The following is a 52,982-nucleotide window of genomic DNA, read 5'->3' on the forward strand; positions in this document are numbered from 1 at the left end:
TTTGACAGGGTGGGACCTAAGGTACTATAACTGATCCTATTGGTCTGTTATAAGCGTCTGTCTTTGACAGGGTGGGACCTAAGGTACTATAACTGATCCTATTGGTCTGTTATAACCGTCTGTCTTTGACAGGGTGGGACCTAAGGTACAATAACTGATCCTATTGGTCTGTTATAACCGTCTGTCTTTGACAGGGTGGGACCTAAGGTACTATAACTGATCCTATTGGTCTGTATTGACTGTCTGTCTTTGACAGGGTGGGACCTAAGGTACAATAACTGATCCTATTGGTCTGTATTGACTGTCTGTCTTTGACAGGGTGGGACCTAAGGTACTATAACTGATCCTATTGGTCTGTATTGACTGTCTGTCTTTGACAGGGTGGGACCTAAGGTACTATAACTGATCCTATTGGTCTGTTATAACCGTCTGTCTTTGACAGGGTGGGACCTAAGGTACTATAACTGATCCTATTGGTCTGTTATAACCGTCTGTCTTTGACAGGGTGGGACCTAAGGTACTATAACTGATCCTATTGGTCTGTATTGACTGTCTGTCTTTGACAGGGTGGGACCTAAGGTACTATAACTGATCCTATTGGTCTGTATTGACTGTCTGTCTTTGACAGGGTGGGACCTAAGGTACTATAACTGATCCTATTGGTCTGTATTGACTGTCTGTCTTTGACAGGGTGGGACCTAAGGTACTATAACTGATCCTATTGGTCTGTATTGACTGTCTGTCTTTGACAGGGTGGGACCTAAGGTACAATAACTGATCCTATTGGTCTGTATTGACTGTCTGTCTTTGACAGGGTGGGACCTAAGGTACTATAACTGATCCTATTGGTCTGTATTGACTGTCTGTCTTTGACAGGGTGGGACCTAAGGTACTATAACTGATCCTATTGGTCTGTTATAAGCATCTGTCTTTCACAGGGTGGGACCTAAGGTACTATAACTGATCCTATTGGTCTGTTATAACCGTCTGTCTTTGACAGGGTGGGACCTAAGGTACTATAACTGATCCTATTGGTCTGTATTGACTGTCTGTCTTTGACAGGGTGGGACCTAAGGTACTATAACTGATCCTATTGGTCTGTTATAACCGTCTGTCTTTGACAGGGTGGGACCTAAGGTACTATAACTGATCCTATTGGTCTGTATTGACTGTCTGTCTTTGACAGGGTGGGACCTAAGGTACTATAACTGATCCTATTGGTCTGTATTGACTGTCTCTTTGACAGGGTGGGACCTAAGGTACAATAACTGATCCTATTGGTCTGTTATAAGCGTCTGTCTTTGACAGGGTGGGACCTAAGGTACAATAACTGATCCTATTGGTCTGTTATAAGCGTCTGTCTTTGACAGGGTGGGACCTAAGGTACTATAACTGATCCTATTGGTCTGTATTGACTGTCTGTCTTTGACAGGGTGGGACCTAAGGTACAATAACTGATCCTATTGGTCTGTTATAAGCGTCTGTCTTTGACAGGGTGGGACCTAAGGTACTATAACTGATCCTATTGGTCTGTATTGACTGTCTGTCTTTGACAGGGTGGGACCTAAGGTACAATAACTGATCCTATTGGTCTGTTATAAGCGTCTGTCTTTGACAGGGTGGGACCTAAGGTACTATAACTGATCCTATTGGTCTGTATTGACTGTCTGTCTTTCACAGGGTGGGACCTAAGGTACTATAACTGATCCTATTGGTCTGTTATAACCGTCTGTCTTTGACAGGGTGGGACCTAAGGTACTATAACTGATCCTATTGGTCTGTAATGACTGTCTGTCTTTGACAGGGTGGGACCTAAGGTACTATAACTGATCCTATTGGTCTGTATTGACTGTCTGTCTTTGACAGGGTGGGACCTAAGGTACTATAACTGATCCTATTGGTCTGTATTGACTGTCTGTCTTTGACAGGGTGGGACCTAAGGTACTATAACTGATCCTATTGGTCTGTATTGACTGTCTGTCTTTGACAGGGTGGGACCTAAGGTACAATAACTGATCCTATTGGTCTGTTATAAGCGTCTGTCTTTCAAAGGGTGGGACCTAAGGTACTATACTATCTGAAAGATTAGTGGAATCTGTGTGGGTTGCTGGACAGGTAGGATGACTGACAGTGAAGGTGAACAGGTGGTCACGTGTCAGGTGACAGAGGAATGTATGAGACTGAGGCAGGAATTCCTTTAACCATAAAGTGGTATATTGACTGAGTAGTCTGTGGTGGATTCATGGACGCACAGAACTTCTGGATCAGATGGAGTTAGGGAAGAGAAAGGTCCTTCTGGTCCTTCTGTAGCACAGTTGGTAGAGCATGGCGCTTGTAACGCCAGGGTAGTGGGTTCGATTCCCGGGACCACCCATACGTAGAATGTATGCACACATGACTGTAAGTCGCTTTGGATAAAAGCGTCTGCTAAATGGCATATATTATTATTATCTCTGACCTGTTTACCTCAATACATTAATACTAGAACACTGGGTTCCACCATCTCTGACCTGTTTTCCTCAATATATTAATACTAGAACACTGGGTTCCACCATCTCTGACCTGTTTACCTCAATACATTAATACTAGAACACTGGGTTCCACCATCTCTGACCTGTTTACCTCAATATATTAATACTAGAACACTGGGTTCCACCATCTCTGACCTGTTTTCCTCAATATATTAATACTAGAACACTGGGTTCCACCATCTCTGACCTGTTTACCTCAATACATTAATACTAGAACACTGGGTTCCACCATCTCTGACCTGTTTACCTCAATACATTAATACTAGAACACTGGGTTCCACCATCTCTGACCTGTTTACCTCAATACATTAATACTAGAACACTGGGTTCCACCATCTCTGACCTGTTTACCTCAATACATTAATACTAGAACACTGGGTTCCACCATCTCTGACCTGTTTACCTCAATACATTAATACTAGAACACTGGGTTCCACCATCTCTGACCTGTTTACCTCAATACATTAATACTAGAACACTGGGTTCCACCATCTCTGACCTGTTTACCTCAATACATTAATACTAGAACACTGGGTTCCACCATCTCTGACCTGTTTACCTCAATACATTAATACTAGAACACTGGGTTCCACCATCTCTGACCTGTTTACCTCAATACATTAATACTAGAACACTGGGTTCCACCATCTCTGACCTGTTTACCTCAATATATTCATCTAGAACACTGGGTTCCACCATCTCTGACCTGTTTACCTCAATACATTAATACTAGAACACTGGGTTCCACCATCTCTGACCTGTTAACCTCAATACATTAATACTAGAACACTGGGTTCCACATCTCTGACATCTCTGACCTCTGTTTACCTCAATACATTAATACTAGAACACTGGGTTCCACCATCTCTGACCTGTTTACCTCAATACATTAATACTAGAACACTGGGTTCCACCATCTCTGACCTGTTAACCTCAATACATTAATACTAGAACACTGGGTTCCACCATCTCTGACCTGTTTACCTCAATACATTAATCTAGAACATTGGTATCCAGGATTAACTTTTTGTATTTAGTCTCTTAATTAAAAACGGCATAAGGGTGAACACATGTTGATTCTTGGGATGAATGAGCCAATTAGAAGCTGGGGATGAGTATGTAAATGTGATATTTCAGTTATTTATGTCTAAGAACCCGGTTTTGCCTTGTCATTATGGGGTATTGTGATGTCATTATGGGGTATTGTGATGTCATTATGGGGTATTGTGATGTCATTATGGGGCATTGTGATGTCATTATGGGGCATTGTGATGTCATTATGGGGCATTGTGATGTCATTATGGGGCATTGTGATGTCATTGTGGGGTATTGTGATGTCATTGTGGGGTATTGCGATGTCATTATGGGGTATTGTGATGTCATTATGGGGCATTGTGATGTCATTGTGGGGTATTGTGATGTCATTGTGGGGTATTGCGATGTCATTGTGGGGTATTGTGTGTAAATTGATGAGGATTTTAATATAAAAAAAACATTTCAGAATAATGTAATGTAACACAATGAAACGTCAAGGGGTCCTGCATTAAAGACATTTGATGAGGCCTACATTAAAGACATTTGATGAGGCTTACATTAAAGACATTTGATGAGGCTTACATTAAAGACATTTGATGAGGCCTGCATTAAAGACATTTGATGAGGCCTACATTAAAGACATTTGATGAGGCCTACATTAAAGACATTTGATGAGGCCTACATTAAAGACATTTCATGAGGCCTACATTAAAGACATTTGATGAGGCCTGCATTAAAGACATTTGATGAGGCCTGCATTAAAGACATTTCATGAGGCCTACATTAAAGACATTTGATGAGGCCTGCATTAAAGACATTTGATGAGGCCTACATTAAAGACATTTGATGAGGCCTGTATTAAAGACATTTGATGAGGCCTACAATTAAAGACATTTGATGAGGCCTACATTAAAGACATTTGATGAGGCCTACATTAAAGACATTTGATGAGGCCTGCATTAAAGACATTTGATGAGGCCTGCATTAAAGACATTTGATGAGGCCTACATTAAAGACATTTGATGAGGCCTACATTAAAGACATTTGATGAGGCCTGCATTAAAGACATTTGATGAGGCCTGCATTAAAGACATTTGATGAGGCCTGCATTAAAGACATTTGATGAGGCCCTACATTAAAGACATTTGATGAGGCCTACATTAAAGACATTTCATGAGGCCTACATTAAAGACATTTCATGAGGCCTACATTAAAGACATTTGATGAGGCCTACATTAAAGACATTTGATGAGGCCTACATTAAAGACATTTGATGAGGCCTGCATTAAAGACATTTGATGAGGCCTGCATTAAAGACATTTGATGAGGCCTGCATTAAAGACATTTGATGAGGCCTGCATTAAAGACATTTGATGAGGCCTGCATTAAAGACATTTGATGAGGCCTGCATTAAAGACATTTCATGAGGCCTACATTAAAGACATTTGATGAGGCCTGCATTAAAGACATTTGATGAGGCCTGCATTAAAGACATTTGATGAGGCCTACATTAAAGACATTTGATGAGGCCTACATTAAAGACATTTGATGAGGCCTACATTAAAGACATTTGATGAGGCCTACATTAAAGATATTTGATGAGGCCTACATTAAAGACATTTGATGAGGCATACATTAAAGACATTTGATGAGGCATACATTAAAGACATTTGATGAGGCCTACATTAAAGATATTTGATGAGGCCTACATTAAAGACATTTGATGAGGCCTACATTAAAGACATTTGATGAGGCCTACATTAAAGACATTTGATGAGGCCTACATTAAAGACATTTGATGAGGCCTGCATTAAAGACGTTTGATGAGGCATACATTAAAGACATTTGATGAGGCCTACATTAAAGACATTTGATGAGGCCTAGATTAAAGACATTTGATGAGGTCTACATTAAAGACATTTGATGAGGCCTGCATTAAAGACATTTGATGAGGCTTGCATTAAAGACATTTGATGAGGCCCTACATTAAAGACATTTGATGAGGCCTACATTAAAGACATTTCATGAGGCCCACATTAAAGACATTTCATGAGGCCTACATTAAAGACATTTGATGAGGCCTACATTAAAGGGTTATGGGTCTGAATTAATAACTGCTATAGTCTACCACCATCTGAATGGTTATGGGTCTGAATGGTTATGGGTCTGAATTAATAACTGTTATAGTCTACCACCATCTGAATGGTTATGGGTCTGAATGGTTATGGGTCTGAATTAATAACTGCTATAGTCTACCACCATCTGAATGGTTATGGGTCTGAATGGTTATGGGTCTGAATTAATAACTGCTATAGTCTACCACCATCTGAATGGTTATGGGTCTGAATTAATAACTGCTATAGTCTACCACCATCTGAATGGTTATGGGTCTGAATTAATAACTGCTATAGTCTACCACCATCTGATTAATGGTTACCATCTGAATGGTGGGTCTGAATTAATAACTGCTATAGTCTACCACCATCTGAATGGTTATGGGTCTGAATTAATAACTGCTATAGTCTACCACCATCTGAATGGTTATGGGTCTGAATGGTTAATAAACTGCTATAGTCTACCACCATCTGAATGGTTATGGGTCTGAATGGTTATGGGTCTGAATTAATAACTGTTATAGTCTACCACCATCTGAATGGTTATGGGTCTGAATTAATAACTGCTATAGTCTACCACCATCTGAATGGTTATGGGTCTGAATGGTTATGGGTCTGAATGGTTATGGGTCTGAATGGTTATGGGTCTGAATTAATAACTGCTATAGTCTACCACCATCTGAATGGTTATGGGTCTGAATTAATAACTGCTATATCTACCACCATCTGAATGGTTATGGGTCTGAACCATAGTCTACCACCATCTGAATGGTTATGGGTCTGAATTAATAACTGCTATAGTCTACCACCATCTGAATGGTTATGGGTCTGAATGGTTATGGGTCTGAATTAATAACTGCTATAGTCTACCACCATCTGAATGGTTATGGGTCTGAATTAATAACTGCTATAGTCTACCACCATCTGAATGGTTATGGGTCTGAATTAATATGGTTATAGTCTACCACCATCTGAATGGTTATGGGTCTGTTTATCTGAATGGTTATGGGTCTGAAATGGGTCTGAATTAATAACTGCTATAGTCTACCACCATCTGAATGGTTATGGGTCTGAATGGTTATGGGTCTGAATTAATAACTGCTATAGTCTACCACCATCTGAATGGTTATGGGTGAATGGTTATGGGTCTGAATTAATAACTGCTATAGTCTACCACCATCTGAATGGTTATGGGTCTGAATTAATAACTGCTATAGTCTACCACCATCTGAATGGTTATGGGTCTGAATTAATAACTGCTATAGTCTACCACCATCTGAATGGTTCTGGGTCTGAATTAATAACTGCTATAGTCTACCACCATCTGAATGGTTCTGGGTCTGAATTAATAACTGCTATAGTCTACCACCATCTGAATGGTTATGGGTCTGAATGGTTATGGATCTGAATTAATAACTGCTATAGTCTACCACCATCTGAATGGTTATGGGTCTGAATGGTTATGGGTCTGAATGGTTATGGGGTCTGCTATGGTTATGGGACTGAGTGGTTATGGGTCTGAGTGGTTATGGGACTGAGTGGTTATGGGTCTGAGTGGTTATGGGTCTGAATGGTTATGGGTCTGAGTGGTTATGGGTCTGAATGGTTATGGGTCTGAATGGTTATGGGTCTGAGTGGTTATGGGTCTGAGTGGTTATGGGTCTGAGTGGTTATGGGTCTGAATGGTTATGGGTCTGAGTGGTTATGGGTCTGAGTGGTTATGGGTCTGAATGGTTATGGGTCTGAGTGGTTATGGGTCTGAGTGGTTATGGGTCTGAATGGTTATGGGTCTGAGTGGTTATGGGTCTGAATGGTTATGGGTCTGAATGGTTATGGATCTGAGTGGTTATGGGTCTGAGTGGTTATGGGTCTGAGTGGTTATGGGTCTGAATGGTTATGGGTCTGAGTGGTTATGGGTCTGAGTGGTTATGGGTCTGAATGGTTATGGGTCTGAGTGGTTATGGGTCTGAGTGGTTATGGGTCTGAGTGGTTATGGGTCTGAGTGGTTATGGGTCTGAGTGGTTATGGGTCTGAGTGGTTATGGGTCTGAGTGGTTGGGTCTGGGTCTGAATGGTTATGGGTCTGAATGGTTATGGGTCTGAATGGTTATGGGTCTGAATGGTTATGGGTCTGAGTGGTTATGGGTCTGAGTGGTTATGGGTCTGAGTGGTTATGGGTCTGAGTGGTTATGGGTCTGAGTGGTTATGGGTCTGAGTGGTTATGGGTCTGAATGGTTATGGGTCTGAATGGTTATGGGTCTGAATGGTTATGGGTCTGAATGGTTATGGGTCTGAATGGTTATGGGTCTGAGTGGTTATGGGTCTGAGTGGTTATGGGTCTGAGTGGTTATGGGTCTGAATGGTTATGGGTCTGAGTGGTTATGGGTCTGAGTGGTTATGGGTCTGAATGGTTATGGGTCTGAATGGTTATGGGTCTGAGTGGTTATGGGTCTGAGTGGTTATGGGTCTGAGTGGTTATGGGTCTGAATGGTTATGGGTCTGAGTGGTTATGGGTCTGAGTGGTTATGGGTCTGAGTGGTTATGGGTCTGAGTGGTTATGGGTCTGAGTGGTTATGGGTCTGAGTGGTTATGGGTCTGAGTGGTTATGGGTCTGAATGGTTATGGGTCTGAGTGGTTATGGGTCTGAGTGGTTATGGGTCTGAGTGGTTATGGGTCTGAATGGTTATGGGTCTGAGTGGTTATGGGTCTGAGTGGTTATGGGTCTGAGTGGTTATGGGTCTGAGTGGTTATGGGTCTGAATGGTTATGGGTCTGAATGGTTATGGGTCTGAGTGGTTATGGGTCTGAATGGTTATGGGTCTGAGTGGTTATGGGTCTGAGTGGTTATGGGTCTGAGTGGTTATGGGTCTGAATGGTTATGGGTCTGAGTGGTTATGGGTCTGAGTGGTTATGGGTCTGAGTGGTTATGGGTCTGAGTGGTTATGGGTCTGAGTGGTTATGGGTCTGAGTGGTTATGGGTCTGAGTGGTTATGGGTCTGAATGGTTATGGGTCTGAGTGGTTATGGGTCTGAGTGGTTATGGGTCTGAGTGGTTACGGGTCTGAGTGGTTATGGGTCTGAGTGGTGGTTATGGGTCTGAGTGGTGGTTATGGGTCTCAGTGGTTATGGGTCTGAATGGTTATGGATCTGAGTGGTTATGGGTCTGAGTGGTTATGGGTCTCAGTGGTTATGGGTCTGAATGGTTATGGATCTGAGTGGTTATGGGTCTGAGTGGTTATGGGTCTGAGTGGTTATGGGTCTGAGTGGTTATGGGTCTGAGTGGTTATGGGTCTGAGTGGTTATGGGTCTGAGTGGTTATGGGTCTGAGTGGTTATGGGTCTGAGTGGTTATGGGTCTGAGTGGTTATGGGTCTGAGTGGTTATGGGTCTGAGTGGTTATGGGTCTGAGTGGTTATGGGTCTGAGTGGTTATGGGTCTGAGTGGTTATGGGTCTCAGTGGTTATGGGTCTGAGTGGTTATGGGTCTGAGTGGTTACGGGTCTGAGTGGTTACGGGTCTGAGTGGTTACGGGTCTGAGTGGTTATGGGTCTGAGTGGTTATGGGTCTCAGTGGTTATGGGTCTGAATGGTTTGTACAGTACGGTTATGGGTCTGAGTGGTTATGGGTCTGAGTGGTTATGGGTCTGAGTGGTTATGGGTCTGAGTGGTTATGGGTCTGAGTGGTTACGGGTCTGAGTGGTTACGGGTCTGAGTGGTTACGGGTCTGAGTGGTTACGGGTCTGAGTGGTTACGGGTCTGAGTGGTTACGGGTCTGAGTGGTTACGGGTCTGAGTGGTTACGGGTCTGAGTGGTTACGGGTCTGAGTGGTTATGGGTCTGAGTGGTTATGGGTCTGAAGATTCTTCTGCATGGGACTCCAAGGAGTGTGTTTCAAGGAGAGAGGCCTGTGGGGAACATTTCACACGAGACAGAGGCTATCAGTTAGAACCTTATTATGCATAATCTATCATTAATTAGCTAAATATAAGGCTAATACTGCATTGAATTTATTACCTGAAAGAGGTAGGCTCGGACAACTATATATAGAGTCTGTAGGTCTGTTATGACTGTCTGTCTTTGACAGGGTGGGACCTAAGGTACTATAACTGATCCTATTGGTCTGTATTAACTGTCTGTCTTTGACAGGGTGGGACCTAAGGTACTATAACTGATCCTATTGGTCTGTATTGACTGTCTGTCTTTGACAGGGTGGGACCTAAGGTACTATAACTGATCCTATTGGTCTGTATTGACCGTCTGTCTTTGACAGGGTGGGACCTAAGGTACTATAACTGATCCTATTGGTCTGTATTGACTGTCTGTCTTTGACAGGGTGGGACCTAAGGTACAATAACTGATCCTATTGGTCTGTATTGACTGTCTGTCTTTGACAGGGTGGGACCTAAGGTACTATAACTGATCCTATTGGTCTGTATTGACTGTCTGTCTTTGACAGGGTGGGACCTAAGGTACTATAACTGATCCTATTGGTCTGTTATAACCGTCTGTCTTTGACAGGGTGGGACCTAAGGTACTATAACTGATCCTATTGGTCTGTTATGACTGTCTGTCTTTGACAGGGTGGGACCTAAGGTACTATAACTGATCCTATTGGTCTGTATTGACTGTCTGTCTTTGACAGGGTGGGACCTAAGGTACTATAACTGATCCTATTGGTCTGTATTGACTGTCTGTCTTTGACAGGGTGGGACCTAAGGTACTATAACTGATCCTATTGGTCTGTATTGACTGTCTGTCTTTGACAGGGTGGGACCTAAGGTACTATAACTGATCCTATTGGTCTGTATTGACTGTCTGTCTTTGACAGGGTGGGACCTAAGGTACTATAACTGATCCTATTGGTCTGTATTGACTGTCTGTCTTTGACAGGGTGGGACCTAAGGTACTATAACTGATCCTATTGGTCTGTATTGACTGTCTGTCTTTGACAGGGTGGGACCTAAGGTACTATAACTGATCCTATTGGTCTGTTATAAGCATCTGTCTTTCACAGGGTGGGACCTAAGGTACTATAACTGATCCTATTGGTCTGTTATAACCGTCTGTCTTTGACAGGGTGGGACCTAAGGTACTATAACTGATCCTATTGGTCTGTATTGACTGTCTGTCTTTGACAGGGTGGGACCTAAGGTACTATAACTGATCCTATTGGTCTGTTATAACCGTCTGTCTTTGACAGGGTGGGACCTAAGGTACTATAACTGATCCTATTGGTCTGTATTGACTGTCTGTCTTTGACAGGGTGGGACCTAAGGTACTATAACTGATCCTATTGGTCTGTATTGACTGTCTCTTTGACAGGGTGGGACCTAAGGTACAATAACTGATCCTATTGGTCTGTTATAAGCGTCTGTCTTTGACAGGGTGGGACCTAAGGTACAATAACTGATCCTATTGGTCTGTTATAAGCGTCTGTCTTTGACAGGGTGGGACCTAAGGTACTATAACTGATCCTATTGGTCTGTATTGACTGTCTGTCTTTGACAGGGTGGGACCTAAGGTACAATAACTGATCCTATTGGTCTGTTATAAGCGTCTGTCTTTGACAGGGTGGGACCTAAGGTACTATAACTGATCCTATTGGTCTGTATTGACTGTCTGTCTTTGACAGGGTGGGACCTAAGGTACAATAACTGATCCTATTGGTCTGTTATAAGCGTCTGTCTTTGACAGGGTGGGACCTAAGGTACTATAACTGATCCTATTGGTCTGTATTGACTGTCTGTCTTTCACAGGGTGGGACCTAAGGTACTATAACTGATCCTATTGGTCTGTTATAACCGTCTGTCTTTGACAGGGTGGGACCTAAGGTACTATAACTGATCCTATTGGTCTGTTATGACTGTCTGTCTTTGACAGGGTGGGACCTAAGGTACTATAACTGATCCTATTGGTCTGTATTGACTGTCTGTCTTTGACAGGGTGGGACCTAAGGTACTATAACTGATCCTATTGGTCTGTATTGACTGTCTGTCTTTGACAGGGTGGGACCTAAGGTACTATAACTGATCCTATTGGTCTGTATTGACTGTCTGTCTTTGACAGGGTGGGACCTAAGGTACAATAACTGATCCTATTGGTCTGTTATAAGCGTCTGTCTTTCAAAGGGTGGGACCTAAGGTACTATACTATCTGAAAGATTAGTGGAATCTGTGTGGGTTGCTGGACAGGTAGGATGACTGACAGTGAAGGTGAACAGGTGGTCACGTGTCAGGTGACAGAGGAATGTATGAGACTGAGGCAGGAATTCCTTTAACCATAAAGTGGTATATTGACTGAGTAGTCTGTGGTGGATTCATGGACGCACAGAACTTCTGGATCAGATGGAGTTAGGGAAGAGAAAGGTCCTTCTGGTCCTTCTGTAGCACAGTTGGTAGAGCATGGCGCTTGTAACGCCAGGGTAGTGGGTTCGATTCCCGGGACCACCCATACGTAGAATGTACGCACACATGACTGTAAGTCGCTTTGGATAAAAGCGTCTGCTAAATGGCATATATTATTATTATTATAGAAAGCAGCTAGATCAGGCGATGGCAATTTCCTCCTTTTATGGAGTTGAGATCTGTCGGACATTTCCACCTGACCTCATTAAAGCGCCCCTGGCCCAGCTGAGTAAATGGCAATGAATTAAAGGAGTATTCCACCAACTCCATGGGCCTTTTCTACACTATCTATCATATCACTATAACAATTTAAATGCTGTTCTGAATGTACCATGTTGTGTCATAATAATAATTTCATAATTCAACTATTTATAGGCACTTTAATCAATATATTTGTACAGTACGGTATTATTTCATCACTGTCTATCAGTTTCATTGGAAAGTTCAGATGTTTCTGTTATGTGTTTTTATTGGCTAACAGCGAGAAAGGGGCGTGGACATCACGTCTCTCTGTACACTGATTGGTTTATAGGTTTCGCGGACTTTGTATTCCTAGTAAACTCAATTTGCATGTTTTGTCTTTCTCCAAACGTCAGACGGTGACAGCTGCACAGCCTAGCGACCCGGTGGGTACCCAGAAAAATAACTCTTTAGTTGTTATATTTACGCTTTTTGTACATTATTCACAAATAAAATAGCTCGATTAGCGGGCGGTTTTTGAGGTGACGTTTGACACTTTTTCAAGCTAGAAACTCATAGCTAAGTTAGCTATGATACAATGTGTAACTTTTTCTTGAATATGTGAGTCCTATTTAAATAAAACATGTATTATGCATTTACTCAAAATGTTTATATTTAGTCAAATCGGCTCGTAATATCGTAAATGTTGTGAAACAGTTGGACCGCATGTCACAAGACAGCTGAACCTGCTGGCTGACTTGAGGGTCAGTGCTATGCGGGATCCTCGGGACGGTCATACTCAAACTGACCCTTACCCTACAGACAGACACAATGACCCGTACCTTACCCTACAGACAGACACAATGACCCGTACCTTACCCTACAGACAGACACAATGACCCGTACCTTACCCTACAGACAGACACAATGACCCGTACCTTACCCTACAGACAGACACAATGACCCGTACCTTACCCTACAGACAGACACAATGACCCGTACCTTACCCTACAGACAGACACAATGACCCGTACCTTACCCTACAGACAGACACAATGACCCGTACCTTACCCTACAGACAGACACAATGACCCGTACCTTACCCTACAGACAGACACAATGACCCGTACCTTACCCTACAGACAGACACAATGACCCGTACCTTACCCTACAGACAGACACAATGACCCGTACCTCACCCTACAGACAGACACAATGACCCGTACCTCACCCTACAGACAGACACAATGACCCGTACCTCACCCTACAGACAGACACAATGACCCGTACCTCACCCTACAGACAGACACAATGACCCGTACCTCACCCTACAGACAGACACAATGACCCGTACCCTACAGACAGACACACCCTACAGACAGACACAATGACCCGTACCTTACCCTACAGACAGACACAATGACCCGTACCTTACCCTACAGACAGACACAATGACCCGTACCTTACCCTACAGACAGACACAATGACCCGTACCTTACCCTACAGACAGACACAATGACCCGTACCTTACCCTACAGACAGACACAATGACCCGTACCTTACCCTACAGACAGACACAATGACCCGTACCTTACCCTACAGACAGACACAATGACCCGTACCTTACCCTACAGACAGACACAATGACCCGTACCTTACCCTACAGACAGACACAATGACCCGTACCTCACCCTACAGACAGACACAATGACCCGTACCTCACCCTACAGACAGACACAATGACCCGTACCTCACCCTACAGACAGACACAATGACCCGTACCTCACCCTACAGACAGACACAATGACCCGTACCTCACCCTACAGACAGACACAATGACCCGTACCTCACCCTACAGACAGACACAATGACCCGTACCTCACCCTACAGACAGACACAATGACCCGTACCTCACCCTACAGACAGACACAATGACCCGTACCTCACCCTACAGACAGACACAATGACCCGTACCTCACCCTACAGACAGACACAATGACCCGTACCTCACCCTACAGACAGACACAATGACCCGTACCTCACCCTACAGACAGACACAATGACCCGTACCTCACCCTACAGACAGACACAATGACCCGTACCTCACCCTACAGACAGACACAATGACCCGTACCTCACCCTACAGACAGACACAATGACCCGTACCTCACCCTACAGACAGACACAATGACCCGTACCTTACCCTACAGACAGACACAATGACCCGTACCTTACCCTACAGACAGACACAATGACCCGTACCTTACCCTACAGACAGACACAATGACCCGTACCTTACCCTACAGACAGACACAATGACCCGTACCTTACCCTACAGACAGACACAATGACCCGTACCTTACCCTACAGACAGACACAATGACCCGTACCTTACCCTACAGACAGACACAATGACCCGTACCTTACCCTACAGACAGACACAATGACCCGTACCTTACCCTACAGACAGACACAATGACCCGTACCTTACCCTACAGACAGACACAATGACCCGTACCTTACCCTACAGACAGACACAATGACCCGTACCTTACCCTACAGACAGACACAATGACCCGTACCTTACCCTACAGACAGACACAATGACCCGTACCTTACCCTACAGACAGACACAATGACCCGTACCTTACCCTACAGACAGACACAATGACCCGTACCCTTACCCTACAGACAGACACAATGACCCGTACCTTACCCTACAGACAGACACAATGACCCGTACCTTACCCTACAGACAGACACAATGACCCGTACCTTACCCTACAGACAGACACAATGACCCGTACCTTACCCTACAGACAGACACAATGACCCGTACCTTACCCTACAGACAGACACAATGACCCGTACCTTACCCTACAGACAGACACAATGACCCGTACCTTACCCTACAGACAGACACAATGACCCGTACCTTACCCTACAGACAGACACAATGACCCGTACCTACCCTACAGACAGACACAATGACCCGTACCTTACCCTACAGACAGACACAATGACCCGTACCTTACCCTACAGACAGACACAATGACCCGTACCTTACCCTACAGACAGACACAATGACCCGTACCTTACCCTACAGACAGACACAATGACCCGTACCTTACCCTACAGACAGACACAATGACCCGTACGTACCCTACAGACAGACACAATGACCCGTACCTTACCCTACAGACAGACACAATGACCCGTACCTACAGACAGACACAATGACCCGTACCTTACCCTACAGACAGACACAATGACCCGTACCTTACCCTTCAGACAGACACAATGACCCGACAGACAGACACAATGACCCGTACCTTACCCTACAGACAGACACAATGACCCGTACCTTACCCTACAGACAGACACAATGACCCGTACCTTACCCTACAGACAGACACAATGACCCGTACCTTACCCTACAGACAGACACAATGACCCGTACCTTACCCTAGACAGACAGACACAATGTACCTTACCCTACAGACAGACACAATGACCCGTACCTTACCCTACAGACAGACACAATGACCCGTACCTTACCCTACAGACAGACACAATGACCCGTACCTTACCCTACAGACAGACAGACACAATGACCCGTACCTTACCCTACAGACAGACACAATGACCCCCTACAGACAGACACAATGACCCGTACCTTACCCTACAGACAGACACAATGACCCGTACCTTACCCTACAGACAGACACAATGACCCGTACCTACAGACAGACACAATGACCCGTACCTTACCCTACAGACAGACACAATGACCCGTACCTACAGACAGACACAATGACCCGTACCTTACCCTACAGACAGACACAATGACCCGTACCTTACCCTACAGACAGACACAATGACCCGTACCTTACCCTACAGACAGACACAATGACCCGTACCTTACCCTACAGACAGACACAATGACCCGTACCTTACCCTACAGACAGACACAATGACCCGTACCTTACCCTACAGACAGACACAATGACCCGTACCTTACCCTACAGACAGACACAATGACCCTTACCCTACAGACAGACACAATGACCCGTACCTTACCCTACAGACAGACACAATGACCCGTACCTTACCCTACAGACAGACACAATGACCCGTACCTTACCCTACAGACAGACACAATGACCCGTACCTACAGACAGACACAATGACCCGTACCTTACCCTACAGACAGACAGACACAATGACCCGTACCTACAGACAGACACAATGACCCCCTACAGACAGACACAATGACCCGTACCTTACCCTACAGACAGACACAATGACCCGTACCTACAGACAGACACAATGACCGTACCAGACACAATACCCTACAGACAGACACAATGACCCGTACCTACAGACAGACACAATGACCCGTACCTTACCCTACAGACAGACACAATGACCCGTACCTACAGACAGACACAATGACCCAATGACCCGTACCTACAGACAGACACAATGACCCGTACCTTACCCTACAGACAGACACAATGACTACCAGACACAATGACCCGTACCCTACAGACAGACACAATGACCCGTACCTACAGACAGACACAATGACCCGTACCTTACCCTACAGACAGACACAATGACCCGTACCTACAGACAGACACAATGACCCGTACCTTACCCTACAGACAGACACAATGACCCGTACCTTACCCTACAGACAGACACAATGACCCGTACCTTACCCTACAGACAGACACAATGACCCGTACCTTACCCTACAGACAGACACAATGACCCGTACCTTACCCTACAGACAGACACAATGACCCGTACCTTACCCTACAGACAGACACAATGACCCGTACCTACAGACAGACACAATGACCGTACCTTACCCTACAGACAGACACAATGACCCGTACCTACAGACAGACACAATGACCCGTACCTTACCCTACAGACAGACAGACACAATGACCCGTACCTTACCCTACAGACAGACACAATGACCCGTACCTTACCCTACAGATAGACACAATGACCCGTACCTTACCCTACAGATAGACACAATGACCCGTACCTACAGACAGACACAATGACCCGTACCTTACCCTACAGACAGACACAATGACCCGTACCTACAGACAGACACAATGACCCGTACCTACAATGACCCTACCCTACAGACAGACACAATGACCCGTACCTACAGACAGACACAATGACCCGTACCTACAGACAGACACAATGACCCGTACCCTACAGACAGACACAATGACCCGTACCTACCCTACAGACAGACACAATGACCCGTACCTACAGACAGACACAATGACCCGTACCTACAGACAGACACAATGACCCGTACCTTACCCTACAGACAGACACAATGACCCGTACCTACAGACAGACACAATGACCCGTACCTACAGACAGACACAATGACCCGTACCTACAGACAGACACAATGACCCGTACCTACAGACAGACACAATGACCCGTACCTACAGACAGACACAATGACCCGTACCTTACCCTACAGACAGACACAATGACCCGTACCTTACCCTACAGACAGACACAATGACCCGTACCTTACCCTACAGACAGACACAATGACCCGTACCTTACCCTACAGACAGACACAATGACCCGTACCTACAGACAGACACAATGACCCGTACCTTACCCTACAGACAGACACAATGACCCGTACCTACAGACAGACACAATGACCCGTACCTACAGACAGACACAATGACCCGTACCTACAGACAGACACAATGACCCGTACCTACAGACAGACACAATGACCCGTACCTACAGACAGACACAATGACCCCCTACAGACAGACACAATGACCCGTACCTACAGACAGACACAATGACCCGTACCTTACCCGACAGACAGACACAATGACCCGACCCTTACCCTACAGACAGACACAATGACCCGTACCTTACCCTACAGACAGACACAATGACCCGTACAGACACTTACCCTACAGACAGACAGACACAATGACCCGTACCTTACCCTACAGACAGACACAATGACCCGTACCTTACCCTACAGACAGACACAATGACCCGTACCTACAGACAGACACAATGACCCGTACCTTACCCTACAGACAGACACAATGACCCGTACCTTACCCTACAGACAGACACAATGACCCGTACCTACCCTACAGACAGACACAATGACCCGTACCTACAGACAGACACAATACCCTACAGACAGACACAATGACCCGTACCACCCTACAGACAGACACAATGACCCGTACCTTACCCTACAGACAGACACAATGACCCGTACCTTACCCTACAGACAGACACAATGACCCGTACCTTACCCTACAGACAGACACAATGAGACCCTACAGACAGACACAATGACCCGTACCTACAGACAGACACAATGACCCGTACCTACAGACAGACACAATGACCCGTACCTTACCCTACAGACAGACACAATGACCCGTACCTACAGACAGACACAATGACCCGTACCTTACCCTACAGACAGACACAATGACCCGTACCTACAGACAGACACAATGACCCGTACCTTACCCTACAGACAGACACAATGACCCGTACCTTACCCTACAGACAGACACAATGACCCGTACCTACAGACAGACACAATGACCCGTACCTACAGACAGACACAATTACCCGTACCTTACCCTACAGACAGACACAATGACCCGTACCTACAGACAGACACAATACCCTACAGACAGACACAATGACCCGTACCTTACCCTACAGACAGACACAATGACCCGTACCTACAGACAGACACAATGACCCGTACCTACAGACAGACACAATGACCCGTACCTACAGACAGACACAATGACCCCCGTACCCTACAGACAGACACAATGACCCCCTACAGACAGACACAATACCCTACAGACAGACACAATGACCCGTACCTACAGACAGACACAATGACCCGTACCTACAGACAGACACAATACCCTACAGACAGACACAATGACCCGTACCTTACCCTACAGACAGACACAATGACCCGTACCTACCCTACAGACAGACACAATGACCCGTACCCTACAGACAGACACAATGACCCGTACCTTACCTACAGACAGACACAATGACCCGTACCTACAGACAGACACAATGACCCGTACCTTACCCTACAGACAGACACAATGACCCGTACCTACAGACAGACACAATGACCCGTACCCTACAGACAGACACAATGACCCGTACCTACAGACAGACACAATGACCCGTACCTTACCCTACAGACAGACACAATGACCCGTACCTTACCCTACAGACAGACACAATGACCCGTACCTTACCCTTACAGACAGACACAATGACCCGTACCTTACCCTACAGACAGACACAATGACCCGTACCTTACCCTACAGACAGACACAATGACCCGTACCTACCCTACAGACAGACACAATGACCCGTACCTTACCCTACAGACAGACACAATGACCCGTACCTACAGACAGACACAATGACCCGTACCTTACCCTACAGACAGACACAATGACCCGTACCTACAGACAGACACAATGACCCGTACCTTACCCTACAGACAGACAGACACAATGACCCGTACCTTACCCTACAGACAGACACAATGACCCGTACCTTACCCTACAGACAGACACAATGACCCGTACCTTACCTACAGACAGACACAATGACCCGTACCTTACCCTACAGACAGACACAATGACCCGTACCTTACCCTACAGACAGACACAATGACCCGTACCTACAGACAGACACAATGACCCGTACCTACAGACAGACACAATGACCCGTACCTACAGACAGACACAATGACCCGTACCTACAGACAGACACAATGACCCGTACCTACAGACAGACACAATGACCCGTACCTACAGACAGACACAATGACCCGTACCTACAGACAGACACAATGACCCGTACCTACAGACAGACACAATGAGACAGACAGACACAATGACCCGTACCTACAGACAGACACAATGACCCGTACCTACAGACAGACACAATGACCCGTACCTACAGACAGACACAATGACCCGTACCTACAGACAGACACAATGACCCGTACCTACAGACAGACACAATGACCCGTACCTACAGACAGACACAATGACCCGTACCTACAGACAGACACAATGACCCGTACCTACAGACAGACACAATGACCCGTACCTACAGACAGACACAATGACCCGTACTTTACCCTACAGACACACAATGACCCGTACCTTACCCTACAGACACACAATGACCCGTACCTTACCCTACAGACAGACACAATGACCCGTACCTTACCTTACAGACAGACACAATGACCCGTACCTTACCCTACAGACAGACACAATGACCCGTACCTACAGACAGACACAATGACCCGTACCTACAGACAGACACAATGACCCGTACCTACAGACAGACACAATGACCCGTACCTACAGACAGACACAATGACCCGTACCTTACCCTACAGACAGACACAATGACCCGTACCTACAGGCAGACACAATGACCCGTACCTTACCCTACAGACAGACACAATGACCCGTACCTACAGATAGACACAATGACCCGTACCTTACCCTACAGACAGACACAATGACCTACAGATAGACACAATGACCCTTACCCTACAGACAGACAGACACAATGACCCGTACCTACAGACAGACACAATGACCCGTACCTACAGACAGACACAATGACCCGTACCTACAGACAAACACAATGACCCGTACCTACAGCCAGACACAATGACCCGTACCTACAGACAGACACACCCGTACCTACAGACAGACACAATGACCCGTACCTACAGACAGACACAATGACCCGTACCTTACCCTACAGACAGACACAATGACCCGTACCTTACCCTACAGACAGACACAATGACCCGTACCTTACCCTACAGACAGACACAATGACCCGTACCTACAGACAGACACAATGACCCGTACCTTACCCTACAGACAGACACAATGACCCGTACCTTACCCTACAGACACAATGACCCGTACCTACAGACAGACACAATGACCCGTACCTACAGACAGACACAATGACCCGTACCTTACCCTACAGACAGACACAATGACCCGTACCTACAGACAGACACAATGACCCGTACCTACAGACAGACACAATGACCCGTACCTACCCTACAGACAGACACAATGACCCGTACCTACAGACAGACACAATGACCCGTGCCTTACCCTACAGACAGACACAATGACCCGTACCTTACCTACAGACAGACACAATGACCCGTACCTTACCCTACAGACAGACACAATGACCCGTACCTACAGACAGACACAATGACCCGTACCTTACCCTACAGACGTACCTACAGACAGACACAATGACCCGTACCTACAGACAGACACAATGACCCGTACCTACAGACAGACACAATGACCCGTACCTACAGACAGACACAATGACCCGTACCCTACAGACAGACACACTGACCCGTACCTACAGACAGACACAATGACCCGTACCTACAGACAGACACAATGACCCGTACCTACAGACAGACACAATGACCCGTACCTACAGACAGACACAATGACCCGTACCAATACAGTACCTACAGACAGACACAATGACCCGTACCTACAGACAGACACAATGACCCGTACCTTACCCTACAGACAGACACAATGACCCGTACCTACAGGCAGACACAATGACCCGTACCTTACCCTACAGACAGACACAATGACCCGTACCTACAGATAGACACAATGACCCGTACCTTACCCTACAGACAGACACAATGACCCGTACCTACAGACAGACACAATGACCCGTACCTACAGACAGACACAATGACCCGTACCTTACCCTACAGACAGACACAATGACCCGTACCTACAGGCAGACACAATGACCCGTACCTACAGGCAGACACAATGACCCGTACCTTACCCTACAGACAGACACAATGACCCGTACCTACAGACAGACACAATGACCCGTACCTACAGACAGACACAATGACCCGTACCTACAGACAGACACAATGACCCGTACCTACAGACAGACACAATGACCCGTACCTACAGACAGACACAATGACCCGTACCTACAGACAGACACAATGACCCGTACCTACAGACAGACACAATGACCCGTACCTACAGACAGACACAATGACCCGTACCTTACCCTACAGACAGACACAATGACCCGTACCTTACCCTACAGACAGACACAATGACCCGTACCTTACCCTACAGACAGACACAATGACCCGTACCTACAGACAGACACAATGACCCGTACCTTACCCTACAGACAGACACAATGACCCGTACCTACAGACAGACACAATGACCCGTACCTACAGACAGACACAATGACCCGTACCTTACCCTACAGACAGACACAATGACCCTTACCCTACAGACAGACACAATGACCCGTACCTTACCCTACAGACAGACACAATGACCCGTACCTTACCCTACAGACAGACACAATGACCCGTACCTTACCCTACAGACAGACACAATGACCCGTACCTACAGACAGACACAATGACCCGTACCTACAGACAGACACAATGACCCGTACCTTACCCTACAGACAGACACAATGACCCGTACCTACAGACAGACACAATGACCCGTACCTTACCCTACAGACAGACACAATGACCCGTACCTACAGACAGACACAATGACCCGTACCTACAGACAGACACAATGACCCGTGCCTTACCCTACAGACAGACACAATGACCCGTACCTTACCCTACAGACAGACACCCGTACCTTACCCTACAGACAGACACAATGACCCGTACCTACACAATGGGGTCCTTCTGTAGCTCAGTTGGTAGAGCATGGCGCTTGTAACGCCAGGGTAGTGGGTTCGATTCCCGGGACCACCCATACGTAGAATGTATGCACACATGACTAAGTCGCTTTGGATAAAAGCGTCTGCTAAATGGCATATATTATTATTATTATTATTATTATTATTACAGATAGACACAATGACCCGTACCTTACCCTACAGACAGACACAATGACCCGTACCTACAGATAGACACAATGACCCGTACCTTACCCTACAGACAGACACAATGACCCGTACCTTACCCTACAGACAGACACAATGACCCGTACCTACAGACAGACACAATGACCCGTACCTTACCCTACAGACAGACACAATGACCCGTACCTACAGATAGACACAATGACCCGTACCTTACCCTACAGACAGACACAATGACCCGTACCTTACCCTACAGACAGACACAATGACCCGTACCTTACCCTACAGACAGACACAATGACCCGTACCTACAGACAGACACAATGACCCGTACCTTACCCTACAGACAGACACAATGACCCGTACCTTACCCTACAGACAGACACAATGACCCGTACCTACAGATAGACACAATGACCCGTACCTTACCCTACAGACAGACACAATGACCCGTACCTTACCCTACAGATAGACACAATGACCCGTACCTTACCCTACAGACAGACACAATGACCCGTACCTACAGATAGACACAATGACCCATACCTACAGATAGACACAATGACCCGTACCTTACCCTACAGACAGACACAATGACCCGTACCTTGGACCAGTCAGTCAACAAAGTTTAATAAATGAGCGTCCACAATGTGTTTTTTTGTGTGTGGAAGTGCTCAGTAATGAGTCTCTGGTAACGAACACATTTAATAAAACGACACGTCCTGATCAAACATCCACCTCATGATGGTAAACCCAGAGAGTTATTTCAGAACAGGACAGAATGATTCAGGAAACTGGGCTTCGACTTTGGACCAGTCAGTCAACGAGCAAGACATTGTTGTCATTTTATAACGGGTGATGATCAGCAGAAATAAGGGACTAACTAACTAACTCTCTCAGTAGATGTGACTTCCTCTTTCTAACAAATCCCCTGGTCTTGTACACAGATAATATCTAACATTCACCAAAGCCAGCTACTGATAGTTCAACCGTTAGTAACAGAACAGATGGAATATGATCAGGACTACTGTACATCTGACTGTACATCCGACTGTACGTCTGACTACATCAGAATGGGTTTGGTTATGGAGACCAGAGAGATCTCCAGGGTTATCTATCCCTGAGAGAATGGGTTTGGTTATGGAGACCAGAGAGATCTCCAGGGTTATCTATCCCTGAGAGAATGGGTTTGGTTATGGAGACCAGAGATCTCCAGGGTTATCTAATGGGTTTGGTTATGGAGACCAGAGATCTCCAGGGTTATCTATCCCTGAGAGAATGGGTTTGGTTATGGAGACCAGAGATCTCCAGGGTTATCTATCCCTGAGAGAATGGGTTTGGTTATGGAGACCAGAGATCTCCAGGGTTATCTATCCCTGAGAGAATGGGTTTGGTTATGGAGACCAGAGATCTCCAGGGTTATCTATCCCTGAGAGAATGGGTTTGGTTTGGAGACCAGAGATCTCCAGGGTTATCTAATGGGTTTGGTTATGGAGACCAGAGATCTCCAGGGTTATCTATCCCTGAGAGAATGGGTTTGGTTATGGAGACCAGAGATATCTCCAGGGTTATCTAATGGGTTTGGTTATGGAGACCAGAGATCTCCAGGGTTATCTATCCCTGAGAGAATGGGTTTGGTTATGGAGACCAGAGATCCAGGGTTATCTAATGGGTTTGGTTATGGAGACCAGAGATATCTCCAGGGTTATCTAATGGGTTTGGTTATGGAGACCAGAGATCTCCAGGGTTATCTATCCCTGAGAGAATGGGTTTGGTTATGGAGACCAGAGATCTCCAGGGTTATCTATCCCTGAGAGAATGGGTTTGGTTATGGAGACCAGAGAGATCTCCAGGGTTATCTATCCCTGAGAGAATGGGTTTGGTTATGGAGACCAGAGAGATCTCCAGGGTTATCTATCCCTGAGAGAATGGGTTTGGTTATGGAGACCAGAGATCTCCAGGGTTATCTATCCCTGAGAGAATGGGTTTGGTTATGGAGACCAGAGATATCTCCAGGGTTATCTAATGGGCTTGGTTACGGAGACCAGAGAGATCTCCAGGGTTATCTAATGGGTTTGGTTATGGAGACCAGAGAGATCTCCAGGGTTATCTATCCCTGAGAGAATGGGTTTGGTTATGGAGACCAGAGAGATCTCCAGGGTTATATATCCCTGAGAGAATGGGTTTGGTTATGGAGACCAGAGAGATCTCCAGGGTTATATATCCCTGAGAGAATGGGTTTGGTTATGGAGACCAGAGAGATCTCCAGGGTTATCTATCCCAGAGAGAATGGGTTTGGTTATGGAGACCAGAGATCTCCAGGGTTATCTATCCCTGAGAGAATGGGTTTGGTTATGGAGACCAGAGAGATCTCCAGGGTTATCTATCCCTGAGAGAATGGGTTTGGTTATGGAGACCAGAGATCTCCAGGGTTATCTATCCCTGAGAGAATGGGTTTGGTTATGGAGACCAGAGAGATCTCCAGGGTTATCTATCCCTGAGAGAATGGGTTTGGTTATGGAGACCAGAGAGATCTCCAGGGTTATCTAATGGGTTTGGTTATGGAGACCAGAGAGATCTCCAGGGTTATCTATCCCAGAGAGAATGGGTTTGGTTGTGGAGACCAGAGAGATCTCCAGGGTTATCTAATGGTTTTGGTTATGGAGACCAGAGAGAACTCCAGGGTTATCTATCCCTGAGAGAATGGGTTTGGTTGTGGAGACCAGAGAGATCTCCAGGGTTATCTAATGGGTTTGGATGTGGAGACCAGAGATCTCCAGGGTTATCTAATGGGTTTTGTTATGGAGACCAGAGAGATCTCCAGGGTTATATATCCCTGAGAGAATGGGTTTGGTTATGGAGACCAGAGAGATCTCCAGGGTTATCTATCCCTGAGAGAATGGGTTTGGTTATGGAGACCAGAGATATCTCCAGGGTTATCTAATGGGTTTGGTTGTGGAGACCAGAGAGATCTCCAGGGTTATCTATCCCCGAGAGAATGGGTTTGGTTATGGAGACCAGAGATCTCCAGGGTTATCTATCCCTGAGAGAATGGGTTTGGTTATGGAGACCAGAGATATCTCCAGGGTTATCTATTGGGCTTGGTTGTGGAGACCAGAGATCTCCAGGGTTATCTAATGGGCTTGGTTATGGAGACTAGAGAGATCTCCAGGGTTATCTAATGGGCTTGGTTGTGGAGACCAGAGATCTCCAGGGTTGACTGAGAACCCACTCACACAGTTCTGGGTTGTTAATCTACAAACAGGAAGTGGTCTCCTGACTGAGAACCCACTCACACAGTTCTGGGTTGTTTGTCTACAACAGGAAGTGGTCTCCTGACTGACAGAGAACCCACCTCACACAGTTCTGGGTTGTTCATCTACAAACAGGAAGTAGTCTCCTGACTGAGAACCCACTCACACAGTTCTGGGTTGTTCATCTACAAACAGGAAGTGGTCTCCTGACTGACAGAGAACCCACCTCACACAGTTCTGGGTTGTTTGTCTACAAACAGGAAGTAGTCTCCTGACTGAGAACCCACTCACACAGTTCTGGGTTGTTCATCTACAAACAGGAAGTGGTCTCCTGACTGACAGAGAACAGTTCTGGGTTGTTTGTCTACAACAGGAAGTGGTCTCCTGACTGACTGAGAACAGTTCTGGGTTGTTTGTCTACAAAAGGAAGTGGTCTCCTGACTGACAGAGAACACAGTTCTGGGTTGTTTGTCTACAACAGGAAGTGGTCTCCTGACTGACAGAAAACAGTTGTGGGTTGTTTGTCTACAACAGGAAGTGGTCTCCTGACTGACAGAGAACAGTTCTGGGTTGTTTGTCTACAACAGGAAGTGGTCTCCTGCCTGACAGAGAACAGTTCTGGGTTGTTTGTCTACAACAGGAAGTGGTCTCCTGCCTGACAGAGAACAGTTCTGGGTTGTTTGTCTACAACAGGAAGTGGTCTCCTGACTGACAGAGAACAGTTCTGGGTTGTTTGTCTACAACAGGAAGTGGTCTCCTGACTGACAGAGAACAGTTCTGGGTTGTTTGTCTACAACAGGAAGTGGTCTCCTGCCTGACAGAGAACAGTTCTGGGTTGTTTGTCTACAACAGGAAGTGGTCTCCTGACTGACAGAGAACAGTTCTGGGTTGTTTGTCTACAACAGGAAGTGGTCTCCTGACTGACAGAGAACAGTTCTGGGTTGTTTGTCTACAACAGGAAGTGGTCTCCTGCCTGACAGAGAACAGTTCTGGGTTGTTTGTCTACAACAGTTCCAACCCAGACAGATTTGTAAGAGTGTTTTTAATGGGGAAAATAAACATGAATAGATATTTGTATGGATATTTAATGTAGTTGTTATTTGTTTTAGGCATAAGGGCAATGAAATGTACCGATATTTATGTATAGTTGCATATTTTACTAAGCTTGGGACCCAGGAAAACATTGAATTTCTAATTTGGGTCCTAGGCTGAAGAAGTTAAAGAACCCCCTCTTTTACACACTACAACACAGAATGGGTGACTTTATCTAGCGAGGTTAGTTAGCTGACGGTGGCTGGCCTCTTTAAATTGGACAAACAAGATAACAGAAGTCATGAGTCCAGCTGCTGTTGCATCAGACACAGAGTGGCAGTGACAGGGCTGGCACCCTATTCCCTACATAGTGGACTATTTCCACCAGGACCATACCAAATGGCACCCTATTCCCTACATAGTCCACTATTTCCACCAGAACCATACCAAATGGCACCCTATTCCCTACATAGTCCACTATTTCCACCAGGACCATACCAAATGGCACCCTATTCCCTACATAGTGCACTATTTCACCAGGACCATACCAAATGGCACCCTATTCCCTACATAGTGCACTATTTCCACCAGGACCATACCAAATGGCACCCTATTCCCTACATAGTGCACTATTTCCACCAGGACCATACCAAATGGCACCCTATTCCCTACATAGTGCACTATTTCCACCAGGACCATACCAAATGGCACCCTATTCCCTACATAGTGCACTATTTCCACCAGGACCATACCAAATGGCACCCTATTCCCTACATAGTGCACTATTTCTACCAGGACCATACCAAATGGCACCCTATTCCCTACATAGTGCACTATTTCACCAGGACCATACCAAATGGCACCCTATTCCCTACATAGTGCACTATTTCTACCAGGACCATACCAAATGGCACCCTATTCCCTACATAGTGCACTTTCTACCAGGACCTACCAAATATTTCCTACATACCACTATTTCCACCAGGACCATACCAAATGGCACCCTATTCCTTACACACTGTTCCAGTGATAACCTGACTAAATATAGTCCTGAATACCAGATGATAACCTGACTAAATATAGTCCTGAATACCAGATGACCTGACTAAATATAGTCCTGAATACCAGATGATGACCTGACTAAATATAGTCCTGAATACCAGATGATAACCTGACTAAATATAGTCCTGAATACCAGATGATAACCTGACTAAATATAGTCCTGAATACCAGATGACCTGACTAAATATAGCCCTGAATACCAGATGATAACCTGACTAAATATAGCCCTGAATACCAGATGATAACCTGACTAAATATAGTCCTGAATACCAGATGACCTGATTAAATATAGCCCTGAATACCAGATAACCTGATTAAATATAGTCCTGAATACCAGATAACCTGATTAAATATAGTCCTGAATACCAGATAACCTGATTAAATATAGTCCTGAATACCAGATAACCTGATTAAATATAGTCCTGAATACCAGATAACCTGATTAAATATAGTCCTGAATACCAGATGATAACCTGACTAAATATAGTCCTGAATACCAGATGATAACCTGACTAAATATAGTCCTGAATACCAGATAACCTGACTAAATATAGTCCTGAATACCAGATGATAACCTGACTAAATATAGTCCTGAATACCAGATGATAACCTGACTAAATATAGTCCTGAATACCAGATGATAACCTGACTAAATATAGTCCTGAATACCAGATGATAACCTGACTAAATATAGTCCTGAATACCAGATGATAACCTGACTAAATATAGTCCTGAATACCAGATGATAACCTGACTAAATATAGTCCTGAATACCAGATGATAACCTGACTAAATATAGTCCTGAATACCAGATGATAACCTGACTAAATATGGTCCTGAATACCAGATGATAACCTGACTAAATATGGTCCTGAATACCAGATGACCTGATTAAATATAGTCCTGAATACCAGATAACCTGATTAAATATAGTCCTGAATACCAGATAACCTGATTAAATATAGTCCTGAATACCAGATAACCTGATTAAATATAGTCCTGAATACCAGATAACCTGATTAAATATAGTCCTGAATACCAGATGATAACCTGACTAAATATAGTCCTGAATACCAGATGATAACCTGACTAAATATAGTCCTGAATACCAGATAACCTGACTAAATATAGTCCTGAATACCAGATGATAACCTGACTAAATATAGTCCTGAATACCAGATGATAACCTGACTAAATATAGTCCTGAATACCAGATGATAACCTGACTAAATATAGTCCTGAATACCAGATGATAACCTGACTAAATATAGTCCTGAATACCAGATGATAACCTGACTAAATATAGTCCTGAATACCAGATGATAACCTGACTAAATATAGTCCTGATAACCTGACTAAATATAGTCCTGAATACCAGATGATAACCTGACTAACTATAGCCCTGAATACCAGATAACCTGACTAAATATAGTCCTGAATACCAGATGATGACCTGACTAAATATAGTCCTGAATACCAGATGACCTGACTAAATATAGTCCTGAATACTATATTTTCCCAACAACTGATATTTAGAGGGGTTGACCAAAGATGCTGTTGAATCTTATTTGGCATAGCTTAACTAACTAACTAACTGTTGGTCTTGTCTGTGTCTGTAGATCAGTACCAGGCGTCATGTCTCATAGCAACGGTACCAGTCACCATGTCAGTAAGGACGTGTGGGAGTCTCACAACAAGATGATGCAGGAGCCACTCAGCTCCAACGACTCAGAGGTACGTCACGCAGGGGGGAACAGGTAGGTAACTACAGGCCAGGTACCTACAGGCTGGGTTAAGGCCAGGTACCTACAGGCTGGGTTAAGGCCAGGTACCTACAGGCTGGGTTAAGGCCAGGTACCTACAGGCTGGGTTAAGGCCAGGTAACTACAGGCTGGGTTAAGGCCAGGTACCTACAGGCTGGGTTAAGGCCAGGTACCTACAGGCTGGGTTAAGGCCAGGTACCTACAGGCTGGGTTAAGGCCAGGTACCTACAGGCTGGGTTAAGGCCAGGTACCTACAGGCTGGGTTAAGGCCAGGTACCTACAGGCTGGGTTAAGGCCAGGTACCCACAGGCTGGGTTAAGGCCAGGTACCCACAGGCTGGGTTAAGGCCAGGTACCTACAGGCTGGGTTAAGGCCAGGTACCTACAGGCTGGGTTAAGGCCAGGAACAGGCTGGGTTAAGGCCAGGTATTATACAGGCTGGGTTCAGGCCAGGTGTATTATACAGGCTGGGTTATTGGCCAGGTATTATACAGGCTGGGAAGGCCAGGTAATTACAGGCTGGGTTCAGGCCAGGAATCAGGCTGGGTTGGCCAGGTGTACCTACAGGCTGGGTTAAGGCCAGGGTAACTGAACAGGGTGTATTACAATGAATCAGGCTGGGTTAAGGCCAGGTAACTAAGGCCGGTGTATTGTACAGGTGTATTATAAGGCCCGTGTATACAGGCCAGGTAATTATAATGGGTTAAGGCCGGTGTATTGTCTAGGTGTATTATAATGGAACGGTGTATTGTCTAGGTGTATTATAATGAACGGTGTATTGTCTAGGTGTATTATAATGAATCGGTGTATTGTCTAGGTGTATTATAATGAATCGGTGTATTGTCTAGGTGTATTATAATGGAACGGTGTATTGTCTAGGTGTATTATAATGGAACGGTGTATTGTCTAGGTGTATTATAATGAATCGGTGTATTATCTAGGTGTATTATAATGAATCGGTGTATTGTCTAGGTGTATTATAATGGAACGGTGTATTGTGTTAGGTGTATTATAATGGAACGGTGTATTGTCTAGGTGTATTATAATGAATCGGTGTATTGTCTAGGTGTATTATAATGGAACGGTGTATTGTGTTAGGTGTATTATAATGAACGGTGTATTGTCTAGGTGTATTATAATGAATCGGTGTATTGTCTAGGTGTATTATAATGAATCGGTGTATTGTCTAGGTGTATTATAATGAATTGGTGTATTGTCTAGGTGTATTATAATGAATTGGTGTATTGTGTTAGGTGTATTATAATGGAACGGTGTATTGTCTAGGTGTATTATAATGAATCGGTGTATTGTGTTAGGTGTATTATAATGGAATGGTGTATTGTCTAGGTGTATTATAATGGAACGGTGTATTGTGTTAGGTGTATTATAATGGAACGGTGTATTGTCTAGGTGTATTATAATGGAACGGTGTATTGTCTAGGTGTATTATAATGAATCGGTGTATTGTCTAGGTGTATTATAATGAATCGGTGTATTGTGTTAGGTGTATTATAATGGAACGGTGTATTGTCTAGGTGTATTATAATGGAACGGTGTATTGTCTAGGTGTATTATAATGAATCGGTGTATTGTCTAGGTGTATTATAATGGAACGGTGTATTGTGTTAGGTGTATTATAATGGAACGGTGTATTGTCTAGGTGTATTATAATGGAATGGTGTATAGTCTAGGTGTATTATAATGAATCGGTGTATTGTGTTAGGTGTATTATAATGGAACGGTGTATTGTCTAGGTGTATTATAATGAATCGGTGTATTATCTAGGTGTATTATAATGGAACGGTGTATTGTGTTAGTTGTGTATTATAATGAAACGGTGTATTGTCTAGGTGTATTATAATGAATCAGTGTATTGTCTAGGTGTATTATAATGAATTGGTGTATTGTCTAGGTGTATTATAATGGAACAGTGTATTGTCTAGGTGTATTATAATGGAACAGTGTATTGTCTAGGTGTATTATAATGGAACAGTGTATTGTGTTAGTTGTGTATTATAATGAATTGGTGTATTGTCTAGGTGTATTATAATGGAACGGTGTATTGTCTAGGTGTATTATAATGGATCAGTGTATTGTCTAGGTGTATTATAATGGAACGGTGTATTGTCTAGGTGTATTATAATGAATCGGTGTATTGTCTAGGTGTATTATAATTAACGGTGTATTGTCTAGGTGTATTATAATGGAACGGTGTATTGTCTAGGTGTATTATAATGGAACGGTGTATTGTCTAGGTGTATTATAATGGAACGGTGTATTGTCTAGGTGTATTATAATGAATCGGTGTATTGTCTAGGTGTATTATAATGGAACGGTGTATTGTCTAGGTGTATTATAATGGAACGGTGTATTGTCTAGGTGTATTATAATGGAACGGTGTATTGTCTAGGTGTATTATAATGGAACGGTGTATTGTCTAGGTGTATTATAATGAAACGGTGTATTGTCTAGGTGTATTATAATGAATCAGTGTATTGTCTAGGTGTATTATAATGGAACGGTGTATTGTCTAGGTGTATTATAATGAATCGGTGTATTGTCTAGGTGTATTATAATGGAACGGTGTATTGTCTAGGTGTATTATAATGAATTGGTGTATTGTCTAGGTGTATTATAATGGAACGGTGTATTGTCTAGGTGTATTATAATGAATCAGTGTATTATCTAGGTGTATTATAATGAATCGGTGTATTGTCTAGGTGTATTATAATGGAACGGTGTATTGTCTAGGTGTATTATAATGAATCAGTGTATTGTCTAGGTGTATTATAATGAATCAGTGTATTGTCTAGGTGTATTATAATGGAACGGTGTATTGTCTAGGTGTATTATAATGAATCAGTGTATTGTCTAGGTGTATTATAATGAATCGGTGTATTGTCTAGGTGTATTATAATGAATCGGTGTATTGTCTAGGTGTATTATAATGGAACGGTGTATTGTGTTAGGTGTATTATAATGAATCGGTGTATTGTCTCGGTGTATTATAATGAATCGGTGTATTGTCTAGGTGTATTATAATGGAACGGTGTATTGTCTAGGTGTATTATAATGAATCAGTGTATTGTCTAGGTGTATTATAATGGAACGGTGTATTGTCTAGGTGTTCTCCATCATCAAGAGAGAGAAGCACCGTCAGACCTTCGGCCTGGAGCTGATCGCATCAGAGAACTTCACCTCCAGAGCTGTTCTAGAAGCCCTGGGCTCCTGTATGAACAACAAGTACTCAGAGGGGTATCCTGGACAGAGGTAGGCACTATGAAGCTTTATGAAGCTTTATGAACCTGTATTAAACCAGGAGTCACTCAGAGGGGTATCCTGGACAGAGGTAGGCACTATGAACCTTTATGAAGCTTTATGAACCTGTATTAAACCAGGAGTCACTCAGAGGGGTATTCTGGACAGAGGTAGGCACTATGAACCTTTATGAAGCTTTATGAACCTGTATTTAACCAGGAGTCACTCAGAGGGGTATCCTGGACAGAGGTGGGCACTATGAACCGTTATGAAGCTTTATGAACCTGTATTTAACCAGGGAGTCACTCAGAGGGGTATCCTGGACAGAGGTAGGCACTATGAACCTTTATGAAGCTTTATGAACCTGTATTTAACCAGAGAGTCACTCAGAGGGGTAACCTGGACAGAGGTAGGCACTATGAACCTTTATGAAGCTTTATGAACCTGTATTTAACCAGGGAGTCACTCAGAGGGGTATCCTGGACAGAGGTAGGCACTATGAACCTTTATGAAGCTTTATGAACCTGTATTTAACCAGGGAGTCACTCAGAGGGGTATCCTGGACAGAGGAAGGCACTATGAAGCTTTATGAACCCATATTTAACCAGGGAGTCACTCAGAGGGGTAACCTGGACAGAGGTAGGCACTATGAACCTTTATGAAGCTGTATTTAACCAGGGAGTCACTCAGAGGGGTAACCTGGACAGAGGTAGGCACTATGAACCTTTATGAAGCTTTATGAACCTGTATTTAACCAGGGAGTCACTCAGGTGGGGTATCCTGGACAGAGGTTAGGCACTATGAACCTTTATGAAGCTTTATGAACCTGTATTTAACCAGATGGTTAGAGTCACTTCAGAGGGGTATCCTGGACAGAGGTAAGAAAAGCATATGGCTTTCTGTTAGCAAAAGTCTTCAATCAATAATAAGAAATAGCAGGAAGGCACCAGATTATCTAACTTTAGGGAGGAGACTATATGGCTTTAGGTGGTTAGAGTATAGACTATATGGCTTTAGGTGGTTAGAGTATAGACTATATGGCTTTAGGTGGTTAGAGTATAGACTATATGGCTTTAGGTGGTTAGAGTATAGACTATATGGCTTTAGGTGGTTAGAGTATAGACTATATGGCTTTAGATGGTTAGACTATAGTATAGACTATATGGCTTTAGGTGGTTAGAGTATAGACTATATGGCTTTAGGTGGTTAGAGTATAGACTATATGGCTTTAGGTGGTTAGAGTATAGACTATATGGCTTTAGGTGGTTAGAGTATAGACTATATGGCTTTAGATGGTTAGAGTATAGACTATATGGCTTTAGGTGGTTAGAGTATAGACTATATGGCTTTAGGTGGTTAGAGTATAGACTATATGGCTTTAGATGGTTAGAGTATAGACTATATGGCTTTAGATGGTTAGAGTATAGACTATATGGCTTTAGATGGTTAGAGTATAGACTATATGGCTTTAGATGGTCAGAGTATAGACTATATGGCTTTAGATGGTTAGAGTATAGACTATATGGCTTTAGATGGTTAGAGTATAGACTATATGGCTTTAGATGGTTAGAGTATAGACTATATGGCTTTAGATGGTTAGAGTATAGACTATATGGCTTTAGATGGTTAGAGTATAGACTATATGGCTTTAGATGGTTAGAGTATAGACTATATGGCTTTAGATGGTTAGAGTATAGACTATATGGCTTTAGATGGTTAGAGTATAGACTATATGGCTTTAGATGGTCAGAGTATAGACTATATGGCTTTAGATGGTTATGGAGACCAGAGATCTCCAGGGTTATCTAATGGGTTTGGTTATGGAGACCAGAGATCTCCAGGGTTATCTAATGGGTTTGGTTGTGGAGACCAGAGATCTCCAGGGTTATCTAATGGGTTTGGTTATGGAGACCAGAGATCTCCAGGGTTATCTAATGGGTTTGGTTATGGAGACCAGAGATCTCCAGGGTTATCTATCCCTGAGAGAATGGGTTTGGTTATGGAGACCAGAGATCTCCAGGGTTATCTATCCCTGAGAGAATGGGTTTGGTTATGGAGACCAGAGATCTCCAGGGTTATCTAATGGGTTTGGTTATGGAGACCAGAGATCTCAACAATATGTTGTGTGTGTGTGTGTGTGTGTGTGTGTGTGTGTGTGTGTGTGTGTGTGTGTGTGTGTGTGTGTGTGTGTGTGTGTGTGTGTGTGTGTGTGTGTGTGTGTGTGTGTGTGTGTGTGTGTAGGTACTACGGTGGTACAGAACATGTTGATGAGTTGGAGCGTCTGTGTCAGAGGAGAGCTCTGGAGGCCTACGGACTGGACGCTGACAAGTGGGAGTTAACGTACAGCCATACTCAGGTAGTACCCCCCACTAGACAGAGACACATACTCAGGTAGTACCCCCCACTGCACAGAGACACATACTCGGTAGTACCCCCCACTACACAGAGACACATACTCAGGTAGTACCCCCCCACTACACTACACAGAGACACATACTCAGGTAGTCTAACTAGGTGGAGGTGTAACCAGGCCATCCCAGTACAGCTCTGTAGGGTCTAACTACAGGTAACCAGGCCATCCCAGTACAGCTCTGTAGGGTCTAACTAGGTGTAACCAGGCCATCCCAGTACAGCTCTGTAGGTCTAACTAGGTGTAACCAGGCCATCCCAGTACAGCTCTGTAGGGTCTAACTAGGTGTAACCAGGCCATCCCAGTACAGCTCTGTAGGGTCTAACTAGGTGGAGGTGTAACCAGGCCATCCCAGTACAGCTCTGTAGGGTCTAACTAGGTGTAACCAGGCCATCCCAGTACAGCTCTGTAGGGTCTAACTAGGTGTAACCAGGCCATCCCAGTACAGCTCTGTAGGGTCTAACTAGGTGTAACCAGGCCATCCCAGTACAGCTCTGTAGGGTCTAACTAGGCCATCCCAGTACACCAGGCCATCCCAGTACAGCTCTGTAGGGTCTAACTAGGTGTAACCAGGCCATCCCAGTACAGCTCTGTAGGGTCTAACTAGGTGTAACCAGGCCATCCCAGTACAGCTCTGTAGGGTCTAACTAGGTGGAGGTGTAACCAGGCCATCCCAGTACACAGCTCTGTCCCAGTACAGGGTCTAACTAGGTGGAGGTGTAACCAGGCCATCCCAGTACAGCTCTGTAGGGTCTAACTAGGTGGAGGGTGTAACCAGGCCATCCCAGTACAGCTCTGTAGGGTCTAACTAGGTGTAACCAGGCCATCCCAGTACAGCTCTGTAGGGTCTAACTAGTGTAACCAGGCCATCCCAGTACAGCTCTGTAGGGTCTAACTAGTACAGTGGAGGTGTAACCAGGCCATCCCAGTACAGCTCTGTAGGGTCTAACTAGGTGGTGTAACCAGGCCATCCCAGTACAGCTCTGTAGGGTCTAACTAGGTGGAGGTGTAACCAGGCCATCCCAGTACAGCTCTGTAGGGTCTAACTAGGTGTAACCAGGCCATCCCAGTACAGCTCTGTAGGGTCTAACTAGGTGTAACCAGGCCATCCCAGTACAGCTCTGTAGGGTCTAACTAGGTGTAACCAGGCCATCCCAGTACAGCTCTGTAGGGTCTAACTAGGTGTAACCAGGCCATCCCAGTACAGCTCTGTAGGGTCAGTAAGCTCTAGGTGTAACCAGGCCATCCCAGTACAGCTCCGTAGGGTCTAACTAGGTGTAACCAGGCCATCCCAGTACAGCTCTGTAGGGTCTAACTAGGTGTAACCAGGCCATCCCAGTACAGCTCTGTAGGGTCTAACTAGGTGGAGGTGTAACCAGGCCATCCCAGTACAGCTCTGTAGGGTCTAACTAGGTGTAACCAGGCCATCCCAGTACACCTCTGTAGGGTCTAACTAGGTGGAGGTGTAACCAGGCCATCCTAGTACAGCTCTGTAGGGTCTAACTAGGTGTAACCAGGCCATCCCAGTACAGCTCTGTAGGGTCTAACTAGGTGTAACCAGGCCATCCCAGTACAGCTCCGTAGGGTCTAACTAGGTGTAACCAGGCCATCCCAGTACAGCTCTGTAGGGTCTAACTAGGTGTAACCAGGCCATCCCAGTACAGCTCTGTAGGGTCTAACTAGGTGTAACCAGGCCATCCCAGTACAGCTCTGTAGGGTCTAATTAGGTGTAACCAGGCCATCCCAGTACAGCTCTGTAGGGTCTAATTAGGTGTAACCAGGCCATCCCAGTACAGCTCTGTAGGGTCTAACTAGGTGTAACCAGGCCATCCCAGTACAGCTCCGTAGGGTCTAACTAGGTGTAACCAGGCCATCCCAGTACAGCTCCGTAGGGTCTAACTAGGTGGAGGTGTAACCAGGCCATCCCAGTACAGCTCCGTAGGGTCTAACTAGACTATGTGTCTGTAGGCTCCCCTGCTAACTTTGCTGTGTACACGGCGATCGTGGAGCCTCATGGGAGGATCATGGGTCTGGACCTCCCCGATGGAGGTCACCTGACGCACGGCTTCATGACGGACAAGAAGAAAATCTCTGCCACATCCATCTTCTTTGAGTCCATGCCCTACAAGGTAAACAACAACAACAACACACTGAGACACAACAACACATCCATCTTCTTTGAGTCCATGCCCTACAAGGTAAACAACAACAACAACACACTGAGACACAACAACACATCTGTCTTCTTTGAGTCCATGCCTTACAACGTAAACAACAACAACAACACACTGAGACACAACAACACATCCATCTTCTTTGAGTCCATGCCCTACAAGGTAAACAACAACAACAACACACTGAGACACAACAACACATACATCTTCTTTGAGTCCATGCCCTACAAGGTAAACAACAACAACAACACACTGAGACACAACAACACATCCCTCTTCTTTGAGTCCATGCCCTACAAGGTAAACAACAACAACAACACACACTGAGACACAACAACACATCCGTCTTCTTTGAGTCCATGCCCTACAAGGTAAACAACAACAACAACACACTGAGACACAACAACACATCCATCTTCTTTGAGTCCATGCCCTACAACGTAAACAACAACAACACACTGAGACACAACAACACATCCATCTTCTTTGAGTCCATGCCCTACAAGGTAAACAACAACAACAACAACAACACACTGAGACACAACAACACATCCGTCTTCTTTGAGTCCATGCCCTACAAGGTAAACAACAACAACAACAACACACTGAGACACAACAACACATCCGTCTTCTTTGAGTCCATGCCCTACAAGGTAAACAACAACAACAACACACTGAGACACAACAACACATCCATCTTCTTTGAGTCCATGCCCTACAAGGTAAACAACAACAACAACAACAACACACTGAGACACAACAACACATCCATCTTCTTTGAGTCCATGCCCTACAAGGTAAACAACAACAACAACAACAACACACTGAGACACAACAACACATCCATCTTCTTTGAGTCCATGCCCTACAAGGTAAACAACAACAACAACACACTGAGACACAACAACACATCCATCTTCTTTGAGTCCATGCCCTACAAGGTAAACAACAACAACAACACACTGAGACACAACAACACATCCATCTTCTTTGAGTCCATGCCCTACAAGGTAAACAACAACAACACACTGAGACACAACAACACATCCATCTTCTTTGAGTCCATGCCCTACAAGGTAAACAACAACAACAAGAGAGGAGCATAGAGAGAGGGGCATAGAGAGAGGAGCCGGGGCACAGAGAGAGGAGCACAGAGAGAGGAGCACAGAGAGAGGAGCATAGAGAGAGGAGCATAGAGAGAGGAGCATAGAGAGAGGAGCATTGAGGAGGAGCATAGAGAGAGGGGCATAGAGAGAGGGGCATAGAGAGAGGAGGCATAGAGAGAGGAGCATAGAGAGAGGAGCAGGGGCATAGAGGAGCCGGGGCATAGAGAGAGGAGCATAGAGAGAGGAGCAGCAGAGAGAGGAGCATAGAGAGAGGAGCATAGAGAGAGGAGCCGGAGCATAGAGAGAGGAGCATTGAGGGAGGAGCATTGAGGGAGGAGCATAGAGAGAGGAGCATAGAGAGAGGGGCATAGAGAGAGGAGCCGGGGCATAGAGAGAGGAGCACAGAGAGAGGAGCACAGAGAGAGGAGCACAGAGAGAGGAGCATAGAGAGAGGAGCATAGAGAGAGGAGCCGGAGCATAGAGAGAGGAGCATTGAGGGAGGAGCATTGAGGGAGGAGCATTGAGGGAGGAGCATAGAGAGAGGAGCATAGAGAGAGGGAGCACAGAGAGAGGGGCATAGAGAGGAGCATTGAGAGAGGAGCACAGAGAGAGGAGCACAGAGAGAGGAGCATAGAGAGAGGAGCCGGAGCATAGAGAGAGGAGCATAGAGAGAGGAGCAGGGCATAGAGAGAGGAGCATAGAGGGAGGGCCGGAGCATAGAGAGAGGAGCATAGAGAGAGGAGCCGGGCATAGAGAGAGGAGAGAGGGCAGAGAGAGGAGCACAGAGAGAGGAGCACAGAGAGAGGAGCACAGAGAGGAGCACAGAGAGAGGAGCACAGAGAGAGGAGCATAGAGGAGGAGCATGAGGGAGGAGATTGAGAGGAGCCGGAGCATAGAGAGAGGAGCATAGAGAGAGGAGCCGGGGCATAGAGAGAGGAGCATAGAGAGAGGAGCATAGAGAGAGGAGCATAGAGAGAGGAGCACCCGGAGTGTTCCTTAAAGTACCCGGAGTGTTCCTTAAAGTACCCGGAGTGTTCCTTAAAGTACCCGGAGTGTTCCTTAAAGTACCCGGAGTGTTCCTTAAAGTTCCCGGAGTGTTCCGTTCCCGGAGTATTCCTCCTTTGATTCCCGGAGTATTCCTCCTTTGATTCCCGGAGCATTCCTCCTCTGAGTCCCGGAGCGTTCCTCCTCTGAGTCCCGGAGCGTTCCTCCTCTGAGTCCCGGAGCGTTCCTCCTCTGAGTCCCGGAGCATTCCTCCTCTGAGTCCCGGAGTATTCCTCCAATGAGTCCCGGAGCATTCCTCCTCTGAGTCCCGGAGCATTCCTCCTCTGAGTCCCGGAGCATTCCTCCTATGAGTCGTTTTCAAGGTGTTTGTGGTGGCTGTGCGTGGTGCTAATCCGGTCATTCTGTGGTTGTTTTCTCTACAGCCCGAGTGCTGCCTAAAGGGGTTTGTGGTGGCTGTGCGTGGTGCTAATCCGGTCATTCTGTGGTTGTTTTCTCTACAGCCCGAGTGCTGCCTAAAGGTGTTTGTGGTGGTGCTAATTCGGTCATTCTGTGGCTCTCGGGGTTGTTTTCTCTGAGCCTCCCGGGAGTGCTGCCTAAAGGTGTTTATGGTGGTGCTAATTCGGTCATTCTGTGGCTCTCTGGGGTTGTTTTCTCCCAGCCAGCCCGAGTGCTGCCTATAGGTGTTTATGGTGGTGCTAAAAAGTTCGGTCATTCTGTGGCTCTCGGGGTTGTTTTCTCTACAGCCTGCACGAGTGCTGCCTAAGGTGTTTATGGTGGTGCTAATTCGGTCATTCTGTGGCTCTCGGGGGTTGTTTTCTCTACAGCCTGCCCGAGTGCTGCCTAAAGGTGTTTATGGTGGTGCTAATTCGGTCATTCTGTGGCTCTCGGGGGTTGTTTTCTCTACAGCCTGCCCGAGTGCTGCCTATAGGTGTTTATGGTGGTGCTAATTCGGTCATTCTGTGGCTCTCGGGGGTTGTTTTCTCTACAGCCTGCCCGAGTGCTGCCTATAGGTGTTTATGGTGGTGCTAATTCGGTCATTCTGTGGCTCTCGGGGGTTGTTTTCTCTACAGCCTGCCCGAGTGCTGCCTAAAGGTGTTTATGGTGGTGCTAATTCGGTCATTCTGTGGCTCTCGGGGGTTGTTTTCTCTACAGCCTGCCCGAGTGCTGCCTATAGGTGTTTATGGTGGTGCTAATTCGGTCATTCTGTGGCTCTCGGGGGTTGTTTTCTCTACAGCCTGCCCGAGTGCTGCTAAAGGTGTTTATGGTGGTGCTAATTCGGTCTTTCTGTGGCTCTCGGGGGTTGTTTTCTCTACAGCCAGCCCGAGTGCTGCCTAGGTGTTTATGGTGGTGCTAATTCGGTCATTCTGTGGCTCTCGGGGTTGTTTTCTATACAGCCCGAGTGCTGCCTAAAGGTGTTTGTGGTGGCTGTGCGTGGTGCTAATTCGATCGTTCTGTGGCTCTCTGGGGGTTGTTTTCTATACAGTGCTGCCTAAACAGAAATCGATGCTAATTCGGCCATTCGTGGGATCGGGTGGTTTCCGGACAGCCTGGCCATGCTTTTGGAGGGGTGATTTTTTTTGTTGGTCCGTGGGAGGAGGTCATTCTGGGCTGGGGGGGATGTGTTTTCTGTGGGAGGGGGAACTGGGGGTGTGGGAGGGTGGGGGAACTGGGAGTGTATTTCTGGATCGTAGGATCAATGTGGCTTCTTGTTGAAGAGGCAGCAGATAACGGCCGCTTTCTGGAGCTTTCTAAACATTTCTAGAGCTTTCTCCTTTCTCCATTTCTGAATTGGGGGCAATTTTCTTTCTTGCTGACACAAAAAAAACACTTTGTAGACAAATGTATGTGGACAACCCTGTTCAAATGAGGGGATTATGACTTTGAGAGCATGACGTTAATCTGTGTTGTACAGAATGTGGATCCTAGTGATGTTAATCTGTGTTGTATCAGGTGGACCCCTGTGACCCGTTAATCAGCCGGGTTGTGTTGTATCAGGTGGATCCTAGTGACGTTAATCTGTGTTGTATCAGGTGATCCTAGTGTTAATCTGTGTTGTATCAGGTGGATCCTAGTGCGTTAATCTGTGTTGTATCAGGTGGATCCTAGTGATGTTAATCTGTGTTGTATCAGGTGATCCTAGTGACGTTAATCTGTGTTGTATCAGGTGGATCCTAGTGACGTTAATCTGTGTTGTATCAGGTGGATCCTAGTGACGTTAATCTGTGTTGTATCAGGTGGATCCTAGTGGCGTTAATCTGTGTTGTATCAGGTGATCCTAGTGACGTTAATCTGTGTTGTATCAGGTGGATCCTAGTTCGGTAATCTGTGTTGTATCAGGTGGATCCTAGTGACGTTAATCTGTGTTGTATCAGGTGGATCCTAGTAGCGTTAATCTGTGTTGTATCAGGTGGATCCTAGTGGCGTTAATCTGTGTTGTATCAGGTGGATCCTAGTGACGTTAATCTGTGTTGTATCAGGTGGATCCTAGTGACGTTAATCTGTGTTGTATCAGGTGGATCCTAGTGACGTTAATCTGTGTTGTATCAGGTGGATCTAGTGGCGTTAATCTGTGTTGTATCAGGTGGATCCTAGTGACGTTAATCTGTGTTGTATCAGGTGGATCCTAGTGGCGTTAATCTGTGTTGTATCAGGTGGATCCTACAGCGTTAATCTGTGTTGTATCAGGTGATCCTAGTGACGTTAATCTGTGTTGTATCAGGTGGATCTAGTGACGTTAATCTGTGTTGTATCAGGTGGATCCTAGTGACGTTAATCTGTGTTGTATCAGGTGGATCCTAGTGATGTTAATCTGTGTTGTATCAGGTGGATCCTAGTGATGTTAATCTGTGTTGTATCAGGTGGATCCCTAGTGACGTTAATCTGTGTTGTATCAGGTGGATCCTAGTGACGTTAATCTGTGTTGTATCAGGTGGATCCTAGTGCTGCGTTAATCTGTGTTGTATCAGGTGGATCCTAGTGAGCGTTAATCTGTGTTGTATCAGGTGGATCCTAGTGGCGTTAATCTGTGTTGTATCAGGTGGATCCTAGTGGCGTTAATCTGTGCTCGTATCAGGTGGATCCTAGTGACGTTAATCTGTGTTGTATCAGGTGGATCCTAGTGACGTTAATCTGTGTTGTATCAGGTGGATCTAGGGCGTTAATCTGTCTGTATCAGGTGGACCTAGTGACGTTAATCTGTGTTGTATCAGGTGGATCCTAGTGACGTTAATCTGTGTTGTATCAGGTGGATCCTAGTGACGTTAATCTGTGTTGTATCAGGTGGATCCTAGTGATGTTAATCTGTGTTGTATCAGGTGGATCCTAGTGACGTTAATCTGTGTTGTATCAGGTGGATCCTAGTGACGTTAATCTGTGTTGTATCAGGTGGATCCTAGTGGCGTTAATCTGTGTTGTATCAGGTGGATCCTAGTGACGTTAATCTGTGTTGTATCAGTGGGTGGATCCTAGTGACGTTAATCTGGGAGTGATGTTGGGTGTGGTGGATCCTAGTGACGTTAATCTGATGTTGTATCAGGTGGATCCTAGGGGCGTTAATCTGATGTTGTATCAGGTGGATCCTAGTGATGTTAATCTGTGTTGTATCAGGTGGATCCTAGTGATGTTAATCTATGTTGTATCAGAGGATCCTAGTGACGTTAATCTGTTTGTATCAGGTGGATCCTAGTGACGTTAATCTGTGTTTATCAGGTGGATCCTAGTGACGTTAATTTTCTTTAGTATGTGATCCTAAAATTTTAATCACTGTTGTATCAGGTGGATCCTAGTGATGTTAATCTGTGTTGTATCAGGTGGATCCTAGTGACGTTAAATGTATGTATCAGGTGGATCCTAGTGATGTTAATCTGTGTTGTATCAGGTGGATCCTAGTAGCGTTAATCTGTGTTGTATCAGGTGGATCCTAGTGACGTTAATCTGTGTTGTATCAGGTGGATCCTAGTGACGTTAATCTGTGTTGTATCAGGTGGATCCTAGTGACGTTAATCTGTGCTTATCAGGTGGATCCTAGTGATGTTAATCTGTGTTATATCAGGTGGATCCTAGTGATGTTAATCTGTGTTGTATCAGGTGGATCCTAGTGACGTTAATCTGTGTTGTATCAGGTGGATCCTAGTAGCGTTAATCTGTGTTGTATCAGGTGGATCCTAGTGACGTTAATCTGTGTTGTATCAGGTGGATCCTAGTGGCGTTAATCTGTGTTGTATCAGGTGGATCCAGTGACGTTAATCTGTGTTGTATCAGGTGGATCCTAGTGAGCGTTAATCTGTGTTGTATCAGGTGGATCCTAGTGCGTTAATCTGTGTTGTATCAGGTGGATCCTAGTGACGTTAATCTGTGTTGTATCAGGTGGATCCTAGTGACGTTAATCTGTGTTGTATCAGGTGGATCCTAGTGGCGTTAATCTGTGTTGTATCAGGTGGATCCTAGTGCGTTAATCTGTGTTGTATCAGGTGGATCTAGTGGCGTTAATCTGTGTTGTATCAGGTGGATCCTAGTGACGTTAATCTGTGTTGTATCAGGTGGATCCTAGTGGCGTTAATCTGTGTTGTATCAGGTGGATCCTAGTGACGTTAATCTGTGTTGTATCAGGTGGATCCTAGTAGCGTTAATCTGTGTTGTATCAGGTGGATCCTAGTGACGTTAATCTGTGTTGTTGTATCAGGTGGATCCTAGTGACGTTAATCTGTGTTGTATCAGGTGGATCCTAGTGACGTTAATCTGTGTTGTATCAGGTGGATCCAGTGACGTTAATCTGTGTTGTATCAGGTGGATCCTAGTGACGTTAATCTGTGTTGTATCAGGTGGATCCTAGTGACGTTAATCTGTGTTGTATCAGGTGGATCCTAGTGACGTTAATCTGTGCTGTATCAGGTGGATCCTAGTGACGTTAATCTGTGTTGTATCAGGTGATCCTAGTGACGTTAATCTGTGTTGTATCAGGTGGATCCTAGTGACGTTAATCTGTGTTGTATCAGGTGGATCCTAGTGACGTTAATCTGTGTTGTATCAGGTGGATCCTAGTGACGTTAATCTGTGTTGTATCAGGTGGATCCTAGTGATGTTAATCTGTGTTGTATCAGGTGGATCCTAGTGACGTTAATCTGTGTTGTATCAGGTGGATCCTAGTGACGTTAATCTGTGTTGTATCAGGTGATCCTAGTGACGTTAATCTGTGTTGTATCAGGTGGATCCTAGTGACGTTAATCTGTGTTGTATCAGGTGGATCCTAGTGACGTTAATCTGTGTTGTATCAGGTGGATCCTAGTGACGTTAATCTGTGTTGTATCTAGTGACGTTAAGGTGGATCCTAGTGACGTTAATCTGTGTTGTATCAGGTGGATCCTAAGTGACGTTAATCTGTGTTGTATCAGGTGGATCCTAGTGACGTTAATCTGTGTTGTATCAGGTGGATCCTAGTGATGTTAATCTGTGTTGTATCAGGTGATCCTAGTGGCGTTAATCTGTGTTGTATCAGGTGGATCCTAGTGACGTTAATCTGTGTTGTATCAGGTGGATCCTAGTGACGTTAATCTGTGCTGTATCAGGTGGATCCTAGTGACGTTAATCTGTGTGTATCAGGTGATCAGGTATGGATCCTAGTGACGTTAATCTGTGTTGTATCAGGTGGATCCTAGTGACGTTAATCTGTGTTGTATCAGGTGGATCCTAGTGACGTTAATCTGTGTTGTATCAGGTGGATCCTAGTGACGTTAATCTGTGCTGTATCAGGTGGATCCTAGTGACGTTAATCTGTGTTGTATCAGGTGGATCCTAGTGACGTTAATCTGTGTGTGTATCAGGTGGATCCTAGTGACGTTAATCTGTGTTGTATCAGGTGGATCCTAGTGACGTTAATCTGTGTCGTATCAGGTGGATCCTAGTGACGACGTTAATCTGTGTTGTAGTATCTGTGGTGGATCCTAGTGACGTTAATCTGTGTTGTATCAGGTGGATCCTAGTGACGTTAATCTGTGTCGTATCAGGTGGATCCTAGTGACGTTAATCTGTGTTGTATCAGGTGGATCCTAGTGACGTTAATCTGTGTTGTATCAGGTGATCCTAGTGACGTTAATCTGTGTTGTATCAGGTGGATCCTAGTGACGTTAATCTGTGCTGTATCAGGTGGATCCCAGTGACGTTAATCTGTGTTGTATCAGATCCTAGTGACGTTAATCTGTGTTGTATCAGGTGATCCTAGTGACGTTAATCTGTGTTGTACGCACCTGTGTGATCCCAGTGACGTTAATCTGTGCTGTATCAGGTGGATCCTAGTGACGTTAATCTGTGCTGTATCAGGTGGATCCTAGTGATGTTAATCTGTGCTGTATCAGGTGGATCCTAGTGATGTTAATCTGTGTTGTACTGTGTGATCCAGTGACAAGTAATCTGCAGCTGTATCAGGTGGATCCTAGTGACGTTAATCTGTGTTGTATCAGGTGATCCAGTGACGTTAATCTGTGTTGTATCAGGTGGGATCCTAGTGACGTTAATCTGTGCTGTATCAGGTGATCCTAGTGATGTTAATCTGTGTTGTATCAGGTGTGATCCTAGTGACGTTAATCTGTGTTGTATCAGGTGATCCTAGTGATGTTAATCTGTGCTGTATCAGTGTGGATCCTAGTGACGTTAATCTGTGTTGTATCAGGTGATCCTAGTGATGTTAATCTGTGTTGTATCAGGTGGATCCTAGTGATGTTAATCTGTGCTGTATCAGGTGATCCCTAGTGACGTTAATCCCGAATCAGGTGATCCTAGTGACGTTAATCTGTGCTGTATCAGGTGATCCTAGTGACGTTAATCTGTGCTGTACTGTGTGATCCTAGTGACGCGCACTGTGTTGTATCAGGTGATCCTAGTGACGTTAATCTGTGTTGTATCAGGTGTGATCCCAGTGACGTTAATCTGTGCTGTATCAGTGGATCCTAGTGATGTTAATCTGTGTTGTATCAGGTGATCCTAGTGATGTTAATCTGTGTTGTATCAGGTGGATCCTAGTGACGTTAATCTGTGTTGTATCAGGTGGATCCTAGTGACGATGTTATCAGGTTCCTAGTGACGTTAATCTGTGTATCAGGTGATCCTAGTGACGTTAATCTGTGTTGTATCAGGTGGATCCAGACACTGGTCTCATCAACTAGTGACCGACTGAGGAGAACGCTAGTGATGTTCCACTGTGTAGACTGATCAGTGCAGGTAACACACACCACCATCATCATCATCATCATATACACACACACACACACACACACCACCAGCAGGTCCTGTCGCCAGCTGTATCACATTGTGTCCAATCAGACTATAGATCTCTCTGTTCGGGGACGTTAATCTGTGGTGTATCAGGTTTGGGCCTGTGCTGTGTCAGGTGATCCTATGACGTTAATCTGTGCTGTATCATTTGGGCCTGGTTTCTCAGACACAGAATCTCCTGGTGTGTATCATTTGCCGTGCTGTATTTCTCAGACACAGAATCTCCTGTTGTATCATTTGGGCCTGGTTTCTCAGACACAGAATCTCCTGTTGTATCATCATCGAGGTAACACACACCACCATCAATATCATCATCATATACACACACACACACACACACACCACCAGCAGGTCCTGTTGTATCATTTGTCCAATCAGACTATAGATCCTCTCTGTTCGGGGAATCTCCTGGGTGTATCATTTGGGCCTGGTTTCTCAGACACAGAATCTCCTGTTGTATCATTTGGGCCTGGTTTAGACACAGAATCTCCTGTTGTATCATTTGGGCCTGGTTTCAGTGACAGAATCTCCTGTTGTATCATTTGGGCCTGGTTTCTGTGACAGAATCTCCTGCTGTATCATTTGGGCCTGGTTTCTCGTGACACAGAATCTCCTGGGTGTATCATTTGGGCCTGGGCAGAATCTCCTGGGTGTATCATTTGGGCCTGGTTGGACACAGAATCTCCTGGTGTATCATTTGGGCCTGGTTTCTCAGACACAGAATCTCCTGTTGTATCATTTGGGCCTGGTTTCCAGACACAGAATCTCCTGGTGTATCACGGGGCTCTGGGTAGACACAGAATCTCCTGGTGTATCATTTGGGCCTGGTTTCTCAGACACAGAATTTCCTGGTGTATCATTTGGGCCTGGTTTCGTGACACAGAATCTCCTGGTGTATCATTTGGGCCTGGTCAGACACAGAATCTCCTGTTGTATCATTTGGGCCTGGTTTCTCAGACAGAATCTCCTGTTGTATCATTTGGGCCTGGTTTCTGGGACACAGAATTTCCTGTTGTATCATTTGGGCCTGGCTCTGTGACACAGAATCTCCTGTTGTATCATTTGGGCCTGGTTTCCCAGACACAGAATCTCCTGTTGTATCATTTGGGCCTGGTTTCAGACACAGAATCTCCTGTTGTATCATTTGGGCCTGGTTTCCTGTGACACAGAATTCCTGGGTGTATCATTTGGGCCTGGTTTCTCAGACACAGAATCTCCTGGTGTATCATTTGGGCCTGGTTTCTCAGACACAGAATCTCCTGTTGTATCATTTGGGCCTGGTTTCTCAGACACAGAATCTCCTGGTGTATCATTTGGGCCTGGTTTCCCAGACACAGAATCTCCTGTTGTATCATTTGGGCCTGGTTTCTCAGACACAGAATCTCCTGGTGTATCATTTGGGCCTGGTTTCCCAGACACAGAATCTCCTGTGTATCATTTCTCAGACACAGCTGGTGTATCATTTGGGCCTGGTTTCTCAGACACAGAATCTCCTGGGGTGTATCATTTGGGCCTGGTTTCTCAGACACAGAATCTCCTGTTGTATCATTTGGGCCTGGCTGTGACACAGAATCTCCTGTTGTATCATTTGGGCCTGGTTTCTCAGACACAGAATCTCCTGTTGTATCATTTGGGCCTGGTTTCTCAGACACAGAATCTCCTGTTGTATCATTTGGGCCTGGGTTTCTCAGACACAGAATCTCCTGCTGTATCATTTGGGCCTGGTTTCTCAGACACAGAATCTCCTGTTGTATCATTGGGCCTGGTTCTCAGACACAGAATCTCCTGGTGTATCATTTGGGCCTGGTTTCTCAGTCACAGAATCTCCTGGTGTATCATTTGGGCCTGGTTTCTCAGACAGAATCTCCTGGTTGTATCATTTGGGCCTGGTTTCTCAGACAGAATCTCCTAAGGTATCATTTGGGCCTGGTTTCGTGACACAGAATCTCCTGGGTGTATCATTTGGGCCTGGTTTCTCAGACACAGAATCTCCTGGGTGTATCATTTGGGCCTGGTTTCTCAGACACAGAATCTCCTGGTGTATCATTTGGGCCTGGTTTCCCAGACACAGAATCTCCTGTTGTATCATTTGGGCCTGTTTCTCAGGACACAGAATCTCCTGGTGTATCATTTGGGCCTGGTTTCTCAGACACAGAATCTCCTGTTGTATCATTTGGGCCTGGTTTCTCAGACACAGAATCTCCTGTTGTATCATTTGGGCCTGGTTTCTCAGACACAGAATCTCCTGTTGTATCATTTGGGCCTGGTTTCTCAGACACAGAATCTCCTGTTGTATCATTTGGGCCTGGTTTCTCAGACACAGAATCTCCTGTTGTATCATTTGGGCCTGGTTTCTCAGACACAGAATCTCCTGTTGTATCATTTGGGCCTGGTTTCTCAGACACAGAATCTCCTGTTGTATCATTTGGGCCTGGTTTCTCAGACACAGAATCTCCTGTTGTATCATTTGGGCCTGGTTTCTCAGACACAGAATCTCCTGTTGTATCATTTGGGCCTGGTTTCCCAGACACAGAATCTCCTGTTGTATCATTTGGGCCTGGTTTCTCAGACACAGAATCTCCTGTTGTATCATTTGGGCCTGGTTTCTCAGACACAGAATCTCCTGTTGTATCATTTGGGCCTGGTTTCTCAGACACAGAATCTCCTGTTGTATCATTTGGGCCTGGTTTCTCAGACACAGAATCTCCTGTTGTATCATTTGGGCCTGGTTTCTCAGACACAGAATCTCCTGTTGTATCATTTGGGCCTGGTTTCTCAGACACAGAATCTCCTGTTGTATCATTTGGGCCTGGTTTCTCAGACACAGAATCTCCTGTTGTATCATTTGGGCCTGGTTTCTCAGACACAGAATCTCCTGTTGTATCATTTGGGCCTGGTTTCTCAGACACAGAATCTCCTGTTGTATCATTTGGGCCTGGTTTCTCAGACACAGAATCTCCTGTTGTATCATTTGGGCCTGGTTTCCCAGACACAGAATCTCCTGTTGTATCATTTGGGCCTGGTTTCTCAGACACAGAATCTCCTGTTGTATCATTTGGGCCTGGTTTCTCAGACACAGAATCTCCTGTTGTATCATTTGGGCCTGGTTTCTCAGACACAGAATCTCCTGTTGTATCATTTGGGCCTGGTTTCCCAGACACAGAATCTCCTGTTGTATCATTTGGGCCTGGTTTCTCAGACACAGAATCTCCTGTTGTATCATTTGGGCCTGGTTTCTCAGACACAGAATCTCCTGTTGTATCATTTGGGCCTGGTTTCTCAGACACAGAATCTCCTGTTGTATCATTTGGGCCTGGTTTCTCAGACACAGAATCTCCTGTTGTATCATTTGGGCCTGGTTTCTCAGACACAGAATCTCCTGTTGTATCATTTGGGCCTGGTTTCTCAGACACAGAATCTCCTGTTGTATCATTTGGGCCTGGTTTCTCAGACACAGAATCTCCTGTTGTATCATTTGGGCCTGGTTTCTCAGACACAGAATCTCCTGTTGTATCATTTGGGCCTGGTTTCTCAGACACAGAATCTCCTGTTGTATCATTTGGGCCTGGTTTCTCAGACACAGAATCTCCTGTTGTATCATTTGGGCCTGGTTTCTCAGACACAGAATCTCCTGTTGTATCATTTGGGCCTGGTTTCTCAGACACAGAATCTCCTGTTGTATCATTTGGGCCTGGTTTCTCAGACACAGAATCTCCTGTTGTATCATTTGGGCCTGGTTTCTCAGACACAGAATCTCCTGTTGTATCATTTGGGCCTGGTTTCTCAGACACAGAATCTCCTGTTGTATCATTTGGGCCTGGTTTCCCAGACACAGAATCTCCTGTTGTATCATTTGGGCCTGGTTTCTCAGACACAGAATCTCCTGTTGTATCATTTGGGCCTGGTTTCTCAGACACAGAATCTCCTGTTGTATCATTTGGGCCTGGTTTCTCAGACACAGAATCTCCTGTTGTATCATTTGGGCCTGGTTTCTCAGACACAGAATCTCCTGTTGTATCATTTGGGCCTGGTTTCTCAGACACAGAATCTCCTGTTGTATCATTTGGGCCTGGTTTCTCAGACACAGAATCTCCTGTTGTATCATTTGGGCCTGGTTTCTCAGACACAGAATCTCCTGTTGTATCATTTGGGCCTGGTTTCTCAGACACAGAATCTCCTGTTGTATCATTTGGGCCTGGTTTCTCAGACACAGAATCTCCTGTTGTATCATTTGGGCCTGGTTTCTCAGACACAGAATCTCCTGTTGTATCATTTGGGCCTGGTTTCTCAGACACAGAATCTCCTGTTGTATCATTTGGGCCTGGTTTCTCAGACACAGAATCTCCTGTTGTATCATTTGGGCCTGGTTTCTCAGACACAGAATCTCCTGTTGTATCATTTGGGCCTGGTTTCTCAGACACAGAATCTCCTGTTGTATCATTTGGGCCTGGTTTCCCAGACACAGAATCTCCTGTTGTATCATTTGGGCCTGGTTTCTCAGACACAGAATCTCCTGTTGTATCATTTGGGCCTGGTTTCTCAGACACAGAATCTCCTGTTGTATCATTTGGGCCTGGTTTCTCAGACACAGAATCTCCTGTTGTATCATTTGGGCCTGGTTTCTCAGACACAGAATCTCCTGTTGTATCATTTGGGCCTGGTTTCTCAGACACAGAATCTCCTGTTGTATCATTTGGGCCTGGTTTCTCAGACACAGAATCTCCTGTTGTATCATTTGGGCCTGGTTTCTCAGACACAGAATCTCCTGTTGTATCATTTGGGCCTGGTTTCTCAGACACAGAATCTCCTGTTGTATCATTTGGGCCTGGTTTCTCAGACACAGAATCTCCTGTTGTATCATTTGGGCCTGGTTTCTCAGACACAGAATCTCCTGTTGTATCATTTGGGCCTGGTTTCTCAGACACAGAATCTCCTGTTGTATCATTTGGGCCTGGTTTCTCAGACACAGAATCTCCTGTTGTATCATTTGGGCCTGGTTTCTCAGACACAGAATCTCCTGTTGTATCATTTGGGCCTGGTTTCTCAGACACAGAATCTCCTGTTGTATCATTTGGGCCTGGTTTCTCAGACACAGAATCTCCTGTTGTATCATTTGGGCCTGGTTTCTCCAGACACAGAATCTCCTGTTGTATCATTTGGGCCTGGTTTCCCAGACACAGAATCTCCTGGTGTATCATTTGGGCCTGGTTTCTCAGACACAGAATCTCCTGTTGTATCATTTGGGCCTGGTTTCTCAGACACAGAATCTCCTGTTGTATCATTTGGGCCTGGTTTCCCAGACACAGAATCTCCTGTTGTATCATTTGGGCCTGGTTTCTCAGACACAGAA

At 45.2% G+C, this 52,982-nt stretch overlaps 1 long non-coding RNA gene and 1 pseudogene across 1 annotated transcript; one reads left to right on the forward strand and one right to left on the reverse strand.

Moving 5' to 3' along the window:
* Nucleotides 1–2,303: 2,303 nt before the first annotated feature.
* On the reverse strand, nucleotides 2,304–3,449 carry LOC127919884 (uncharacterized). Its single transcript, XR_008104356.1, has 3 exons — nucleotides 3,360–3,449; nucleotides 2,719–3,194; nucleotides 2,304–2,614 (listed from the first exon to the last, which is right to left on the reverse strand). It is a non-coding gene; the product is annotated as an uncharacterized LOC127919884 (long non-coding RNA).
* A 9,164-nt stretch (nucleotides 3,450–12,613) lies between these two features.
* Nucleotides 12,614–47,529, forward strand: LOC127919883 (serine hydroxymethyltransferase, cytosolic-like; annotated as a pseudogene).
* Nucleotides 47,530–52,982: the final 5,453 nt, after the last annotated feature.

The sequence above is a fragment of the Oncorhynchus keta genome, unplaced genomic scaffold (genome assembly GCF_023373465.1).
Source record: "Oncorhynchus keta strain PuntledgeMale-10-30-2019 unplaced genomic scaffold, Oket_V2 Un_contig_17784_pilon_pilon, whole genome shotgun sequence".
Classification (NCBI taxonomy): Eukaryota; Metazoa; Chordata; class Actinopteri; order Salmoniformes; family Salmonidae; genus Oncorhynchus; species Oncorhynchus keta.